Source organism: Vombatus ursinus, unplaced genomic scaffold, assembly GCF_900497805.2.
Source record: "Vombatus ursinus unplaced genomic scaffold, bare-nosed wombat genome assembly UNPS02014448.1, whole genome shotgun sequence".
Taxonomy (NCBI): domain Eukaryota; kingdom Metazoa; phylum Chordata; class Mammalia; order Diprotodontia; family Vombatidae; genus Vombatus; species Vombatus ursinus.
In genome coordinates, this window is record NW_020954226.1 from 1 (window position 1) to 71,065 (window position 71,065).

The window sequence follows — 71,065 nt, forward strand, 5'->3', positions numbered from 1 at the left end:
TCAGCTGCCTTTATACCTCATTCTGGGGCAGGGTTCCTGATGATGTGACACTAAGGGCACGCTAATCCTTTAAAGTATACTTTATTCAGAGTCACAAGCCAGTGAGTAATTGCTAGCCAAGGTTTCCAAATACATATTAGTAAAGCAGTTTTTGTCAACAAAAAAATTAATAATTCTGAAATGCAAATTTCCAAGATCAACAGACACTGTTAGGTTTGGCCAGCTTCTTTGGATTAACTCTGTCTCTATCCTGAGACCAGAACATACAGTTCCTATGTTTTGTTGTCCTTGTGTCAGTCAGGAAATTAACTTCTCAGAAAAGATTACACTGAGTCCACCATTTTAAAAAAGTGTTGAAAATTGCCTACAAAGTACATACAGTCTTTTCGTAGGTATTGTGGAAAGAGTGCCCAAACAAGGAAATATTTCTCATCACTGTCTGGGAGCTCTCCATCTAACTGTAGAAATTCAATAAACACTTATTAGGCATCTACTGTCTGCAGAGCACAATTCTAGGCCCTGGTCAAACTGAAATGTTTGTACTAGATTTCCTTTGTGGTGCTTATAGACTAGTATACAATAAAGCATTCCAACGACATTCTATTTTTGGTCTCTGTCATTGAATTTAAGGGCATAGAGTGCTCCTAGAGATGAAACTCATTCTACCAGCATATTTCATCAATTCCTTGAGAGGTTATCTTCTTTAAAAAGTCGTCTGTGGGACTTCCACTTCCAGAAGCCAAGATGGCAGAGTAAAAAAGTAGTTGCTCTCACCCTCCCCTCTCAACCTCTGAAAGCCCAGAAAATATCACCCCAGTAAAAACCCTGGAACAACTGAACTAGAAGAAAGATGGGGAGCAACAGTGCAGTAGCCCAGGTAGCTTGAGGGATTAACGGGAAAGGCCCCTCTTACCCTGGGGAAAGGGGAGCAGTACAGAATAGGAGATGTCCCAGCTTTCTAGTAGAAAGTCCCACTTTAGCACACCAGGAGGAAATCCTGGTGCCTCGGCATTCAAGGCAAACAGGTCTCCCAGTGCCTCAGCAAAACTAAGTGAAGCAGCACCACAAAGGGCCCCAGGCAGATAAACTCCTTGCAACATCCATCTAAAAAGAACTAAAGAAAGCTATAGAACAGGAAAAGCAGGCAACTTAGAATTGCCCTAGAGTTCTAGCCTTGCTGATTCCAGCCCAACACCAGGTAAGCTGCCAGAACCCTACAGCCTCCAATTGCCAACATCGGAGGCCCCAGCACACAAAGCCAGTGACCAAGACCTAGGCTCCCAACGCAAGAAGATTGGGTCAGTGCCCTCTGCTCCCCAGCAGGAAAGCTCAATCTTTTTTAAGACCAGGGAATAAAAAAACACCATGAGTAAAAAGAAATGTACCATAGATTCATATTATGAGAAGAGTGAAGATCAAGATAGAAATTCTGAAGAGGACAACATTGTCAAAAAAACCACATCTGCAACCTCAAAAGGGAATATGAACTGGTCTGAAGCCCAAAAAGCCTTCTTAGAAGAGATCAAGAAGGATTTTAAAAGTCAAATGAAAGACATAGAAGAATCCTTAAAAAATACAATTGATCAATTGGAAAAAAGTACACTGAAGAAAATAAGTCCCTAAAAAACATAATTGGCCAACTGGAAAAAAGGTACACTGAAGAAAACAGATCGCTCAAAAATACAATTGACCAATTAGGGAAGGAAGTACAAAATCTAAGAGAAGAAAACAAATTGTTAAAAATTAGAATTGGGTAAATGAAAACTAATGACTCTATGAGAGAGCAAGAATCAGTTAAACAGAAACAAAAAAATGAAAAAATAGATGAAAACGTAAAATACCTCATTGGTAAAACAACTGACCTGGAAAATAGATCCAGGAGAGACAATTTAAAAATTGTTGATCTGCCTGAAAATCATGATGAAAAAAATACCCTGGACAATGTCTTTCAGGAAATCATAAAGGAAAATTGCCCAGAGGTCCTAGAACCAGAAGGTAAAATAGTAATAGAAAGAACCTACCGCTCACCTCCTGAAAAAGATCCCGAATTGAAAATGCCAAGGACTATAGTAGCCAAATTCCAAAGCAACCAGGTCAAAGAGAAAATACTATAAGCAGCCAGAAAGAAACAATTTAAATATCATGGAACCACAGTCATGATTACACAGGCCCTTGTAGCTTCTACATTAAAAGACTGTAGGGTGTGGAACATGATATTCCATAAGGCAAAGGAGCTTGGATTACAGCCAAGGATCAACTACCCCACGAAAATGAGCATGATCTTTCAGGAGAAGAGATGGATATTCAATGAAATAGGGGACTTCCAGACCTTCCTGATAAAAAGACCAGAGCTCAACAAAAAATTTGATCTTCAAGTACAAGATTCAAGAAAGACATAAAAAGGTAAATGGCACAGAAAAATACAACATGTTGTTAATAAGAGCAAACTGTTTTACATCCTTGCAAGGACAGATGACACTTGCAACTCTTGAGAACAGTATTATTATTACACCATGTTAAAAGAGTATTCATAAAGGGGGTGGACGTAAGTTGACTTTGATGTAATGATAAAAAAATTCATTTGGAAGAACAAAAGATCCAGAATATCAAGTGAACTAATGAAAAGAAATGGTAGGGAAGGTAACCTAGCCATTCCAGATCTTAAATTGTATTATAAAGCAGTAATCATCAAAACTACATGGTACTAGCTAAGAAATACAGTGGTGGATCAGTGGAATAGGTTAAATATACAAGGCACAGTAGTCAATGACTACAGTAATCTATTATTTGATAAACCCAAAGACCCAGCTTCTGGGATAAGAACCAACTCTTTGAAAAAAACTGCTGTGAAACCATACAAAGGTCAGGTTAGAATATTGAAACTACAGAAACAAAGGCAAAGACTTCAAACTTATTAGTAGTTAAACTTCATGCATAGGCCTGTCCTAGGGTTTTCTGGAAACCTCAATTCCATCATAAGCTCTGATGCTCAAACCAAACTGCAATTCTGTTGACAGACCTATACATTTTTTTCTTTTTACATTCCTCTTATCTGCCTTTAGAGTCACAAAAAGTTAGAAATAGAAGGAACTTTGGAAACCATCTATCCAAACACATCACTTTATAGATGGAGAAACTGAGGCCAAGAGAGGGCAAAACATTTGTGCAAGGCTACACAGTGAATTCCATTTCAATCACATGAAGGCTAATCAGACCTCTAAAGCTCTGTAAGGAGGAAGTAAGATCAAAAAGTCTGATCTAGGCTTTGCACAGTGCAGTCATAATGAAGTTAAGTCAGGGTAGCACAGGGACATCTGCAAAATGGCATTTTTGTATAGTTTTATCTGTTATCCACTTCTTTTTTAGTCACTGCATTCATTAATTCATTTCAGAATAATACTGAAAGACTTTGAGATGCTCATTCATACTTATGTTGCAAATGCATTTGACCATCTTCTGCTGTGAAAGCAGTCACAGAAAATGTAATGCATTTGCCATTTTCTCTGGAAACAAAGATTAGGATTACAAGAATACCTAATTTTTGCAAAGGAAATTTTACTAAGAAATACCCTGATGCATTAATTTTAGTTATTATTATTATTATTATTATTATTATTATTATTTATTATTTATTATTTATAATTAAACAATTTTTGCTGAATCTAAAGTGACTTCTAACCTCTTGAAAGGATTCAATTGAGTTCACCATTTAAAAATTGTTGAATATTTTTAATTAAATTTGAATCCTTTGAAAATCTGAAATCTCTGGAGTGGTGAATAGTGGTGATATTCAATTAATGAAAATTCTTAATTAGACAGAAGAGTTCTCTCTTCAGAAATTCTGCATAAAAATAGTTTAGGATAATCACTGGGCTTTCCATAAGTCAACTAAAGTGGAATCTGGATTCAAATCCTGGTTCTTCCCCTTACTAACTGTGTGACCTTGGGCAAGCAAGTCTGTTCCCCATCAGAGAGTTAGAGTTATCACCTCCAAATAGGCATGTTAATGCTCTTCTTTTCTTCATATGTTTATTGTGAAGAAAACCTATAACTTCTTTAAACTGAAAGAACTATATGTAAATATGAACTTTTTATAGTTTTTTACACTCACAACATCTCAGGAGAGAGTCAAACAGTAATTGTCCCAATTTTTTAATCAATATAACTGAAATAATCTAAATTGTTTCATATTCATTTTTAAAAAAAAAATTAAAAAAAACACTGGATACAGGAAAAAAAGCAGGACAAGTAAGAATCAGAGTTTGGTACACCCAAAAGCATAAATTACCTGGAAAAGAATTTTATATTTGACAAGAATTTCTGGGAAAACAGGAAAGTAGTCTGGCAGAAATTAGGTTTAAGACAATGTTGTACTGTAAGTTTATACTGTAACTCAAAGGGATATATATTAATATATTATATATAGTACATTAATGGTCATAAAAGTAAGCTATCATGACTATACCTAGGAGGATATTTTCTACTAAATGAAATTAAAAAGTGTTTGCTTAAACAAAATAAAATAACTAGGATGCAAAAAGAAGCAGTCAGCTGGGAAGGAAAAAAAAACCTTTGAATCAAATATGTCTAAATTTAAGGTACTCAAAATATATAGGTAACTAATAGTAATATTTAAGACCCAAAGCCTTTTCTCAATACACACTGTTGAATGTTTTAATAATAATAATAATAGTCATAAAGTGTTTATTCTGTGCCAAATACTGTGCTGAGCACTTTATATGAATTACCTCATTTGACTGTCAAAACAACCATGAGAAATAGGTGCTATTATTATTCCCAGTTTATAGATAAGGAAACTGAGACAAATCGAAGTGAAATGACTTGATTAGCATCACATAGCTAATAAGTGTTTGGGGCCAAATTTGAGCTCAGGTCTTCCTGACTACAGGCCCAGTGCGCTATCCACTGAGGCATGACCCAAGTATAAATAATAACAAAAATTTTCAGAAAAACTTACAAATTGTTAACAACCAAAGGAAAAAATGTTCCAAACCACTAATAGTATGAGAAATGCAAATTGAAAAAACTCTGAGGATTTCCCTCTTACCCAGTAAATTGACATAGATGACAAAAATGGAAATAGTGTTATATTACTTAGACAAAGATGGAACAAATGTATGATTGTTGGAGCTGCAAATTGCTCCAATTGACTTGGAAAACTGGTTGAAATTATGTTAAGAAAATGACTGAAATATCACATCCCTTGACCCAGAGATCCCAAGGCTAACAATATATCTCAAGAAGGTCAATGAGTAAAAGAAAGTCCCTTTATTAGGAAAAATATTGGGCTTAGATTCTTACAATCTAGTCAATAGGTCACTAACATTCAGACTCCTTAAGAGTCTGCCCAATATGATGGATGTTCCAATAAACCTTGTCTTTGGCTGAAAGAAGACTTTGGTCAAATTCTTTCAGGCAGAACCCACATAATCTGATTTTGGAGTCCCAACACCCCTAAACCTCAGCATTTTGGTGTCCTGTACAGAGAAACTGCCTAACCCCAAGTTCTTCTCCAGCCAAGACTGGAAGGTATGTAAGCCTCCCCACTCTCCCTCCTTTCTTGCTCTGCAGTTGGGGTCAATCCCCAAGTACCAAGGCTTAGAGGTGCTTTTCAGGCAGACTGTTATGAGGCTGTCTCACACTCAGCCTGACACTCTCAGGTTCTTGGTCCACTGGATCGATTCGAGGCAATGGACCTGTATACACCTTCCACAGCATAGAGGACAAGGATGAATGGCCCTGTTAGGAACTGTATGCCCAATTCTGTCAATTCTCTTGGCGCTAGGGAATTGGGGAAAACTGCAGTTGCTTTTTAGTTCCCTGAGGCTTATTCACTTCCTTCTCTCTACACCCCTGAATCCTCCTTCATGGAAGTTACAGGGAAAAGTTAGAATAGGTGAAAATATCTTGGCAGATTCTAGAGATTTTGTGATTTATCATTAAGGAGTTTTGAAACACCTCCTTACAACCCTGGTCACTCCCTTCCCTTGAGTCAAGAGGGTATCTGTTAACCCCTCTCATAGGAGAAGAGAGTTTCCCCCTTTCCCCCTCACCTTTGATTTTGTCCTTCCCCACCTGGGGAAAGAAAGGGAGGGAGGGGCAGCAGCTACAGCATGGGCCCCACTAGCAATGGCCTTGGGCCCTGGGACAACCTTTGCCTGGAAGCATCACCCAGGTTCAGCACATCTTGCTCAAGGTAAAGAAGCTGGCCTCTGAGCTTGGGTAAGCAAGCTCTTCTTAAAGTTGTAGTTTTAACTATTAATGATGAAATGTTGATTCTCTGTATAAAGTTATTTGGAAATGCATTTAACAAAACTTGAAGTCACCTGATTGGTAATGGGTTTGTTTCAAGTTTCAAATTGGTGAACTTTTTGTACCAGTTATCTCAAGCAACTTTCTGTAATTTGGTTGCCACAAAAATAATTTGGTATCGTTAGTTATTTTAATGTGTAACCTTGCCAAAAAGCTTGTTTGGGTTTTGATTTGCTAAGAATTTGCAAGTGTATAGAAATCTCTAATGATTGGCTTTTTATACCAGGACAAATTTAAATTTGTAATGTAAATCCTAGAAAAGTTTTTTTCCTAAACTGTGATTAGTGAAACTTGCTGTTTGAGGAAAAAAAGCTTCTGGGATTTTATTTTGAGCTGTCTGATGGATCATAATAATCCATTGATAATTAATAATCTCCCATCTAAGAGAAATACCACAAGCTACTCTGAGAGAATGTGATACTGGTGGGAAGTCAGCATCAGGAAAAGCTGAGAGGACAATTTCAGTCTCAGTCTAAGATGGGATCCTCCTGTCTCAGTTTCCGCATTATGTTCCTTTGAAAGAGAATGTTACCCACCTGGCTATTCCTGAGTCTGGCTATGAGGTGGATTTGATACTGCATGGTTGGAAAACTGAATTATCTGAATCCAAACAGAGCTAAGGATGTTTTATCTTCTCATATTTGGACCCTAAATCTAGTCCTTGCTTTATATCTGGGCCCTGCAGTCTTTACTGTCAGATTTGTGTCTTCCAGACTATAGGCCATTCACCTATAGTTAGTAGCAAACAGCAGGTACCAGCCATTCTGCTCTCCCCCCCATCATTCCCTGGATGCAGCCTGTGCTTGGATTTAGTCAACCTCCTCTTTGGGACCCCCTCAGGGCGGGGACAGCTCTATACCCCTTACCAGCAGGAAGCAGTTTCAGAAGTCAAGACCTTCACCCCTTACCCCAAGAGAATTTGGGTCCCATTTGTTTGAGGGAGGAATGATGAGAATAGGAGCTAGACCCCAAAAAGAAAAAACCCTGGACTTTCCCACATGGACAAACCTCTGGTTTTTGCCTGAGGCTGTAATCCCATCAACTGGCCTTTCACTGTGGCTACACCCAATCTCCCAATTCTATTACCCTTAACCTAGCCTAGCCCTCCATTGTCTTACCTCCCTATGGCCCTGGCCATTTCCCACCCTTAATCCTAGCTAGGCTACATTCTCCATTGGCCACACCTTAATGTTCATAAAACCAACCACATCCTGGGAACTTCGTCACTAAATGACTCCTGGCTCAGCCTGTGTGGGTTAAAGGATCCCAGAACTATAACCCAAGTTTTTGTCCCCACATTTATATCCACCAACTACCACAGGTAGCCCTTACCTTTTGAAGAAGACTTCATAAAGAATACTATTGTGTTCATTGATACTTTTGACAAACATCTGCAAGCTACCTCCTTCCTTAATCTTAGATGTCACATTTGATGCCAATGCAACAGTGAACCACTTTCCAGTAATTTGTGGAAAATGTTTAGATGAGAATTGAAAAAAAACCTTCCTGGTGACATGGACCCATTGTATTTTTAAGTTTGGAAGGACCACAGTCCAAATCTCTCATTGTGTAAGTAAGGAAACTGAGATCTCAAAGATGAACAATATCTTTACCCCCAATCCTATCTGGTTCACACATTACCTTCATAAAAAAGCAATAAGCTCATGAGACTAGGAGTTAGGAAATTTGAGTTCTAGTCTGGCTCTGATACTAACTCACTCTGTGACTTTTGGCACATTTCAGTGTCCTGTTTTGCTCATATGTCCAATGCAGGGATCAAAAACCTGTGGCTTTGAGACCACATGTGACCTTCTAGGTATTTGGGTTTGGCCTTTTGACTCAGTCCAAGTTTTACAGAAAAAAACCCTTTTATTAAGCGGATTTGTTCTGTGAAGTTTGGATTCAGTCAAAGGGCCAAACTTAAGGACCTAGAGGGCCACATGTGGCCTTGAGGCCAAAGATTCCCCTACTTCTTCCCTCCACCTTTCCATGATTGGTCTAATTACATTTGCACTGTGTATTTCATGGTATTATTTTAGTGATAACATTATTTTCTTCTCCTCTTTCTATGTATCTTGGACTTAGATATGACTGGTAATTTCTTCAATTATTTGGAGATTAAGGAGAGAGATTGTCACAGGAGCATGGAAGATCTTTACTGGGGTCCTAAAAGTAATTCTCCCTTATTACTTATGAAAGACTTGTGTTTATTCTCTGATTCTAATCCCTTATGATCCTTGGGGATTCTCTTTCCCCCAACTCTATCTGGATGTGAGATAACTCCTCATCACAAAATTCATTTGGCATCTAATCCCAGCACATGTGCAGAACAAAAGCCCTTGAGTTACCATCTGAATACTAACAGCAAAATTGGCTTAAATGGCAGGTCACAGAAAAGGAGACTTGCTGGATTTATCATCTCATTTACTGGTGCAACCAGAAGTATGGAGCATAGATTTCAATTACAGTTTGCTTTTTTGAAGGAATGGCATCTCAGGATTTTAGAAACTTAGAGCAATAAAACTCTTAAAGATCATCCAGTGCAACCCTTCATGTGAAAGATGTAGAATCTGTTCTACATGTTTGTGCTATGATGAATTAGAGTTTGGGGTTATTTTTATTCTAGTTATTTAAAAGAAATAGGTCATGGGCACCCACTCATATGTAATTTCATATTTTCTGTTCACTTTAATCATGACTAGATGACACAACTAAAGGAGAAGTTAAGGGAGATACAGGAAGAAATAGATAACAAAACTATACTAGTGAGGGACCGCAATCTCCCCCTCTCTGAACTAAGTAAATCTAACCAGAAAATAAACAAGAAAGAAGTTAAGGAGATCACTAGAATCTTAGAAAAGTCAAATATGGTTGACCTCTGGATAAAATTGAATGGTGATAGAAAGGAATATGCCTTTTTCTTGGAGGGCTCCTACACAAAAATTGACCATATACTAAGGCATAAAAACCTCGCAATCTAATGTAGAAAGTCAGACATATTAAATATATCCTTTTCAGATCATGATGCAGTAAAAATTAAATCTAATAAAGGGCCATGGAAAGAGAGACTAAAAATTAATTGAAAACTAAATAATCTAATCCTAAACAATGAATGGGTGAAACAACAAATCATAGAAACAATGAATAACTTCATCCAAGAGAATGACAATAATGAGACAACATACCAAAATTTATGGGATGCAGTGAAAATGGTTCTTCTGGGAAGTTTTATATCTCTAAATGCCTACATGAATAAAATAAAGAAAGCAGAGATCAATGAATTGGGCATGCAACTAAAAAAGCTAGGAAAAGAACAAATTAAAAATCCCCAATTAAATACCAGATTAGAAATTCTGAAAACCAAAGGAGAGATTAACAAAACAGAAATTAAGAAAACCATTTAACCAATAAATAAAACTAAGATCTGGTTTTATGCAGAAAAAAAAGAAATATTGGAATAGATAAACCTTTGGTTAATTTGATTACAAAAAGAAAGAAGAAAACCAAATTACCAGCATCAAAAATGAAAAGGGTGAATTTACCACCAATGAAGAGAAAATCAAAACAATAATTAGGAACTATTTTGCCCAACTGTATGCCAATGAATTTGACAATGATAGTGAAATTGATGAATATTTACAAAAATATAAACTGCTATGATTAACAGAAAAGGAAATAAAATACTTAACCCCATTTCAGAAAGAGAAATTGAACTAGCCGTGAATGAACTCCCTAAGAAATATTGTCCAAGGCCAGATAGATTTACAAGTGTATTCTAGCAAACATTTAAAGAATAATTAATTCCAACACTATAAAGATTTTTGGGAAAATAGGTGAAGAAAGAGTTCTACCAAATTTTTTTTATAATAAAATATGGTGTTAATACTTAAACCAGGAAAAGCAAAAAAAAAAAAAAAAACCAGAGAAAGAAAATTATAGACCAATTTCCCTAATGACTGTAGATGCAAAAATTTTAAATAAAATATTAGCAAGGTGATTACAGCAATTTATCTCAAGAAAAATACACTAAGACCAGGTATGATTTATACCAGGAATGCAGGCCTGGTTCAATATTAGGAAAACTATCAACATAATTGACCGTATCAACAACATAACTGACAGAAATCATATGATTATATCAACAGATGTACAAAAAGCATTTTACAAAATACAACACCCATGGGGTTGGAGCCAAGATGGCAGAATAAAAGCAGTGACTTGCTTGAGCTCTCCCCCAAAACCCTCCAAATACCTGTAAAAAATGACTGTAAACAAATTCTAGAACAGCAGAACCCACAAAAAGACAGAGTGAAACAAATTTCCAGCCCAAGACAACCTGTATGGTTGATGGGGAAGGTCTGTCATGCATGGCTGGAAGAAAAGCACAGTTCAACGTGGGCCATGCGGGAAAAGATGGGGCCCCAGCAAACCTGGATCAGGCCTCAGGGGACTGAATCACAGGCAGCTATGGTGGTTTCCAGACTTCTCAACCCACAAACATTAAAGATAACTTAGAAGGTCAGTGGGAAAGGTCTGTTAGACCTGGGTGAGATTGAAGCAGCCCTGGCCATAGCACAGCCCTGGGACAGCCACAGTGGCAACAGTTGCCTCTAGAGCTCCCAGTCCACAGATGGGAGGGGATGATCAGAGGTGGATTGCAGGTATCTCTTTGCTGGCACTGAGGTAGGATTCTCTTGCTTTGCAGTGCATGGATCTGGGTTGCAATACTAGGTGGTGGTGTTGAGGAGAGGAGGAGTACTGGTGTGGTAGAGCTTGAGGTAGCAGTGGAAAGTGAATCCTCCTTACAGTTCTAAGGCAGAAAAGAGTGCTTGTGCTCACTCATAGACCAGAGTACAGGCCAGGAAAGGAGTAAACACCTCTCCCTTGATCCTATCACCTTGGAAGAACTGGAAAGCTACAGGTCCCTAGAAATATCTCAGAAAAAAGCTGCACAAAACCCCTGCAGCTTTGGACAGTACACCTACCACACTGGAAGCAGAGCCCTACCTTAATAAAGAGTTAAAAAGTGAAGTAATTACCTGTGAACATGAAAAAACAGCAGAAAAATCAGACTATAGAATCTTACTTTGGTGACAAGGAAGATAAAAACATACAACCAGAAGACAACAAAGTCAAAGGTCCTATATCCAAAGCCTCCAATAAAAAATATGAATTGGTCTCAGGTAGTGGAAGAGCTCAAAAAGTGTTTTGAAAAGCAAGTAAGAGAAGTAGAGGAAAAATTGGGAAGAGAAATGAAACTAATGGAAGAAAATAATGAAAAACAAGTCAACAACTTGCTAAAGGAGACCCAAAAAATACTAAAAAAAAAAAAAAAAGACTAATCCAAATGGTAAAAGAGGTCCAAAAAGCCAATGAGGAGAAGAATGTCTTAGAAAGCAGAATTGGCCAAATGGAAAAGGAGGTCCAAAGTTCACTGAAGAAAATAACTCCTTAAAAATTGGAATGGAGCAAATGGAAGCTAATGACTCTATGAGAAATCAAGAAATTATAAAACAAAACCAAAAGAATTAAAAAAATAGATGACAATGTGAAATATCTCATTGGAAAAATGACTGACTTGGAAAATATATCCAGCAGACGTAATTTTAAAATTATTGGACTACCTGAAAACCACGGTAAGAAAAAAAAAAGGAGCCTAGACATCATTTTTCAAGAAATTATTCAGGAAAACTGTGCTGATATTCAAGAAACAGATAGTAAAATAGAAATTGAAAGAATTTACCAGTTACCTCCTGAAAGAGATCCCAAAAAGAAAACCCCTAGGAATATTATAGCCAAATTATAGAGTTCCCAGATCAAGGAGAAAATATTACAAACAACTAGAGAGAAAGTATTGTGGAAATAACACAAGATTCAGCAGCTTCTACATTAAGGCACCAGAGGGCTTGGAATATGATATTCCAGAGGTCAAAAGGGCTAGGATTAAAATCAAGAATCACCTACCCAGCAAAATTGAGTATAATCCTTCAGGGAAAAGAATGGATATTCAATGAAATAGAGGACTTTCAAGCATTCTTGATGAAAAGACCAAAGTTGAATAGAAAATTTGACTTTCAAAAACAGGTCTCAAGAGAAGTATGAAAAGGTAAACAGGGAAGAGAAATCATAGGGGACTTATTAAAATGAACTGTTTACATTCCTACATAGAAAGATGATATTTGTAATTCATGAGACTTTTCTCAGTATTAGGGTAGATCAAGGAAATGTATATATATATAGACAGAGGGCACAGCGTGAGTTGAATATGAAGGGATGATATCTAAAAAAGTAAAATTAAGGGGTGATTGTACTGGGAGAAAGAGAAAAGGAGTGGTACAATGGGTTAAATTATCTCACATAAAAGGCAAGAAAATGCCTTTTGAAAATACCCTTTGTCCCAGCAATAGCACTTCTAGGTCTGTATCCCAAAGAGATCATAAAAATGGGAAAAGGACCCACATGTACAAAAATGTTTATATCAGCTCTTTCTTTGGTGGCAAAGATTTGGAAATTAAGGGGATGCCTATCAATTGGGTAACAGGTGAATAAGTTGTGGTATATGAATGTAATGGAATACTATTGTGCTATAAGAAATAATGACCAAGAGGACTTCAGAAAAACCTGGAAAGACGTATATGAACTGATGCTGAGTAAAATGAGCAGAACCAGGAGAACATTATACACAGTAACAGCCACACTGTGCTGTGACTGACTTTGATAGTCTTAGCTCTTCTCATCAATACAAAGATCTAAGACAACTCCAAAAGACTCACAATGGAAAATACTATCCAAATCCACAGAAAGAACTATGAAGTCTGAATGCAGATGGAAGCATTCTATTTGCTCGCCTTTTCTTTTGTTGTTTTGTTTTGTTTCTTTTTTCTCATCATTCCTCCTCTTATTTCTATTTATTCTTTACATCATGTCTAATGTGACAACATGCTTAATATGAGTGTATAAGAAGAATCTGTAACAGATTGCACTCTGTCTTGGGGAGAGAGAGAAAATTTAAAGCTCAAAATCTTCTGAAAGTGAAGGTTGAAAACTAAAAATAAAATAATTAATTATAAAAAAAGAAAAACAGTTAACAGGTAAAGAATCTTTACTGCAAGTCTCTCTGAAAAAGCCTCATTTTTTTCTTTTCCCCCCTTCTTTTTTTATTAATTTATTTTGATTTATCAACAATCACTTCCATATGCTTTTGAGTTAAAATTTTTTCTTCCCTTTCCTCCTCACCACCCTCCCCAAGATGGCACACAATCTGATATAGTCTATACATATACATTCCTATCAAACATATTTTCACTTTAGTGATGTTGCAAGCAATAATTAGAACCATTAGGAGGAACCACCAGAAAGAGGAAACAAAATTCAACAGAAAGAAAAAAATAGCAAATAATATGCTTTCATCTGCATTCAAACTCCATAGCTCTTTCTTTGGATGTGTATAGCATTTTCTATCACGAGACCTTTGGAGATGTCTTAGATCCTTGCATTGCTGGGAAGGGTTAAGTCTATCAATATTAGTCATCACAAAAAAAAATATCAGTCATCACACAACATGGCTGTTATTGTGAACAACGTTCTCCTGGTTCTGCCCACCTCACTCAGCAGGAGACCATACAAGTCTTTCCAGGTTTTTCTGAAGTCAGCCTGCTCATCATTTCTTATAGCACAATAGTATTCCATTACATTCATATGCCACAACTTGTTCAGCCATTCCCCAGTTGATAGGCATCCTCTCAATTTCCATTTCTTTGCCACCACAAAAAGAGCTGCTATAACTATTTTTGTGCGTGTGGATCCTTTTCCCATTTGTATGATCTCTTTGGGATATAACCCTAGAAGTGCTATTGCTGGGTCAAAGGGTATGCACATTTTTATAGCCCTTTTGGCATAGTTCCAAATTGCTCTCCAAAATAGTTGAATCATTTCAAAACTCCACCAACAATGCATTAGTGTTCCAATTTTCCCACATCTTCTTCAACATTTATCATTTTCTTGCTTTATCATCTTGGCCAATCTGATAGGTGTGATGTGGTACCTCAGAGTTGTTTAGATTTGCATTTCTCTAATCAATAGTGATTTAGAACATTTTTTCATATGACTATAGATGGCTTTAATTTCTTCATCTGAGAACTGCCTGTTCATATCCTTTGACCATTTATCAATTGGAGAATGACTTGTATTCTTATAAATTTGACTTAATTCTCTATATATTTTAGAAATGAGGCCCTTATTAGAGAGACTGGTTGTAAAAATTCTTTCCCAGTTTTCTACCTTCCTTCTAATCTTAGTTGCATTGATTTTGTTTTTGCAAAAACTTTTCAATTTAATGTAATCAAAGTTACCAATTTTGCTTTTCATTATGTTCTCTATCTCCTGTTTGGTCATGAATTCTTCTGTTCTCCATAGATCTGACAGGTAAACTATTCATTGCTCTCCTAGTTTTCTTACAGTATCAGCCTTTATATCTAAATCATTTTGACTTTATTTTGGTATATGGTGTGAGATTTTGATCAATGCCCAGTTTCTGTCATAATCTTTTCCAGTTTTCCCAGTAGTTTTTTTCAAAGAGTGGGTTCTTATCCCAGAAACTGGGGTCTTTGGATTTATCAAATAGATTACTATAGTCATTGACTACTGTGTCTTGCATACTTAACCTATTCCATTGATCCACCACTTTATTTCTTAGCCAGTACCAAGCAGGTTTGATGATTGCTGCTTTATAATACAATTTAAGATCTGGAATGGCTAGGCCACCTTCCCCTGCATTTCTTTTCATTAGTTCCTTGATATTCTGGACCTTTTGTTCTTCCAAATGAATCTTGTTATTATTTTTTCTAATGCTATAAAATAATTTTTGGTAGTTTGATTGGTATAGCACTGAATAAGTAAATTAGCTTAGGTGGAATTGTCATTTTTATTATATTAGCTCTGCCTACCCATGAGCAACTGATGTCTTTCCAATTATTTTGATCTGACTTTATTTGTGTGAAAAGTGTTTTGTAATTGTGTTCATAGAGTTCCTGGGTTTGTTTCAGGAGGTAGACTCCTAAATATTTTATAATGTCTACAGTAAGTATAAATAGAATTTCTCATTCTATCTCTTGCTATTGGGCTTTGTTGGTAATATATAGAAATGGCAATTGATTTATGTGGGTTTATTTTACAGCCTGCAACTTTGCTAAAGTTGTTTATTATTTCAAGTAGTTTTTTACTTCATTCTCTAGAATTCTCTAAGTATATAATAAGTCTATTTCTAAAATATATTAGGAACTGATGAGAATTTATAAGAAAAATAAACATTACACAATCAATAAATAGTCCAAGGATATGAACAATTTTCAGTTGAAGAAATCCAATACTTGAAGAGACATATGAAAAAAGTGATCCAAAATCACAAATAATTATAGACGTGCAAATTATTGCATCCTCTGAGGTTTTAACTCCTGTGCATCAGATTCTCCAAAATGACAAAAAAGGAAATAGGTAAAAGAAAACAGGCTCATTCATGTACATTTGTTAGTGGTATTAACTGGTCTGGCCATTTTAAGAAGCCATTTGTAACTATGGCCTTAGAACCACTAAACTATGCACACAGTCTTTTGTTTTTCATTGGTGTAGGGGATTTCCTGGTGAGTAGAGTACCAAATGGTCAAAAGGATCTCCAGCAAGTCATTTGCTTCAAATGGTATCCATTTGAGGAAAACATTCAGCTTAGTTTAAATGTTAGGGTACAGAAATGAGCAAAGTATATTACAATGTCTATTAAAGGATCGAGATTAGGCAGGGAAATTTAGGCAAAAGGAGAGCCTCTCCTGCTCTTTTCTTGGAACCTCCCTCATTCCTGAAAGTATAACCAGGATCATTAGCTCAGGTCTTCATTTCTAAGATTCTGTGCCCTTCTCCATCTGTCACTTGTCTGCTGTTACCACTTTCTCTTTTTGCCTACTGCCCTTCTGCCACACATTCTTTCTAGTTCATCTCTTGAAGTTGCCCACCAGTTTTTCCCATCATTTTATTTCTTTGTCTTCCCTACCTCCTCATCTCATACTATACCATACAATCTTTCTTCATTTTCTGCTACTTTAATCTAGTCTTAGATGAAGAAACAATTCTTCTCCTTGCCAAAACCAATCATGCAACATGCATCTATGATTCTATTATCTCTGGACTTCTCCAGCAGATTGCTTCCACTAACATTCTCTCTCTTTCTCTCTCTCTTTCTCTCTCTCTTTCTTATCTTCAACCTCTCCCCTCTTACTGGTTACATCCCTGCTGTATATAAACATATCCATATCCCCCTCATCCTTAAAAAAAATTCACTTGCTTTAATCATCTTCTTTTCCTGTAGCTCTCCTCCTTCTCATGACTAATCTACTTGAGAAAGTCATCTACACTCAGTGCTTTCATTTCTCCTTCTCTCACTTTCTTCTAAACCATTTGCCATCAATTCCAACCACATCATTCAGATGAAAAATCCCTCTCAAAGTTGCCAAAAACCTTTCAACCAACAAATCTAATGGGCTTTTTTTAATCTTTATCTTTCTTAACCTCTCTGTAGCCTTTAAAAAATTAATATTTTATTTTCCCCAATTACTTGGAAAAACTAATTTTAACATTCATTTCTTAAATGTTTGAGTTCCAAATTCTCTCCCTTCATACCTTTCCTAACCCTATTTTGAGAAGGCAAGCAGTTTAAAATAGGTTATACATAGGCAGTTATGCAAAGAATAATTCCATATTAGTCAGGTTGTGAAAGAAAACACAAAACAGGATCTAGACTCTAAAAAGGAAAAAATCTGGATTTTCCCACAAGGCCAAATCTCTGGTGTTCCCCTGAGGCTATAATTCCATCAATTAGGCTTTCTTTGCGGCTACACCCCATCTCTGTTCCCTATGGCCCTGGTCATTTCCCACCCTTAATCCTAACTAGGCTCCATTCTCCCTTGGCCATGTGGTCCAGGTCCCAGGAGTTCTGTTCACCCCAGCTTAGTCACCCCAAACTACTTGGCCACTTTTAGATCCTTCCCACAGTCTTTCTGTATATAAGGTCCATCTTGTTTCCATTAAGGTGCTTAGATTCTTAAAATCTAGACACAGCTTAGATTCTTATAACCTAGTCAATAACTTACTAATGTTCAGACTCCTTAAGAGTCTGCCCAATATGAATGATGTTCTAATAAACCTTGTCTTTGGCTGAAAAAAAAAATGAAGAAGAAAACATAAAACAAAAAAAAAGTTTTAAAAAGTACGTTTCTTTTTTGTAGGAATAAATGTTTATGTAGTTGAATTGAAACTGTCTTAAGAAAAAGACACTTTAAAATAAAAAGTCATCTTTCTCCCAAGAATATATTCTTATACATTACCTCTTGTTACTTCTACAAGTTTTTAATATATTAATTGTTCTTTTTCTCTTATTTTATTTTTATTTGGTATTTTATATTTCCCCAGTTACAAGTAAAGACAATTTTTAAATTGAATTATTTATTTATTTTAATTTTCAACATTCACTTTTATAAGATTTTGAGTTTAAAATTTTCCCCCTCAATCCCTTTCCCCTTCCCCAAGACATCCTGTAATTTGATATCAGCTATGCAGGTACAATTATGTTACACATATTTCCACATTAATCATGTTGTGAAAGAAGAATCAGATAAGGCAGAGCAAAGGGGGGTGGAAATAGAATCCCCCTTGAGTTTGGAGGAAAGAACAGAAGCCAGTAGAAATTTACATCATCCATTTTAACAATTCTTTGGAGGAAGTAGGAGTGGATCACAGAACCATAGGGATGTTTCATCCTAGGAATTTCTGTGAGAAAATGAAAGAATCCTGGTTATTCGTTATCACAATGTGACTTAAGAATTGTAAGTAAGGAATTGTAAGTAAGGTAGGGCTTGGAACAGAGATAAAAAATTCACATCCTGGAGGTAATTCTGACCCATAAGAAGGTAGCTAGGGAAGTATAGACTTCAGGAGATTTGGTAATATTGTCTAAAGTGAGTGGGGAGTCCACTGAGAATGACGAGGATTAAAAGCAGCCATAAAATAAAATAAAATCCTTAATCTTAAAACCATCAAGCTAGGAAACAAAGACAAACATCTTTGGGCAGTTGAGAAACAAAAAAATCATTTTTTAATTAGATGGATCAATTTAATGGTTTATATTGAATAAATTACAAACCCAGATTGTCACTCTAATCACCATCCCAAAACCTCACCTATATACTTACTCCATTTCCTAACACACTATCCCAGATCATTGGTTTGATCCCTTTCCATGTCTTTCCTCCAAGCCCCATACCTCTGACAATTCCACATCCTCATATTAATTTCATATACATCAACTTTGGGAAGATAGAGAAAAAGGGAAGCGACAAAATTAAGATAGCCTTTAGGAAAAAGAGAATGTGAATCACCCTCACTGCCCCTCTTCAAGTACTTGATTTACCAGAAAATGTTAGAATGATCCAAGAGAGGGCAAATAGTGCTGAGGAGTTTAACAGCACCTGGAAGCTAGGAGGGTCTCCCCATGTTGATCTATGTCTATCCTACTTTATATAGTTGAAGACTAGAGCAACCTGTTGTGGTTTTCTAAAGAAATATGACTCAGTCAGTAATCCCAAAGTTTACAAACCTCATGCCAGGGTGAACTTCCTTTCCTAAGCTTTTCACATCGATCTGTGAAAACAAAGCAAGATACCAGTGAATCTCAGACATGAATCCTTCTCAGAGCTTTTTGTCATTGTCCCAGAAGAAAGGGAAATAAGATTGTCTGGATGAGGACAAGGGGAGTCAACATGGGTGTTTCCATTCTATGGAATTCTCTCCTCCCAGTGACAAAGGGAAAATCAAGACTAAGAAACAGAGATGAACCAAGCTTACCATCCTTGGAGATGTCTCTAATTTGATCCTTCCTAATTCCAAATTTTTCACATATTTCCTCAAATTTCTTCTTTATTTCATCTGGCAGATCTGGAGTACAGCCTGTATTTAGGTTGAAAGTGAGAATGGCTGCTGAGTCTTTCTCACTGATCACTTTCAACAATACACAGAAAAGGATGTAGCTAAGTGAATGTGGGATGCAGAGTAGAGGGGAAGGGGCCTATACCTTTGATCTGGGTGACTGAGCTAATAACTTTGAGAAATCCCAGGATCTGATGCAACCTGTAATGAAGGATGAAAGAAGATTCCCTATTATCAGCAAATCAATTAACAAGCATTTATTAAACACCTACTAGGTGCCAAGTACTATGTGAAGCATTAGTGATGCAAAGACAAAGGAAGGGAGCCCTTTTTCTCATGTTTACAATGTACTGGAAGGAAACACTTTCATAAATAACTAAATGCAAGTGTGACCTCCTGGGATTACAAGGTCCAAACATTTATTACATAAGAAATATGAAATATAAATACAAAGTAAATTTTTATGGAGGGAAGGCAATTATCTGGAAAAGTGCCCTTTTAATGAATATGGCACTTAAGAAGAGCCTTGAAGGGGAATCTAGGGAGTGGAGATGAGAATGTAGGGCAATTCAGCATGGGCAACCTACAGTCATCTCAGAGACTGAGAGAGAGTGGGAGGTATGACGAGCAAATCTGAGATGTCAGGGGCATGTGATACAGCAATGAAGAGAAACATAGGACAGGATTGCATTGTTAAACCATTAAGATTCCTGAGACTTGAATTGTTGATTATTCATCTCCCTTCTCCACATCCCTTCAATCTCTCCAAAGAAGGAGTGTATCCTTCCCAAAATTTATTTCTGTCTCTTAGATTTTACCTTTCTGCTTACCTGACTTTAAAGTCTGATTTTAGAATAAACATGATTAACCATTTTATTGCCAATTTATATTTGTCATTCAATGAATACAGCCCAAAATGACAAAAAACAGAGCACACCCCCCTCACTATTTATTTATGCCAAATACTGTTCTAGATATTGATATGAAGACAAAAATCAATGGACCTGGCTCTTACAAAGCTTGAATTCTACTGGAGGCTCAGAGCTGCCTTCAGACATTACTGAAGGAAGCTCAGTGTGGACAGTTTGCTGTACTGGGAAACGTTTATTTTCTTGTTGATCTCAGGTATGTAAATTGTAATCAAACACAGTTTGAGTCACACCCAATGCTACAATGATGCAACTTACTTTCCTTTAGTACTCTTATCAAGAAAAAGAGAAGGGGAAGAGTATTAGTGCAGGATCATAGAATACATACCATAGAGTTCTCTCAAAACAGTCACCTCCCCATTTTTTGATATTATTCATGATAAGTACCACATGTTCAGAGTCTATACTTTGAATGGAGACATCATTCAGTCCATCATCTGTGAAGGGTTCAAAAGGTCAGGTCAGAATTTTGAAACTATAGCAACAAAGGCAAAGACTTGAGACCTATTAGTAGTTAAACTTCATGCAAAGGCCTTTTCCAGGGTTTTCTGGAAACCTCAATTCTACCATAAGCTCTGTCATTCCAACCAAACTGCAATTCTGTTGACAGATCTATACTTTTTTCAACATTTGTCTTATCTGCCTCTAGAATCACAAAAAGTTAGAAATGGAAGGAACTTTGTAAACCAACTAGTTCAACCACCACACTTTATATATGGAGAAACTAAGGCCAAGGGAGGGCAAAACACTTGAGCAAGGCTACACAGTGAGTTAGTTTCCATTTCAATCACATAAGGGCTAATCAGATCTCTAGAGTTCTGTAAGGAGGAAGTGAGGAGATCAAAGGTCTGATCTAGGCTTTGCACAGAGCAGTCATGATGAAATTAAGATAAGGCAGTAAAGGACATCTGCAAAATGGCACTTTTTGTATAGTTTCTGACCATTATTCACTTCTTTGTTAATCAATGCATCCATTAATTCATTTCAGAATAATACTGCAAGACATTGAGATGTTCATTTATACTTACATTGCAGATACATTTTACCTTCTCCTCTGAAAGTATTCAAAGAAATATGAATGCATTTGCCATTTTCCCTGGAAATAAAGATTAGGATTATAAGAACATCCCATCTTTGCAAAGGAAATTTTACTAGGAAATACCTTGTGGCATTTAGGCATTTATTTTAGTAATTTCAATTTTGTCCACAAAATGTATACTTTTTATTTCTTACAATAATGTTATAAACAACGCTGAATCTAAGGTGACATCTAACTTTTCAGAAAGGATTAAACTGAGATCCCCATTTAAAAATTGTTGAATTTTTTTTAAAATTTGAATCCTTTGAAAATCTGGAATCTCTGGTGCAATAGATGTGATTATATACAATTAGAAGAAGGCTGGATTAGACAGAAGAGCTCTCTCCTTAGTAATTCTGTCTAAAAATACTTTCAGCTAATCACTGAGTTTTCCATAAGTCAACAGAAGTTAGGGTTCAAATCCTGGCACTTCCCTTTACTAACTTACTAACTGTACTAACTTACTAACATACTGTGTGACCTAGAGAAAGCAAGTCTTTTTACCTTTCTGAGAATCAGGGAACTCATCTGCAAAACAGGGATATTAATGTTCTTTTTTACCTCATAAGCTCATGTTGAAGGAAACCTATAACTTCTTCAAAATGAAAAAACTATATATAAATGTAAGCTTTTTATTGTATTTTATGCAATATATGCACAATATAGACTGATACTATAAGCAAACTAGGAGAGCAAGGAATAGTTTACCTATCAGATCTATGGAGAAGGGAAGAATTTATAACCAAACAAGAGATAGAGAACATTATGAAATGCAAAATGGATAATTTTTTATTAATTCATTTTGATTTATCAACAATCACTTCCATAAGCTTTTGAGTTTTCAATTTTTCTCCTCTTCCCTCCCTGCTTCCCTCCCCAAGACAGCATGGAATCTGATATACGTTATACATATACATTCCTATTAAACATATTTTCACATTAGTGATGTTTTAAGGAAGAATTAGAACCAATAAGAGGATCCACAAGAAAGAGAAAACAAAACACAACAGAAGAAAAAAATAGCAAATAGTATGCTTCGATCTGCACATATTCATTTTTAAAAAGATAGAAAAGTAGATCAGAACAAGGAAGAATCAGATTTTGGTACACCTTAAAACATAAATTAACCGGAAAAGAACTTTTTATTAGACAAGAATATCTGGGAAAACAGGAAAGTGGTCTGGCAGAGATTAGGTTTAAGACAATGTTAAACTGTAAGTTTATACCATAACTCAAAGAGATATATGGTTGAATATTAATGGTCATAAAAATAAGCAGAAAATCATATTAAGCACATTTCATAACTATACCTAGGAGGACATTTTCTACTAAAGGAAATAGAAAAACTTTTGCTCAAACAAAATAAAATAATTAAGATGAGAAAGAAAGCAGTCAGCTGGGAAGAAAAAAAAACCTTTGAATCATATACATTTAAGTTTAAAATACTCAAAATATGAGATAACTAATAATAATAATATATAAGATCCCAAACTGTTTCCCAATAGAAAAATGGTTGAAGGATGTAGTAATAATAATAATAACAATAACAATAACATTTATAAAGTGTTTATTACATGCCAAATATTGCACTGAGCAGTTTACATATATTACCACATTTGATCACCATAACAACTATGAGAAATGGGTGCTATTATTATTACCATTTTACAGATAAGGAAACTGACCTGAATGGAGTTGAAATGACTTGACTAGCATCACACAGCTAGTAAGTGTTTCAGGCCAAATTTGCACTCAGGTCTTCCTGACCTGAGGCCCAGTGCTCTATCCACTCAGGTACCTAATTGGCCTGAGTGTAAATATAAACAAAAATTATCAGAAAAAAATTACAAACCATTAACAACCAAGGAAAGTATGTTCCAAATCACTAGTAAAATGAGAAATGCCATTTAAAAAACTGAGGATTTACTGCTTATTTAGCTAATTGACAAGGACGACAAAATATAGGAATAGTCTGTTTTATAATGTCTGGACAAAGGTAGAGTAAATGTATTATTTTTGGAGCTGTAAATTGGTCCAATTGGTTTGGAAAACCATTTGAAATTTTGTTAAGAAAAGGATTAAAATGTCCAAACTCTTTGACCCAGAGATCCCAAGGCTAACTGTATGTCTCAAGAAGGTAAATGAGTAAAAGAAAGACCCTTTATTAAAAGAAATATTGATAGTAGTTTTTGGAGTAGGAAAGAATTGTAAGCAAAGTTGATGCCCATCAATTGGGGAATGGCTAAATAAGACACTGCAAATATGTGAATTAAGTAAGTATCTTTCTTCCCTCTCTCTCACTCTGCTTTCTATCTTCTTAGCAGAGGGGCCTCAGGTATTTCATCTCTACTACAAAATGGAGACTGGTGACTCAGGGAAGTTTGGAACAGAAAGGAAATGATAATTTTCTCAGAGGGTGATTCAAAAATCCAAACTTCATATAAAAATGCTATTAATCAGCACTGTCCTTCACCACTACACACAAGCTTCAAATATGTGTGGAGCCTCTTAATTTCTTTTTCCTTGAGTCTATTTGACTCCTGGCTCAGCTTGTGTAGGTTAAAGGATCCCAGAATTATTACCTAGGTTTTTCTCTCCAGTTCATTATCCACTAACACAGGTAGCACTTACCTTTTGAGGTATTCTCTGCTAAGAAAATCATCATGTTCCTTGAGACTTCTGACAAACTTTCTGAAGCTACCTCCTTTTTCAATCTTAGATGTCACATTTGAGGCCAATACAACAGTTAACCACTTTCCATTAATCTGTGGGAAAGAGGTTTGATGAGAACTGAAAAAAGATATCCCTGGTCACATAGGCTCATAGTCTTTTTAAGCTGAGAAGGACCATAGTCCAAATCCCTCATTTTACAAGTGAGGAAACTAAAGCCTGAATGGTGAAGTATATCTTCATCCAAATTCTACCTGGTATACACTTTATATTCATAGTACAGCAGAAAGTCAATGAGACTAGGAGTTAGGAAATTTTGAGTTCTGATCTGGCTCTGATACTAACTCACTCTGTGACTTTTGGCAAGTTCTTTAGTTTTTTAGAATCCTGGTTTGCTCATTTGTCCAATGGATCTAATTATATCTGCACTGTGTGGTTCATGTCATTATTCTAGTGATAACATTATTTTCCTGTCCTCTTACTATGTTTCTTGGACTTAGGTATGACTAGTAATTTCTTCAATTATTTGGGGATAAGGGAGAGAGATTGCCACAAGAACACACAAGATGCCTACTGGGATTTTAACAATAATTCTCCCTTATTACTTATGAAAGATTTGTGTTCATTCTGTGATTCTAATCACTCATGGTCCTTCAGGATTCTCTTTCCCTGGATGTGAGATAACACCCCATCACAGAATTCATGTGGCATCAAATCCCAGAATTTGTGCAGAACAAAAACCCTCAAGCTACCATCTGAATCCTAATGGCAAATTTGGTTTAAATGGCAGGTCACAGAAAAGGAGACTTCCTGGGATTTATCATCTCATTTACTATTGCAATCAGAAACAGAGATTATAGATTTCAATGCAGTTTTTTTGAAGAAATGGCATCTCAGTATTTCAGCATCTTAGAGAGAGAAAACTTTTTATAGATAATCCAGTGTAACCCTTCGTCTGTTAGTTGCAGAATCTGTTCTATAGGTTTATACTGTGATGAATGAGAGTTTGGGGCCATTTTTTATTCTAGATACGTAAAAGAAATAGGGCATGGGCACATATTTATGTGTAATTTCATATTTTCTTCTGATTGATCTCTGGTCGATGCCACAACTATTAGGAAGGACAGTTTTGACTGAGAAGACACAAATGCATATCTTTCCTTTCACCTGCAAGCCTTATTTTTGCTTTGTTCTACCCAAAGATATTCTGTTTTCTTTACTTATTATCCTGATTCTGATGAATACTCTGACAGTCTGGTCAGCTGCCTTTATATCTCATTCTGGGATAGGGATCCTGATGATGTGGCAATAAGGTGACACTAATCCTTCAAAGTACATCTTATTCAGAGTCACTAGTCAGTGAGTAACTGCTAGCCAAAGATTCCAAGGACAAATTAGTAAAGCACTTCTTGATAACAAAAATCTGACAGTTCTGAAATGCAAATTTCCAAGATCAACAATCAGTGTTAGGTTGAGCCAGCTTCTTCAGATCAAACCTATGTCTGTCTGGATACCGGAAAGTACAGTTCCTATGTTTTTTTGTCCTTGTGGCAGTCAGGCAATTAACTTCTCAGAAAGGATTACACTGAGTTCACCATTTTAAAAAGTGTTGAAACTTGCCAACAAAGCACCTAAAGTACATGCAGTCTTGTCTTAGGTAATGTGGAAAGAGTGTCCAAATGAAGAAATATTTCTCATCACTATCTAAGAGCTTTCTGTCTAGTTTTAGAAATTCAACAAACATTTATTAAATGTCTACTGTTTGAAGAGTACAATTCCAGGCACTGGACAAACTGAAATATTTGGACACAATCTCCTTTGCAGTGCTGACAGTCTAGTACACAATAAAACATTCTAAGGAAATTCTTTTTTTTAGTCTTTATCTTTGAATTTAAGGGTGTAGAGTGCTCCCAGATAAGAAAATCATTCTACCAGTGTAGCTCATTGATATACTTTGGTTTTGCATCACAAAATGTTACCATTTTCCAATGTATCCCTGTCCTCCATCTCCCCACACCATCACCACCATGGGAGTCATCTCTCATATTGAGGACCAATACCTATGAAGTTCCACATTCATAGAAGCCCTCCTCTGCAAAGAAATCAGGAGTTCCCTTTACATATCTCTTCTTTGCATCCAAATTTGATCATTATAATTTTGGAACATTTAGTTTCCTTTTGTTTTTCTTTTTATTTACAGAGTTTTACTTATTATGGAAATTATTTTTCTAGGTTCTGATTGCTTCACTTTCTGTTCATGCCTTTTAGGTATTCCAGTGATTCTTAAATTATCTCTCCTTGATCTTTATTCCAAGTCAGTTGTTTTTCCTATCAGATATTTCATATTTTCTTCTATTTTTCTGTCTTTTGCTTTGTTTTATTATTTCTTGATGTCACATGAAGTTATTAACTTCCTTTGGCAAATTTAAGGAGTAATTGAAGAAGTTAGTTCAGTAATTTTTTAATATTCTATTTAGCTTATTAATTAATTCCCTTTTTATTACTTTATTGCATTGCCCTCATTCCTTTTCTTGTTTTTTCCATTTATTCTCTGCTGCTCTTTTAGTTTTTAAAGTCATGTTTTCCTCTGAAAAAAAAATTCTTCCTTAGTTCTCCTAGAAATTTTTATTGGGATTGTGTCTGCATTGTTCTTTCAGATTTTGTAAGTGCTTTCAAGGAATTATTTTCTGTATTTGTGTCTTATGGTCCGAGCTTTGTAAGTGCCTTATCCAGGTTTGGTTCTATTGCCTTGTGCATTGTTGGGTTTCAAAAGATTCCACTAAACTCAGTCATTGCTAGCCTACTGGGAAATTCTGCAGTCTCAGAGAACTTCTGGTTCCCCTTTAATCTTCATCTCTTGCTCTAGTTATTTTACTGCAGTCTTACATGCTGTGCTAAGGGTTGTAACTGAGCTGCCATTCTGTTCCTGGGCTCAGAGTCATGCAGGTAAGTTTCTGGAACTTGCTTTGTTTTCAGTACTCAGTTAGAGCCCCATACCATTTGTTGTTGTTTATTCCTCTCTGCCCTAAAACTGTAACCTGGAACTGGGTAACTGGGAGCAGAACTTCCAGATGGCATATGTTTTTACTCTCAGAACTAGTTTAGAAGTGTCCTGTGTTCTCCATTTGCCCCCGTGCCTCTTTCCCTGGTGTTTCATCTCAGTTCCCTTACCACTCTAGGTCCTGCCATGGTTGCCACTGACACCTTGCTGTGTTCCTGGTTAGCCCCCACCCCAATGTCCACAGAACTCTCTGTCTGTCTTCTTAGTTTGCCCTAGGCTGGAAAAATGACTCACTGTGGCATTTCTTCCTTTTTTCAATCAGAATTCAGTTTGGCATATTTTCTTATGTTGTTGCAGAGGAGTTGTATAAATATAACTAGGCAAAAAATGTTTCCTCTCACACTGCCATTTTACCCCTTCCTCCATGAATACTTCATTTATAATCAATTTCTAGGTCTACCCATATTTCTTTGTATTCATCACATTCATCATTTTTTAAAACATCTCATTACATTGATGATACACAACTTGTTTAGTTATTCCTAAATCTAGAGGCAACTACTTTCTTTTCAGTTTTTTGATATTATAAAAAGAAACTATTGTAAATATCTTCTACTATTTGGGGCATTTGTTTTTGTCATTAACCTCCCTGTTGTATGTATCTAGCCACAATATCTATTAGCCAAGGGGATGGATATATTTGTCAGACTCTGCACATAATTCCAAATTGCCCTTCACAGCAATTGGTTCACGGCTCCACCAACAAAATACGTGTCTTTCCACAATCTATACAACATTAACTGTTCCTGTTTTTTGTTATCTTCCTCAACTTACTAGGTAAGTGGTGAAACAATATTTATTTTGATTTGAATCTCTTATTATTATTAACAACCAAAATATCTCAAGGCAATAACTCTGCCAAAGAGATTTTACCCCAGATGTCACATGTCAATGACATCTGGCCAAAAGGAAGTTTGTAGTTTAGTGTGGACACTAGAAGTTTTTTTTTTTTGCTTTATACACTTTATTTATTTTTTATTCATTCATTAAGTTATTTTTAGTTTTCAACAGTCACTTCCATAAGATTTTGAGTTCCAAATTTTCTCCCAATCTCTTTTTTAAAATTTTTTTATTAATTTATTTTAATTTATTAACAATCACTTCCATAGGCTTTTGAGTTTTAAATTTTTCTCTCTCTCCCTCCCTGCCTCCCTCCTCAAGATGGTGCACAATCTAATATAAGCTATACATACACATTCCTATTAAACATATTTTCACATTAGTGATGTTGTAAGTAAGAATTAGAACTAATAGGAGAAATCACCAGAAAGAGGAAACGAAACACAACAGAAGAAAAAAAATAGCAAATAGTATGCTTCAATCTGCATTCAAACTCCATAGTTCTTTCTTTGGATGTAAATAGCATTTTCCATCATGAGGCTTTTGGAGATGTCTTAGATCCTCGTATTGCTAAGAGGGGTTAAGTCTATCAAAGTCAGTCATCACTATAATGTGGCTGTTACTGTGCATGACATTTTCCTGGTTCTGCTCACTTCATTCAGTATCAAACCATACAAGTCTTTCCAGGTTTTTCTGAAGTCTGCCTGTTCATCATTTCTTACAGCACAATAATATTCCATTACATTCCTATATCACATTCACAATTATGATTACTATCTGTATCTTTCTCTCCATCCTTTCCCCCCCGTTTGTGCTTTTCTTTCTCCTTTTCCCTCCTCATTAATGTTTTGCTTTGGACCATCACCTCCCTCAGTCCCCCCTCCCTTCTATTAGCCCCCGCCCTTTCCTTTCCCCTTTTCCCTCCTACTGCCTATAGGGCATGTTAGATTTCTATACCTAATTGATTATGTTATTCCCTCCTTGAGCCAAATCTGATGAGAGTAAGGTTCAAACAATGCTCATCTCCCTCCCTTCTTTCCCTCTGCTGTAATAGGTTTTTGTGCCTTTTCCTGTGATATAATTTACCCTTGTCTGCCTCCTCCTTTCCTTTTCTCTCAGTACATTTTCTTAGTTAGATCAGACTAATTCACTTACTTGGATCCATTTAACCCACTTTATTAGATTTTGCATCATTACATAAAAGTCAATTTATACTCACTCCCTCTGTGTATACCCCTTTAACATGGTGTAATAACAATACAGTTCTCAAGAGTGACAAGTGTCATCTTTCCTTGTAGGGATGTAAACAGTTTGCCCTTATTAATAACATGTTGTTCCTTTCTGTCCCATTTACCTTTTTATGTCTCTCTTGAGTCTTGTACTTGAAGATCAAATTTTCTGTTGAGCTCTGGTCTTTTTATCAGGAAGGTGTGGAAATCCCCTGTTTCATTGAATATCCATCTCCTCCCCTAAAAGATCATGCTCATTTTCGCTGGGTAGTTGATCCTTGGTTGTAATCCAAGCTCCTTTGCCTTACAGAATATCATATTCCATGCCCTATGGTCTTCTAATGTAGAAACTGCAAGGTCCTGTGCAATCCTGACTGTGGTTCCACGATATTTAAATTGTTTCTTTCTGGCTGCTTGCAATATTTTCTCTTTGACCTGGTAATTTTGGAATTTGGCTGCTATGTTCCTTGGTGTTTTCAATTTGAGGAGGTAATCGATGGATTCTTTCTATGACTATTTTACCCTCTGGTTCTAGGACCTCAGAGCAGTTTTCCTTTATGATTTCCTGAAAAATACTGTCCAGGCTCTTTTTTTCATCATGATTTTCAGGTAGACCAATAATTTTTAAATTGTCTCTGCTGGATCAATTTTCTACATCAGTTGTCTCACCAATGAGGTATTTTACATTTTCATCTATTTTTTCATTCTTTTGTTTTTGTTTGACTGATTCTTGCTGTCTCATAGAGTCAGTAGCTTCAATCTGCTCAATTCTAATTTTTAACAAATTGTTTTTTTCTATTAGATTTTGTACCTCCTTCACCATTTGGCCAATTTTATTTTTTAGGAACTTGTTTTCATCAGTGTACTTTTTTTCCAGTTGGCCAATTGTATTTTTTAGGGACTTGTATTCTTCAGGGTACTTTTTCCAGTTGGCCAATTGTATTTTTTAAGGACTTGTTTTCTAACACTAATTTTCGTCCTTCCTTTTCCAAGCTATTGATTCTCTCTTGCATATCTCTCATTTCTTTTCCCATTTTTTCTTCTACCTCTCTCATTTGACTTTTAAAATTCTTCTTGAGCTCTTCTAAGAATTCTTTCTGGGCTTCAGACCAGTTCATATTCCCTTTTGAGGTTCCAGATGTGGATTTGTTGACAATGTTGCCCTCTTCATAATTTCTGCCTTGATCTTCACTCTTCCCATTATAAGAATCTATCGTACGTTTCTTTTTGCTCATGGTGTTCGCTTATTTCCTGGCCTTTAAAGAGATTGGACTCTCCTGCTGGGGAGCAGAGGCCACTGACCCCAGCTTCTTGTGCTGGGAGCCTAGGGCCTGGTCAATGGCTTTGTGTGCTGGGGCCTCCAATGTTGGCATTGGAGGCTGTAGGATTCTGGCAGCTTACCTGGTGTTGGGCTGGAAACAGCAACACTGGAACTCCAGGGGTAGGATTGGGTAGTGTGGCTCCTGGAGATTTCCTGCTCACCCAGCCCTTTCCTTCCTTTTGCTTTCTTCAGCTCCTTTCAGATGGATGTTGTAGGGTGTTTATTCACCTGGGGCCCCTTGGAGCACTGCTTCCCTTAGTTTTGCTGAGGCACTGGGAGAGCCAGTTGCTGTAGAATGTCAAGGCACCTGGTGGTTTTCTGAGCTGGTTTCCACAAGTTCCGCCTCCCTCAATGAGGCACTCAGGGGTCCAGGTGTTGGTGTTTGCCTGTTCTACCACCTGGGCTTCAGGATCTCCTCCTGGTATGCTGAGGTGGGGCTTTCCACTAGCTTGCTGGGATGCCTCCCATTCTATATTACTGCCCTTACCCCCAAGGTAAGAGGGGCCTTTCCAGTTAATTCCTCAAGGTACCTGGGCTATTGAACTGCTGCACCCCATCTTTCTTCTGGTTCAGCTGTTCCAGGGTTTTTCCTGGGGTGATATTTGCTGGGCTTTCAGGGGTTAATAAGGGAGGGTAAGAGAGACTCACCTCTTACTCCACCATCTTGGCTCCCAGAAGCCAAAGTCCTAGAAGTTTTTACCATGAACAGGGAAGTAGTGTGTCTGCAAGAGATGCTGTTATTTTACCTATCATAGAAAATAAAAAGACTATTGGGAATGCTCATTTGGCAATTTGTGACAGCAGCTCCAGTTGGGGATGAATTAGTTGAATCTGTGCAAAAGGTAGTGAAGGAAAGGAAGCCATCTTAATGGGCCATTGGGTCACCATAAGTATATTGTCATATGAGTTTCTTTACTGAAGACCCAATGTACATATTGTCTTCATCTACCCAGTCCCTCCTTAATGGAACAAAGAAATGGGCTGTAGGTGCTAGATGATCATCCCTTTAATAATTGGGAAAAGCTATGAAAAAGGTTTATTGTCTACAACACATTCTAACAACTCCCTACCAGCCCTAATTTTTTTAACTGATACTCATATTGTATTTTGCACTATTCCTCCAAGTTGTTTATCAGTCAATAACAAATATTTCTTAAGCAGCTATCATGTGTCAGGCATTCTGGGAATATAAAGAAAGATCAAAAACATGCACTTGTACTTAAAGACCTCACAGTCTAATGAGGGAATGTGGATAATTATATACAAAGAAAATTCATACAGGATAAATTTGAAAAAAATCAAAAGATGGTAAGTACTAACATCAAGGGAAATCAGGAAGTTTCCTGCAGAATGTAGGATTTTGCTGAAACTTGAAGAACATCAGGTGGCATAGATGAAGATGGAGAATATTCTGGGCATGTGGAAGAACCATTGAAAATGCAGTGTCAGGAGATGGAATATCTTGTGTGAGGAACAGCGAGAAAATCAGCATCACTGGAATAGGGAGTATATAACAGTGAGTAAAATGTAAAAGAACAAGAAAGATATGGGGAGGAGTGTGGATATGAAGGGCTTCAAAGATGAAATGTTGAATTTTATATTTCATCCTAGAAGTGATAGGGAACTACTACAATTAATTGAGTAGGGGGATGACATGGTCAGAACTACATTTTAAATTAATAACTGAGTAGAAAATGTACTGAAGGGAGGGGAGACTGCTGGAAGGCGAAACAACCAGCAGTTTCTGGCAAAAGTCCAATTGTGAAGTGACCAAGATTGGATCAAAGGAGAGAAGAGGGCATATATAAGAAATGTTACAAAGGTAACATTAACAGGCCTTGGCAACAGATTGGCTTTGGGACATGGACAGGCTATAGAGACTGTTAAAGAGTCAATTATGACAGCTAGATTGTTAGCCTTGGTGACCAGGCAGTGTTGGTGTCCTTGACAGTAATAAGAATGTTCAGAAGAGATGAGGGTTTACTTCACATTTATTTCTTCCATGTTGAAAAGGAGGAATACTGGATTCCAGTGGATAGTTCAAATACATAGAATTTAAAACAGGTGAATATCTATATCTCTGGCCTAATGTTAGAGGTTTCCCTAACTGAGGGCTGTAGCTACATGGGTTTGAGAGGATCTTGTGGTAGTGATTGTTATTAATAGCCCATGTTAATAAGTTCTGTAAAATAGAAAGGGAATGCAGGTGGGTCTGTGCCAATGAGCGAGGAAGCAAAAGTCACTTAAGCTCTTTGTCTATGGTCAGTGTCTAGTCATCTTGAACATGGGAGCCCCAGCAGACCTTCATCTTTCACTGAAGAGACAAGGATTTTGGAGAGAACTGGGTCTAAAGGCAAAGTTAAAGTTCTGAACCAACTCAGGGGGGGAAAAGTTCATAATCTGGTTCTGAGAGAAACCATCTTTTCTTTCCAGTTCAGAGGAGGGAAAGTCCTGCTCAGTCACACTTTGCCCTCCAACATGACATTTGCTGGTTACATTTATGATTTGAAGCATTCCTTCCTATGATTGTTCACAGTTTGCAATTTTTCTTTTGAATACTTTTAGCTCATGTTCTTTAAGTAATTTTCTTTTGGGAAATGATGTTGATTTTATATATTTATTTTAGTTCCTTAGAGCTTAGAACCTTAAAATGACTGAGAGTCATTATCATAAGCATCAGCTTTCACTAAGCACTATTATTCTTGAAATCTAGGAACATATTTCTTTATCTTCTATAATTCAAATGGAAGTCTTTAGTTAATACCTAAATCAGAAAGAGACAGAGACAGAAAAAAATACAATAAAACTAGAATGCAATATACTTAATGAATGTAAGTACAGAAGTTAAAAATAAAATGTTAGTAAGTAAGCTACAGCATAAAATTGGAAAGATTATACATTATGACCAGGTTGAAGCATAACCAGTACTGTTAACTCAGATATTTTTCTCCAAGATGTGTGGCCTTCTCCAGTTTTCACTTGTCTGCTGAACCTACTTTCTCTTTTTGCCTATTGCCCCTATGCCACACATTCTTTCTGATTCATCTCTTATGGTTCCCCACCATTTCTTGCTTTCAGTTTGTCTGTTTCCCCAACCTCCTCATCTCACATCATGTAGCCATCTTTCCTCTTTTTCTGCTACTTTAATCTAGACTTAAATAAAGAAATAGTTCTTCTCCTTGCCAAAACGAAATCATGCAACATGCATCCATGATGTCATTATCACTAGTCTTCTCCAGTAGATTGCAATTTGATATAGGTTATACCTGTGCAGTCATGCAAAACATATCTCCATTTTAGTAAGGTTGTGAAAGAAAAGAAAGGAAGGAAGGAAGGAAAGAAGGAAGGAAAGAAGGAAGGAAGGAAGAAAGGAAGGAAGGGAACAAAGGAAAGAAAATAATGAAAGCAACAAAAAAGTACACCCCAATCTATATTCAGACTCCATCAGTTATTTCTCTGGAAGTGAATAGCATTTTTTTCATTCTAAGTATTTTGAAATTGTCTTGGATCATTGTATTGCTGATGATAGCTAAGTCATTCACAGCTGATCATCATATATTGTTGTTACTGTGTACAATATTCACCTGGTTCTGCTCATTTCACTTTATATCAGTTCATGTAAGTCTTTCCAGGTTTTTCTGAGACAATCTTGCTCATCATTTCTTATGGTATAATAATATTCCTTCTCGATCACATATCCCAACTTGTTCAACCATTCCGCAGTTGATGGACATCCCCTCAATTTCCTATTCTTCACCACCACAAAAAGAGCTGCTATAAATATTTTTGTGCAAATAAGTCCTTTTTCTTTTTGGTTGTTTTTTTTTTAATCTCTTTTGGATACATACCTAGTGGTGGTATTGCTGGGTCAAAGAGTTTGCATGGTTTTATAGTGCTTTGGGCATACTTCCAAATTATTCTCCAGAATTGTTAAATCAGTTCACAACTCTACCAACAATGCATTAGTGTCTCAATTTTCCTACATCCCCTCCAAGATGTGTATTTTTCCTTTTCTGTCATATTAGCCAACCTGATCATCCCCCCCCCCCTTGCCCCATCTTCCCTTCCACAGCTATTTCATGCCTCTTTTATGTGAGATGATTTTCTTCATTCTTCCTCTTTCTTCCCTCAGTGCATTCCTCTTTTTCTCCCTTAATTTAATATTTTTGAAATCATTCCATCATAATATCCCATACCTGTGCTCCCTGTCCATGCATAGTCCTTCTATCTGCCCTAATGTTGATAAATTTCTTATGAGTTAAGATTATCTTCTTTCCATATAGGAATTCATATATTTTAACCTTGTTGATTCTCTTGTTTCTTTTTCATGTTTACCTTTTTATGTTTCTCTTGAGTCTTGTATTTCCATATTTTCTATTTGGCTCTAGTCTTTTCATCAGGAATGCTTGAAAGTCCTCTACTTCATTAAATACCCATTTTTATGGACAGAATTTTTATTTTATTTATTTTTTATTTATTTATTATTATTATTTTTGGTGAGGGCAACTGGGGTTAAGTGGCTTGCCCAGAGTCACACAGCTAGTAACTATTTGAGGCCAGATTTGAACTCAGGTCCTTCTGACACCAGGGCCAGTGCTCTATCCACTGCACCACCTAGCAGCCCTAAATGCTCATTTTTACCCTGAAGAATTACACCCAGTTTTTTTGGATAACTTATTCTTGATTATAATCCTATCTCCTTTGCTTCCTGGAATATATTTTAATCCCCCTAATACTTTAATGTGGAAGTGACTAAATCTTGTATGATCCTGACTATGGTTCCACAATATTTGAATTGTTTCTTTCTGGTGAATTGTAATATTTTCTCTTTGACCTGGGACCTCTGGAATTTGGTTGTAATATTTCTAGGAGTTTTCATTTTGGGTAGATTCATTCAATTTCTATTTTACCATCTGATTCTCAAACATCAAGGAAGTTTTCCTTCATAATTTCTTGAAATATTATGTTATCAAGTAGTCTAATAATTCTTAAATTCATTCTCCCCAATTTCTTTTCCAGGTCAGTTGTTTTTCTAATGAGATATTTCATTTTTTTCTTATCTTTTTATTCTTTTGATTTTCTTTTACTATTTCTTGGTGTCTCATGGAGTTATTAGTTTGTACTTTCCCAATTCTAATTTTTAATGAATTGTTTAGTTCAGTGAAGAGTGTACCTCTTTTTTCCCATTTGGCCCAGTTGTTTTCTTCAGTGAATTTTTGTTCCTTTTTTGCATTTGGCCAATTTTGCTTTTTAAGGTATTCTTCCATTTAGTGGATTTTTGTGCCTCCTTTACCATTTAGTCAATTCTCTTTTTTAAAGTGTTATTTTCTTCAGTATTTTTGATGCCTCTTTTACAAAGCTATTAATTTTCTTTTCATAATTTCCTTGCATCACTCTCATGTTTTTCCCAATTTATCTCTCATATTTGACTTCTTTTTGAGCTCTTTCCAGAATTTTAATTGGGTTTGTATCCAATTCACATTTTTATTTGAGACTTTGTAGCTTTTCTGACATCATTGTCTTTTTCTGGTTTGTGTCTTAATCTTTCTTGTTGCTATAGTAACTTGTTATAGTCAGGTTCTTTTTTCTTAGGTTTTTTGCTCATTTTAGTCTGTTTTTTTTTTTATTTCAGGCCTTTCTTGCCTCTGTTTTCAGAGCTTGCATTGGGTATCTGTATGTTTTAAGCATTTCCAAGGAGGTATGGTATGGTATGGTGTGCTATGGTGTGCTATGGTGTGCTATAACCACACCAAGGAGAGTTACGGTCATTGCTCTCTTCGGTCTGGTCCTTATCCAGGAAGAGACTTGGTTTCCCAGTAGCCACCAAATGTTAGTGCTCCTCTTGGCCCTGGGACTGTGACTAGATCCCCTGCTCTCTTCCAGTTACAATTGCTAGTGCTTCCTTTTGTCTTGGAATTGAGACAAGAGTCTCTATTTCACCATGAGCTACCAAAAACACTCATCTCTGCCCTGTTACTGCAAGACCCCTACTCCCACAAGTGCTCTCACTCCTTTTGACCCTAGGACTATGAACTAGAACTTTATGGCAATGCAACAGGGTCCTAAATGTACTGACAGCAAAAGGTCCTCTGCAACCAGTTGTCCCACCCCTACATTCTTTGGGCTGAGAAATATTGAGGTACTGCTGCCAATGTAGTGGCCTCCCAGGTGCAGTCTGTGCTGCCTGCATTGCATCCCCAAGTCTTGCCACCACCCTGGTGAGACAGACCTTTCCTAATCTCCTAAATTGTCTTGGGCTGGAAAAATTGTTTCACCTCACCTTTTGTTGGTTCTGCCACTCCAAAATTTGATTTGAGGTGTTATTTTCAATTTGTTTGGAGGAAAATTTGGAAGAAATTGGTTAAATGCTGCTCTACTTTGCCATCTTGGCTTTGACTACCCTTCTTCTTATTTGTTAACTTACATTGTTATATGATTTTCTATCTCTCCAAAGTTGTTTATTTATCTTTTTTTTCTTGCTTCTCATAAAATCCATGGTTGATCACATATGCTTCAAACTGTGCATACTTATTCCCTGCTGGGAAAAGGAAAATTCCTTTTTTGAATACACATGATGTAACCTGGTTGGAAATCTACATCTCTGGTCAAATATGTGGATTTTGTCTACCTGGGGACCTGACAAGCTAGGTAGGTTTGAGAGTATTTTGTGCTTGTGGTTCATTTTAATAAGCATTCTAACGTGGTATTGAAAGAAATCTACAAGGAACTGCATCATTTTCCCTTGGCTAACACTGTGTGAGCTCCTTTTCTGTGACCATCACCAGGTAGCCTTGAACATTGGATTTCCATACAGATCTTCAGCCTTCTGTGTGGAAAAAACAGAGAGGACTTTTTGGAGAGAATGCTGATTAAAGGGAAGGTTATAGCCTTGAACCAGTCCAGTATGAGAAGAATCAGCCTCTTTCCATTCTAAATTGGTAGAAAAGAAAACCTACTTCAGCCACACTCTTTCCTTTATAGTGACACTTGTTGGCTCCTGGTTAATTTAGTCATGTAAAGAATTCTTTCATGTGTTTGTTAATAGTTTACAATTCTTCCCTAAATAACTGTTTGACCACATCCTTCAACCACTTATCTATTGGTTTTACAAATTTCTATTAGATCCCTATATATCTTGGCTATAAGACTGTTCTCAGAGATATTTGATTCCTCTCCCCCATTGGATCACTTTCCTTCCAATTCTAGTTGTATTAATTTTGTTCATGCATAATCTTTTCAATTTCATGTAATCAATATTATCTATTTAGAAAAAAGAAAACCTTGGCTTGAACTGAATGTGTACTCTGACCAAAAAAAAAGTTAAAAATGGGGGTTGGGAGTTGTACGACTTCCCAATAAACTTGGGCCTGGAATACATTGAATCTGTGATAGTATGTCTGGGAGAATCCACATACAAGTTGAAGATAGTATCTCCAAGTATTTCTGTTTTTTATGGCTTTGTGCCTTGTTCCTCTATAAGGCTATAGACTGTAAACTTTGTGAAGGAGGGACCATGTCTTAACTATAACACATTGTTTGTATATAATAGATGCTTAATAAATATTTGTTGAATTTAAAATTGTATATGCACCATGAAGATGTCCATTTGAATCTCATGTTAGAGTGTAAAATGCTTTCTTGGTATCACCTATGTTGCCCTACCAAAACCCACCCTTTTTTGGCCACTTCTTCAGTTAAGGCCAAAGGTTTCAGGGAAGGGTCTTTAATGAATCCCAAATTTCCTCTCTAGGCAACTCTCTAGGCAGCTAAGAAACTAAAAGTTTCCTCTCTAGGCAACTCTCTAGGCAACTAAGAAAAATATTCAAAATTATTCCATAAGGCTGGTATACTAGGCTCAAACTAAGCCAGATAATCCAGTAGTTACCAGGATACTTCATAGCACTAAAGATTCTAGCAAAAGTAATAACACAAAAGAAAGAAGTAAAAAGAATAAATATTGGTAAATAGAAGACAAAAACCATCACAATTTTCTGATGATTTTTTTCTTAGAAAATCCTAAGAAAGAAGAAAACTAATTGAGATAATCAATAGGATAAAGCATAATACCACAAAATAACTGCCTCCCCTTAATCACTAGGATTTCTATAGAGAAATAATAAAATCTAGGAGCAAAAAAAATAAAAAAGAAGTCCCATTACCAATAACTATAAAATGTATAAAATATCTTGCAGCCAATATACCAAGATAGACCTAACACTCATAGAAATAAAGTTGCAAAACACTTTAAATTAAGAACAACTTAAGTAACTGGAGAATATTCAGTACTCATTACCAAGTAATGCCAATATAATAAAAATGACATTATCACCTATATAAATTTCTAGAACTAATGCTACAACAATCAAATTGCCAAGTGGCACTTTATAGATCTAAATAAAATAATATTAGAATTTATTTGGAGGAACAAAATATATAGAATATAAAAAATAATTTAAGAAACTAGAAATGAAGAGAGAATAGCATACCCAGATCTCAAACTAAATTATAAAGCAGTATTTCTGAAAATTATCTGAAACAAGTTTAAAAATAGGAAAGTAGAAATGTGAAATAGATTAGACAAGATTGAACCAGAAACAATGACAATAATCTAGTATTCAATACACCTGCAAACTTATTAGCTATGGATGACTTCTCTATTTGTTAAGAATTGCTGAGAAAACTGGAAAAGTATCTAGTAGAAATTAAGTTTAGACCAACATCTTACACCATTTGCCACAACAGACTCAAAATGGATATAACCTGAATATTAAAGGTCATATAAAAGTTAGAAGGCAACTCAATCAGAAAGCTTTTACAGCTGTAACTGGAAAGAGCGAATTCTTAAACAAGATGTAGAGATAATCATAGAAAATAAAAATGGATAATTTTAATTTCATGAAATTGAAAAGCTTTTGCATAAATAAAATGAACACTAACAGGAGAAATAAGGAAAAGCAATTAGTGGAGAAAAATCATTTCATTACATCCCTGACAGGAGCATGATAACCAAGAGAGATAGACAATTAATGGAAAGATATAATAACAATTCCCATTTCCCAATATATATGTGGTTGAAGATATGAACAAATTGCTTCCAAGAGGAGAATTGCAAACCATTAATACCATTGTAAGAGAATATTCTAAATCATTAACTATGAAGCAAGTACAAATCAAAAGAACTCTGAAGTTTCACCTCATAACTGAATGCTAGGATTAGTCAATATTATAAAGTTTGTAGAACACTAATTCATTGTTGATGAAGTTAGGAATCAGTGTAATTATTCTGCAAAATCATTGGAAATTAAATTAAGAAGACTAAAATATTTATACTCTGTGTCCTAGAGATCTCATTATAAGGCATATACCAAAAAGAGGTCATTGATTAAAAGAAAAAGTCTTATATGTATCAAAATGTTTATAGTAGTACTTTTTGTGGTAGCAAAGAACTAAAAACAAAGTAGATGGCTATTTATTTGGGAATGGCAGAACAAGTTGTAGTATATAAATGAAATATAATATTATTGCTCCATAAGAAATGATGAAAATGGTGAATTCAAAGAAGCATTGGAAGACATCTTAACTGATGCAGTGTGAAATAAGCAAAATAACATACACAACAGCAAAACAATGAAACCGAATTATGTGCTTATATGCAAGTGATTTAAAAATAAAAGATGTCAATAGGAATTCATTTTTAAAGAATTTGTATAGATACAAACTGGAAATCTTGCATTATGTATTTTTTATTCTTTACATTAAGATTCAAAGAATTAATTACATAAGTACAAGGGAAATTGAGCATAGTAGAAACATATATGGGGAGGGGGACACAAGATATCTAACTTCAAATTCCATTCTAGGTCTTGGTTGATCAGAAATTAATATAAATCAATAGTATGATGTAACTTGTAATGTGTGTATGTATATACACACAAATAAGATACACATATGCAATTGTGGTTATACTAATGTTATATAGATCATTGGTGTTAGTCATTCCTTTTGGTTCTTCTTTGCTCATACTACATTTGGATAAGTTTTTCAGTTCTGGGCACCACCTTTTAAAGGGATGTTGATTTAAAGGATTTCTTTAAGAAGAGAATGATGACTTATTTGTAAGGAGCCCCAAAACCATGCTCTATGAGGAATGTTAAAAAGCCTTCAGATGTTTGACCTGGAGAGGAAGAGAGCAAGGAAAGATATAAAACTTGGGAATTTAAAATTGGAAGGGACTTTGGAAGGTGACTTTCACCTTGTTCAATCTCCCATCCAATATAGGTAAGAATCCTTTCAGTGAGGAAGAACTTGTGATAGACGATTAACCTGATTCTACAGGATAATAATAATGACAATAATAATAATAATTGTAAAGGGGAGTAATACTAACTATAAAGGAGAGAAATGCAATGGGAATGTCTAAAAAAGAGCAAAATAAAAGTTTTCATCCCTTAAACTGACATTTTATTCAAATTTTGAGATGGAAAATCAAACAATGATGGATTCCTGAGCCACCTCCAGATAATGGTATTCTCTCCCCAAAGCAGCTGCCTCTTGGTGTCTGGTAGAAGATATAGAGAAGGAAGGGAGAAGGGGAAGAGCACCCAAGAACAGGATTGAACCAGGTGAATGGAGGAAGAAAAATAGAAGGGAAGAAGAAAATGATTCTCAGAACAACTAGAGCTGAATTAAAGATGCCAAAAGCACTACCATTCCTATTTTCAGTTCTAGTTTTTGGGGAGGAGTGAAGGATAGAGAAGCAAGCACAACAATGGCCTTGGAACTAAACAAGATCTTCCATGATTCAATAATGTCATCCAATGCCACAGTTGGATTTCAGAGCACAAACCACCACTCTTAGAGTATAGCCCTAAAATCAGACGTCACAAACCTGCATGCTGGTGCCAACCTCCCTACTCTAAGAGGCGGCTACATGGATCTGTGGAGAAAAAGCAAAATATGAATGATTCTCTAACACAAACTCTCCACAAATATTCAGTATGCCACCATCCTACATGAAAAAGAAATAGGGATCTCTCTGTTAGGATGATATTTTGATCTATAGTTATTTATTTTCCAATGAATTATCTCCTGTGTTATAGAGAAATTAGAAACAAAGGGGTACAAATATTAGAAAGACTTACCAGTTTTCATCAAGTCAATGACATTTTCTTTTTTAAGTCCATGTAATGTATAAATTTCTTCAAATTTACTTTTTATGATTGGATTCAAATCCCCTCCTTTCTATCGGCCTGCGTTTGAAGAATATTTTCTGTTACTACAGATCTTGAATCAATAAGTGAATGGAAAAACAAATTAAGCACTTAATATTTTCCAACCAGTCCCCTGGGTATTTTGGATAAAAATAGGAAAAAAAATAGTCTTTGCTTTCAAGGAACTCCTTATGCTCTAGTTGGGAAAGAGGGAACATAAAAAGAAAGTTCATAGCAGAGAGAATAGAAAAGCCCAGAAATCCTTAGGGTATAACATATCATTAGATGTCAAGGCCCAAGGCTATGTCAGAAGAAAATATAGATGTGTTAGAGGTCTGCAAGGAATAGAAACAAGATAAATGTTAAGATCTAGAAGGTTTTACGATGCAAAGACAGTGCATGGTAAGACTTGATAGTTCTCCATGTTACCAGAGGGAACAGAGTTTCTGTTTCTCCTCTCATTCAAGGACCAGTGAAGCCAAACAGTTGGCATTGCTTTCACCTTAAACAAAGAACACCAAGCAGAAATACCAGGTTTTCCATTGGTTTTTGCCTAAGAATCTAGGAAAAATTTGACCTACTCCTCTTTCTTTTTCTTCTAATATCAGGAGCATGTTTTAATAGTGGGTATATAGGATAGAGGAAGGAATGGAATAAGGAAAGAAAGCAAGGACAAAATGGTGACTACAGAAGGGACTCATCTTACATCCCAGAAAGAATATGAAAATAACAGATCTTGGTATTCTCATTAAAGCAGGAGACAAAAAATCATCCCCTGAGTGGGTTCATAAAGGGGAAGGATGAGAATTGTGGGATTAAGGAGAAAGCAAACCTGGACTTGCTGCTGTGGACAGAATCCCAGGGAGAGAGACTAGAGGATACTTACTGTAGAGCTCCACACCTTTGCTTTCCATCCCATGAATCTCATTAGTTGTATAAATCAGGAGATAGTCATTTGGATCAGTAACTTCCAGATAGATTACATTGTTGCCTGGATCTGTAACGGGGTGAGATCAAAATTCCCTTAATAGTAGAGGAAGTGAAATCAAACAAAAGTTCTTTATTCAATAACTGCCCCTTCACTAGGCTATGGCCTGACTCCTCTCATCAATGGAGAAGATAATACCACTGTCCTACACCATGACAAAGACCTTACATTCAGAGTTATTATGATCACTTATCAGTGAAATATTTTAAGAAGGGCATTGACAAATTAGAGCGGATGAGATAGTGAGGAGACTCAAGTCTGTACCCATCAAGAATTGGCCTGAGGATGTATAACTTAGAGAATTTTTTCCAAGACTTTTCCAGGAAGAAGGATTAGATTATTCTGCTTGCCTCCAAGGGGTAGAACTGAGAATAATGGGTGAAACTTACAGAGAGACATATTTAGACTTACGTAATGAAACATATTCTAACAATCTGAATTGTAAAAACATGGAAAGATCTTCCTTAGAAGATAAAGGTTTCCCCATCACTCCTATACTGGTGTACAGTTTCTGTTTGTGTTTACTTGAGCTATAAAAGAAGATTGTTCTGTCTTCTGTTTCTCTGTTCTGTTGTAAATTAATTTTTCAAGATTAAATTAATAAACTGTGCCTATTCAGTGAATACACCATGGCATCTAGTTGGAAGAGTACTAGACTTGAAGACAAGGTTAGGATTGACTTTCCAATTCTTCAATTTACAAACAGTATGACCTCAGGCAAGACACCTTCCTTCTCTAAACCTGTTTTTCTATCTGAAAAATGAATCTAAAAAAATATAATAATATAAGACCTACCTCACAGACTGGCTTTGAGAATTAAATACATTAATTTTTATAAAGCATTTAGTAAACTATAAAATGGTATCTAAGTGTTATTTTTAATTCTCTTTGATGATAATAATAGCTCACATTTTCAAACACAGAGTACTTTTAACTTGTTACCTCATTTGATCCTAGAACAAGATTAGAATTTAGTAAATGAACACATTTATAAGCCTAAAACAACAATAAGAATTATTGATACATACATCGGAGTTTGTATTTATTTTTTTCCAATTTGTACACAAATACTGGCACTTGACTACATTCACCATTTCTCCTAGAAAAGGGGAAAAAACACTTTGAACTCAAACTTAAGTTGGGGGCCTTGGGGATACCCTGCTGACCAGTGTGCCTTGGGAAGAAAGCTATCATTTATTCTGGTGATTTTTCTCCCCTTCCTCATAATTACCCTGTCATCAGTCAATGCCAGCCCCCAGGGTAACTTGTTCTCTTTATATTCCAGCCCCATTATAATCCTGGGAATGTTGATAAGGGATTTCCTATCTTGAGCCCTGAACTAGCCTTTGTGTAGGGAAACCCAGAACTATGACCCAGCAGCTTGTCACCACTCTCTCATCAGACATACCTGAGGGTGAAGTAAAATATCAGATTGTTTGCTTTCACGTCAATACTGTGGATAAAAGCTGCAATGTTGCTCCCCACCTCATTGGAGGCCAAGAATAAAGGATACCACCTTCCTACAAGCTATGGAGAAATATTTTAGTAAAAAGAGAGGAAGGAAGGGATGAACAGAGAAGAAGGAAGGAGAAGGAAAGTCACTGGGCTGGGGCTTGGGGAGAAGGCTTTGTGTGGCCTTGCCCTAATGTGGCAGGAGTCTGAGGAAAAGAGATAAGGCTCTGACCCAGTTAGAAGGAACCCTGCCCCTTGTGATCTCTGGGGGAAGGTGCATCTATTGGTTTTATGGCCCCAAGGGGAAATACAGTGTGATGAATTCAAGGGATGCTACATTCTTTGCCTGATACAAAGAGACAGAGCTAGATTTTCTAGTATGGTTTCTGAGGTCCCCTGACATTGTGGATCTCATGCCAACATGGGAGCTGGAACCTCATTTTCCTATTAAGTGATTCTGCCCACTCTGAAGTGTCTGTACAGGTAGCTACGTCCTCTGTATGTACAGGGGCTGGGGAAATGTTTTGTTTGTTAGAGAGGGATTTCTCCTCATATATACCTCAGTGGAGACAGTAAAAAAAAAAAAAAGGGGGCCCACAATGAAATTATAGTGTTAATGAGGTGCAACTAATTGATGTTATTTTAAGGTGCCAGAGTCTCTCATTGGGTCAAGAAGGAATAATTTTATTGGTGGAAGGTACTCCATGTAAGTCACTTCCTCTTCCAAGACCGACCAACATCTTGCCTGTTTTGGGTGATGAAGAGTATAGTGACTTCATTAGGGTCAAGAATAAATATATTTCAGAGACTACACTTCAACTTAGAAGCCCAGCTCTCTATCCACCATAGTAGGTAGCTCCATAATAATAATAATTACAATGACAACAATAATGATGATGATGATAACAGACATTTCTATATTGCTTACAATTTTGCTCATTACTTTACATATTTTACCCCAATTGATTTGTAACAACACATTCCATTGTTATCCCCACTTTACAGATGAGGAAACTGAGGCTTAAAGTGCCTTGCCCAGGGTCCAATAGTTGGTATGTGTCTGAGTCTGGAGTTGAACCTGGGTTATCCTAACTCCTAGTTCAATGTTATATCCACTGTACCAGCTGTAAACCAGGGTGTTGCACCAGGTCACTTCCAAGGTCATCATCATCATCATCATCTATAAATGTGTGATCCTATGGTTCTAGGGACAAAAAAGTCCCTTCCTGCTCTACATTGTTTTTAATTTTTTTAAAAAAAACTCCTAGCTAGTGTTGTAGAGTGGGAAGAACACTTACCTGGGCACCAAGAGACATAAAGCAAGTCTTAGATCTGTCATATATCTAACAATGCAACTCAATTCCCCAACTTGGGCTTCATGGTTTTTTAGCTGTAAAATGGGAAGGTTGGCCCACATGGTCTTTGATAGTCCTTCTAGCCCTGACATTTTGGGTCTCTCTAACAGAGCAAAAGCTACTTTTACCTGGCCTTCTTTAAGTTGAAATCTTTATTAAGCTATTGTTTTCAAACATCAATCAAGTGCAAATGAGGAAAAGGAGGTCCAGAGGTTAAGTGAACTACCCAGATCCATCATGCTGATAAGTGTCTTAGTCAGAATTCAAACCCAGGTCTTCTGGATTCTAGTTCTCCATCCAATTCATAATGCTGCCTTTCTCTAATAGTATTCTTTTCTTTACATCATGCTGGCTGTGATTTTGTATAATTACTCTCAATTCTTTGAGCAGACAAAGGTAGACTTGTCTAAAATACTACCCAAGTTTTAAAAATAGCAAACAGATAATCCACAAAGGGGCCTTAGCAGTAGCCAACAAATTCTCTTACCTATTATCACCTTCACATTCCTTTCTTCCCTTCTCCTCCCCCTGAAAAAACGCTAAAAAATGATTTCTCTAGGTTGATTTATGTCACCATAGCTTCCAGTCAATCTCCAAGACAGAGAACTGACCTCCTGATGTTAGAAGTTACTCTCAAAGTTTATAAATATGCTATGGTTACATATACATATGCATAGACATACATGCATAGGGCTGGTTTAATTGACTAAACAAAGTCAAAGAGACTTAACATGCAGTATCTTGGAGCAACTGCATTTAAGATGGATTATTTGGAAGTAAACACAAAAAAATTGTGAATCATCCTTTCCAAAGAGAAAGAATCCATTTGAACCTCTGAAAGTTAAATCACAATAACAGAAATTATACACAAACACACATGCACTCACACACAGGTTCAGACTTTAAATCTTTCATGGTTTTGAAATGCTAACCGAAGCCCAGATGATGTTTTCAGTACTAACTCTAGTACTGCCTTGCTTTGTTTCATTCTCTAAACCCCCTCTTCAATCCCACATCAATCTATGCAATTCTTTTTACCCTCTTGTACCTTGTTGAAATTGATGTCATTTACTGAACCAGTGGCCTTGACCTGGAGAGTACAGACCAGGGCCAGGCCCATAGTCAATAGCAGAAGTCTCATCCTTAGAGCACTTATTTCTTTATCTCCAGCAGCCAAGAAAGAACAAAATATGGTTCCTGTGCATGTTCCCAGCTATCTCTCAGCTCTGCTTTTATATCCCCTCTGAGACTTGGGTTCCCCACTAAATTAACCCAGCAAGACCTCTCATTCCCCATAATGGCTTTTCCTTCATTGAAAATTTGCCAATCATTAGCTACTCTTCAATAATTCCAAGGACAGCAATGGTCCATCTCCTGTGGAGCCTACTGTTCTCTTTCTCCAAAGTTCATTTCCAAGATGAACAGAACATGTTGTAATGGGCTGGCTTCCAAATAATTATTTATGCTGTGATCACACACAGTTGCATTTGAGGAGGTTAGGTTAAATCTCTGATCCATCTCTGAGGCCATTCTGAACCAAAGGAAGGAAAAAGTGGGAAGTCTTTCTTGAACCCACCTGAATTATTATTTCTTTCTATTGTACCTTCTCAGATTTCAGGACTCCATTTGCATTGTTTCTCTGTGTTTAATGATACATCACTGTGTCACAACTTGTAAGAGATGCACATCTGTGAATGTGTGCATCTATGTAACTACCCTGTCTATTAGACAGAAAACTCCAAAGGAAAAAGACTGTGTCTTCAATTTTTTTTAGTATCTTACTATGATGCCTTATACAGGGTTCTGGCTCAATTTATACTAGTACTTCAGTGTTCTCATTCCACCAACTTCTTTCTAACTACCAGGTCTTTGACACTTGGTGTGACTGGAAAAATTCATCATCTTGTGGGCAATCTACTGATGGGCCTTTTTGAAGTAAACTAAGTTTGGGCCTTGAGTAACGGCAACCTTTTCTGCAAGCTGTTCTTTCTTGGTAGAATCTGCCAGAATTTAGGATCATATAGCTGAGACTTTGAGGACCTAGAATATCTTCTATCTGATGATGAAACAACAGAGTAGAATTTCAGTGAAAGAGTGCTTCCTCAAAAAGAACCCAATGATTGTGGGATATAACCTGGGGCAAGTCATTTAATTTATCTGAGACTCAGTTTCCTCATCTATAAAATGTGAATAACAACACTTACCTGTCAGAGTCAATGAGAGAATCAAATGAGATGATATTTGTAAAGCATTTTGCAAACTTTAAATTGATATATAAATGTTAATTATTATTAGAACATACTAAGAGTTTCTGTAAGGAAAGCATTATAATGTCAATGTAAGTTATTATTCCTGGATCTTTTTTACCTCATTTTTATAATTTAAAGTTTATTCTTTATAGTAATTCAACAAACATATTTTTCAATATCCTATAAACAAAGAATTGTACATGAAACTATGAACTTTAGGAACTTCACTTGGTACTTTTTTTAAAGTATATATAATATTTAACATATTGGCAACAAGATTGTCTCCCTGTAGTATTCCTGATTCAGGAAGTCTAGCTGAGATTAAAGATTGGAATGAAATGAGATACTCATGGAATATGTAGCAACTAGAGACAATTAGCAACAAAATTATATTCAGAGTTGGGAAAGGATATTCATCAAGGATACACCATTAATACAGTTGGTCATTGTCAGTCTATTGATTATCACTCAGTTGATCAGTCAATCAATGAGAATTTATTTAGTGTTTACTATGTACTTGGCACTGTGCCTCCTTCCCTGCCTATGTTTGTCTTGTTAGTCCACTGCTCAGAAGCCTGAGGGAGGGACAGACTTCTGATTTTTAATTTTTTTTTTGTACTTAGTTTCCAAGAAGTTCTATCATTATCCCAACATTTTACCCCCTGATTTGATTAATTTGTTTACTCTCCTAAGCCAATATGTAATTTTAAAATAATAAGTAGCCTAATCTGCGTAGGATAAATCTTTAAGATATTGAGCTCCTATAGCCCTTCTGAATTTCCTTCTACTCTCTTCAATGTACTTTTTAAATGTTCCATTGACGTTCTTTTCTTTCTTTTCTTCTTTTCTTTTGTATCACTGTAACTACCCTCCAATTATTGCCACCTCTGCTTCTTCATCCAAATAGAAACCTTCCACTATAACACATAGGTGTAGTTAAGCAAAACAAATAATATATTGGCCACATATGGAAATGGATGTCTTTTTTGTACAACTCTAATTCCATTGCTTGTCTGCCAAGAGGTGAAAAGCATGTTTCATTTTTGGTTTTCTGAAACCATGATTAGAGATTGCATTAATTGGAATTCTTAAGGCTTATAACATTATTTTCCTTTACATTATTGTAGTCATTATATAAATTGTATATCCCTACCACTTGAAAAAATAAAGAGAAATTCTTGTAACACACATATACCTTAAGAAAAATAAATCCTTGCATTGTCCATGTCCAAAAATATGTGTCTTGTTCTGTACCTTGCTGTGAGGAGAAAGGTAACCTGCTTCATCATCTGTGCTCTAGAACTCTGGTTGGTGATTGCTTCAATAAGAGTTCTTAAACCTTAATTAACCTTCAGCATTGTTTTTCTTTTTTAATAGTATTTTATTTTTCCCCAGTTACATGTCAAGAAAAAATTGTAGCATTCATTTTTACAAGATTTTGAGTTCCAATTTTTTTTTACCTATCGCCCCTTCCCTCTTCTGAAAATGGTAGGTAGTTTAATAATAGTTTATACATGTGCTATCATGCAAAAAATATTTCCATATTAGTCACAGTTGCGAATGAAGAAACAGATCAAAGGGACAAAAAAAAACACAAAAAAGAATAAAGTGAAAAAATATACAGTGGATAGAGCACTAGCCATGAAGTCAGGAGGACCTGAGTTCAAATCTGACTTCAGGCACATAACACTCACTAGCTGTGTGACTCTGGGCAAGTCACTTAACCCCAATTGCCTCACAAAAAAAAAAAAGAAAAAAAAAGAAAAAATATGCTTCAATCTGCATTCAGAATCCATCAGTTCTTTATCTGGATATGGATAGCATTTTCCTTTGTAAGTCCTTTGTACTTGTCTTGGACAATTGTGTTGCTGAGAAGAGCTAAGTTGATCATCACACAATGTTGCTGATACTGTGTACAATGTTTTTCTGGTTCTATTCATTTCACTTTGCATCAGTTTGTACAAGTCTTTCCATATTTTTCTGAAAACTATCTGTTAATCATTTCTTATTGCACGATAGTATTCCATTACATTCATATACCACAGCTTGTTCGGTCACTCCCAATCGATGGGCATCCCTTCAATTTCCAATATTTTGCCACCCCAAAAAGAGTTGCTTTAAATATTTTTTCAGATATAGGTCCTTTTCCCTTTTTTATGATCTCTTTGGGATATATACCTAGTAGTGATTTGCTGGATCAGAGGGTATGCACAGTTTTATAGCCCTTTGGGCACAGTTCCAAATTGATCTCCAGAATGGTTGGATCAGGTCACAACTCCACCAATAGCACATCAGTATCACAATTTTCCCACATCCTCTCCAACATTTATCATTTTCCTTTTTTGTCATATTACACAATCTGATAGGTGTGAGATGGTACCTCAGAGTTTTTTCATTTGTATTTCTCTAACCAAAAGTGATTGAGAGCACTTCTTCATATGCCTATAGATAGCTTCAATTTCTTTATCTGAAAACTGTCTATTCATATCCTTTGACCATGTATCAATTGGGGAATCACTTGTATTCTTATGAATTTGACTCAGTTCTCTATATATTTTAGAAATGAGGCTTTTATCAGAGACACTTGCTGTAAATATTGTTTCCCAACTTTCTGCTTTCCTTCTAATCTTAGTTGCATTGGGTTTTTTTTTGTACAAAAGCTTTTTAATTTAATAAAATCAAAATTATATATTTTGCATTTTTGAACGCTCTCTATCTCTTCTTTGGTCATGAATTCTTCCTCTCCCCATAGACCTGACAGGTAGACTATTCCTTGCTCTTCTAATTTGCTTATGGTATCTCCCTTTATGTCTAAATCATGCAAAAAGTCTGTCATACATAACTTTTCTAATATTTTATTTACCTCTTTTGTTTCCTTCTTGTTTATTTTTTGTTGGAATTATTGAGTTTTGAGAGGGGACAGTTGAGGCCCCCACTAGTTTAGTTTTGCTGTCTATTTCTCCCTGTAATTCATTTAACTTCTTTAAGAATTCGGATGTTATACCACTTGGTGCATATATGTTTAGCATTAATATTACTTCATTGTCTATGATACCTTTTAGGAAGATGTAGTTTCCTCCCTTATCTCTTTTAATTAGGTCTATTTTGCTTTTATTTTGTCCAAGATCAGGATTGTTATCCCTGCTTTTTTATTTTTTTTACTTCAGCTAAATCATAATAGATTCTGCTCCAGCCCCTTACCTTTATTCAGTGTGTGTCTCTCTACTTCAAGTGTGTTTCTTGTAGACAACATATTGTAGGATTCTGATTTGTGATCCACTCTGCTATTTGCTTCTATTTTATGGGAGAGTTTATCCCATTCATATTCACAGTTATAATTACTGTGTATCTCCCTCCATCCTAGTCTTCCTCCTCTTTGTCCTCTCTCTGCTTTCCCTCTTTCTCTCCTCACCAGTGTTTTGCTTCTGTCTACCATCTCCCCTAGTTTGCTCTCCCTGCTGTCAGTCCCCACTTTTCTTTTACTTGATAACCTCCCCTCCTATTTCCCTGTTGGGCAAGATAGATTTCTATATTTAACTAATTATGCATGTTGGCCCTTTCAGCAAATGCTGATGAGAGTAAGGATCAAGTGATTGTTGTCACCTACCCTCTCATCTTCCCCTCCACTATAATAGGTCTTTCATATCTCTTCATGTAAAATAATTTACCCCATTCTACCTCTCCCTTCCTTCTGTACCCATTGTATTCTTCTTTCTCATTCTTTAATTTTTTATATCATTCCTTCATATTCACCTTATACCTGTGACCTCTGTCTATGTTTATCCCTTCTTGATGTACTATTAGTGATATTTTAAGAATAACAAGTATCATCCTCTCGTGAAGGGATGTAAGTAGTTTAGCTCTATTGAATTCCTTGTTTTATTTTCCCTTTTCACCTGCTTATGAATCTCTTGGGTCTTGATATTAGAGGTCAAATTTTCAGTTTAGTTCTGGTCTTCTCCTTGTGAAAGCTTGAAATATCTTCTATTTCATTGAATGATCATTTTTTCACTTGCTGTATTATGCTTAATTTTGCCGGGTAAGTGATTCTTGGCTGTAGTCCTAGCTCATTTTCCTTGTGGAATATCATGTTTCATGACCTCTAATCCTTTAATGTTGCAGCTGCCAAATCCTATGTGATCCTGGTTATGATTCCCTGATACTTTAATTGTTTCTTTCCAGCCACTGGTAATTAATGATCCTTGGAGTTTTTATTTTGAGATCTCTTTCCTGAGGTGATCAGTGGATTCTTTCAATGCCTACTTTGCCCTCTAGTTCCAGGACATTAGGGAAATTTTCCTTGATAATTTCTTAAAAGATGCTGTCCAGGTCCTCCTTTTGATTCTGGCTTTCTAATGATTCTGATATTGTCTTTCCTGGATTTATTCCCCAGCTCATTTGTTTTCCCCATGAGGTATTTTACATTTTCTTCTACTTTTTTCATTCCTTTTAATTTGTTTGATTGATTCTTGATGTCTCATAGAGTCATTAGCTTCCACTTTGTCCAATTCTAACTTTTAAAGTGTTGGATTCCTCAATTAGCTTTTGTACTTTCTTTTCCATTTGGTCAATTATACTATTTAAGGAGTTATTTTCTTCAGTGGATTTTTGTATCTCCTTTTCCATTTGGCCAATTCTATAGCAGTTTTCCAAGATGTTGAATCTTTTTTCATAATTCTCTTGCATCACTCACATTTCTTTTCACATTTTTCTTCTACCTTTCTTGTATGATTTTTAAGCTCCTTTTTGAGCTCTTCTATGAGTTCTTTCTGGGATTAGACTACTTCTTGTTTTTCTTTGGGGTTTTGTCCATAAGTGTTTTGACATTGTTGTCCTCTTCTGAGTTTGTGTCTTGGTCTTTCCTTACCATAATAACTTTCTATGGCCAAATTCTTTTTTTGTTGGTTTTTTTTTTTTTGCTCATCTTTTTTTGGGGGGGAGAGGCTTTTTCCTTTCTTTTAAATTTGAGATCTGTACCCAGGGTAGAAAAGGCACTGTTTCAGGCTTCTTGTGCCAGTAGCTGCAAGCCCTGGTTGTTTACCTGGCACAGCACTGATGTTTCCCTGAGGCCCCTGGAGGACCCTTGTATCTAATGCTTTACTGAAGGGGTAGGGAGGAAGTAGCGGGTGCTACTGGAGGCAGTGGGGGCCTGGCAGCTTATCTGATGCTGTACTGGGATCCTAGTGGTGGTGTCTGGTGTGTGTGTGGAGGCACAGTAGTGTGTTTCTGCATTTCTCTGTGGCTACACTGAAGTACATGGAAGTCTGGTTGCTGGAGGATGCCTGTTTGCCCAGAATTGTGCTGAAACACATGGAGGTTCTCAGAGGTGGAGTCTGCCAGTTCCTCGTGCTATGCTATGGCACATGGTGGGTCCTAATGTTGGTATTTCCCTCCTCCACCACACTGGGGCACAGGATCTTCCACTACTTTGATGAGGTGGGGCTTGCTGCTGGCTTGCTGGGACACTTCCTGTCCTAGAATGTGCTCCCCTTTTACCTAAGTGTACCTAATCTATTCCATTGATCCACCACCTAATTTTTAGCCAGTACCAGATTGTTTTGATGATTATTGCTTTGTAATGTAGTTTGAAATATGGAACTGCTAAACCACCTTCTCTCACATTGTTTTCATTGCTCCCTTTGTTATTCTTTTTTTATTAATTTACTTTGATTTATCAACAATCATTTCCATATGCTTTTGAGTTAAAATTTTTCTCCCCCTTCCTCCCCACCACCCTCCCCAAGATGGCACACAATCTGATATAGATTATACATATACATTCCTATTAAACATATTTTCACATTAGTGATGTTGTAAGTAAGATTTAGAACCGATATGAGGAAACACCAGAAGGAGGAAACAAAACTCAATAGAAGAAAAAAAATCACAAGTAGTGTGCTTCAATCAGCATTCAAACTCCATAGCTCTTTCTTTGGATGTGGATAGCATTTTCCATCATGAGGCCTTTGGAAATGTCTTAGATCTTTGCATTGCTGGGAAGGGTAAAGTTTATCAATATTAGTCATAGCACAACGTGGCTGTTATTATGTACAATATTCTCTTGGTTCTGCACACTTCACTCAGCATCAGACCATACAAGTCTTTCTAGGTTTTTCTGAAGTCAGCCTGTTCATCATTTCTTATAGCACAATAGGACTCCATTACATTCATATACCACAACTTGCTCAGCCATTCCCCAATTGATGGGCATCCTCTCAATTTCCAATTCTTTGCCACCACACAAAGAGCTGCTATAACTATTTTTATACATGTGGGTCCTTTTCCCATTTGTATGATATCTTTGGGATATATGCCTAGTAGTGATACTGCTGGATCAGAGGGCATGCACAGTTTTATAGTTCTTTGGGCATAGTTCCAAATTGCTCTCCAAAATGGTTGGATCATTTCACAACTCCACCAACAATGCGTTAGCGTCCTGATTTTCCCATATCTTCTCCAACATTTATCATTTTCTTGTTTTGTCATCTTTGCCAATGTGATGGGTGTGATGTGGTACTTCAGAGTTATTTTGATTTGCATTTCTCTAATCAATAGTGATTTAGAGCATTTTTTCATATGACTATAGATGACTTTAATTTCTTCATCTGAGAACTGCCTGTTCATATCCTTTGACCATTTATCAATTGGGGAATGACCTGTATTCTTATAAATTTGACTTAATTCTCTATATATTTTAGAAATGAGGCCCTTATCAGAGAGACTGATTGTAAAAATTCTTTCCCAATTTTCTACCTTCCTTCTAATCTTAGTTGCATTGGCTTTGTTTGTGTAAAAATTTTTTAATTTAATGTAATCAAAGTTATCCATTTTGCTTTTTGTAATGTTCTCTATCTCCTGTTTGGTCATGAATTCTTCTGTTCTCCATAGATCTGATAGGCAAACTATTCCTTGCTCTCCCAGTTTGCTTATAGTATCAGCCTTTATATCTAAATCATGAACCCATTTTGACTTTATTTTGGTATATGGTGTGATATTTTGATTAATGCCTAGTTTCTGCCATACTCTTTTCCAGTTTTCCCAGCAGTTTTTTTTTTCAAAGAGTGGGTTCTTATCCCAGAAGCTGAGGTCTTTGGGTTTATCAAATAATAGATTACTATAGTCATTCACTACTGTGTTTGGCATATATAACCCATTCCATTGATGCACCACTCAATTTCTTAGCCAGTATTAAGCAGTTTTGCTGATTGCTGCTTTATAATACAATTTAAGATCTGGAATGGCCAGTCCAGCTTCCCCTGCATTTCTTTTCATTAGTTCCCTTGATATTCTGGATCTTTTGTTCTTCCAAATGAATCTTGTTATTATTTGTTCTAGCTCTATAAAATATATTTTTCGTAGTTCAATTGGTATGGCACTGAATAAGTAAATTAGCTTAGGTGGAATTGTCATTTTTATTATTAGTTCAGCCTACCCATGAGCAACTGATGTTTTTCCAATTAATTACATCTGACTTTATTTGTGTGAAAAGTGTTTTGTAATTGTGTTCATATAGTTCCTGGATTTATTTTGGTAGGTAGACTCCTAAATATTTTATAATGTCCACAGTAAGTTTAAATAGAATTTCTCTTTCTATCTCTTGCTGTTGGGCTTTGTTGGTAATATATAAAAATGCCAATGATTTATGTGGGTTTATTTTATAGCCTGCAACTTTGTTAAAGTTGTTTATTATTTCAAGTAGTTTTTTACTTGATTCTCTAGAATTCTCTAAGTATATCATCATGTCATCTGCAAAGAGTGATAGCTTTGTTTCTTCCTTGCCTATTCTAATACCTTCGATTTCTTTTTCTTCTCTTATTGCTAGAGCTAACATTTCCAGTACGATATTGAACAACAGTGGTGATAATGGACATCCTTGTTTCACCCTTGATCTTATTGGAAATGCTTCTAGCTTGTCCCCATTACATATGATGCTTGCTGAAGGTTTTAGGTAGATGCTATTTATTATTTTAAGGAAGACTCCATTTATACCTATGTTCTCTAGTGTTTCTAATAGGAATGGGTATTGTATTTTGTCAAAAGCTTTTTCTGCATCTATTAAGATGATCATGTGGTTTCTGTTAGTTTTGGTGTTGATATGATCAATTATCCTGATAGTTTTCCTAATATTTAAGCAGCCCTGAATTCCTGGTACAAATCCTACCTGGTCATAGTGCATTATTCTTGGGATAAATTGCTGTAATCTATTTGCTAATATTTTGTTTAAGATTTTTGCATCTATATTCATTAGAGAAATTGGTCTATAATTTTCTTTCTCTGTTTGGACCCTTCCTGGTTTAGGTATCAGCACCATATTTGTATCATAAAAAGAATTTGGCAAGACTCCTTCTTCACCTATTTTCCCAAATAGTCTACATAGTACTGGAATTAGTTGTTCTTTAAATGTTTGATAGAACTCGCATGTAAATCCATCTGGCCCTGGAGATTTTTCCTAAGGAATTCATCAATGGCTTGTTCAATTTATTTTTCTGAGATGTTGTTATTTAAGTATTTTAATTCTTCTTCTGTTAATCTGGGCAATTTATATTTTTGTAAATATGTATCAATTTCACTAAGATCATAAAATTTGTTGGCATACGGTTGGGCAAAATAGTTCCTAATTATTGTTTTAATTTCCTCTTCCTTGGTGGTAGATTCACCCTTTACATTCTTGATACCAGTAATTTGGTTTTCTTCTTTCTTTTTTTTAAATTAAATTAACCAAAGATTTATCTATTTTATTGGTTTTTTCATAAAACTAGCTCTTGGTTTCGTTTATTAGTTCAATAGTTTTCTTAATTTCAATTTTATTAATTTTTCCTTTGGTTTTCAGTATTTCTAATTTGATGTTTAATTGAGGATTTTTAATTTATTCTTTTTCCAGTTTTTTTAGTTATATGCCCAATTCATTCATCTCCTCTTTTTCTATTTTATTTATGTAAGCATTTAGAGATATAAAACTTCCCCTAAGAACTGCTTTTGCTGCATCCCATAAGTTTTGGCATGTTGTCTCATTATTGTCATTCCCTTGAATGAAGTTATTGATTGTTTCTATGATTTGTTGTTTGACCCAATCATTTTTTAGGATTAGATTATTTAGTTTCCAATTATTTTTTAGTCTATCTTTCCATGGCCCTTTATTACATACAATTTTTATTGCATCATGATCTGAAAAGGATGCATTAAATATTTCTGCCTTTCTGCATTGGATTGTGAGGTTTTTATGGCCTAGTACATGGTCAAGTTTTGTGTATGTGCCGTGTACCACCAAGAAAAAAGTATATTCCTTTCTATCCCCATTCAGTTTTCTCCACAGATCTATCATACGTATTTTTTCTAACGTTCTATTCACCTCCTTAACTTCTTTCTTATTTATTTTGTGGTTAGATTTATCTAGTTCAGAGAGGGGGAGAATGAGGTCCCCCACTAGTATAGTTTTGCTTTCTATTTCTTCCTGTAACTCTCTGAACTTCTCATCTAAGAATTTGGATGCTATACCATTTGGTACATATATCTTTAGTAATGATGTTACTTCATTGTCTATAGTGCCTTTTAGCAGGATGTAGTTTCCTTCCTTAACTCTTTTGATAAGATCTATTTTTGCTTTTGCTTTGTCTGAGATCAGGATTGCTACCCCTGCTTTCTTTTTACTTCAACTGAAGCATAATATATTCTGCTCCAGGCTTTTACCTTTACCTTGTGTGTGTCACTCTTTTTCAAATGTGTTTCCTGTAAACAACATGTTGTAGGATTATGGTTTTTAATCCACTCTGCTATACATTTCCATTTTATGGGAGAGTTCATCCCATTCACGTTCACAGTTATGATTACTATCTGTAATCTTTTTCTCCATCCTCCCCCCCGTTTATGCTTTATTTCTCCTTTCTCCTTTCCCCACCTCACTAATGTTTTGCTTTTGACCACCATCTCCCTCGGTCCCTCCTCCCTTCTATTAGCCCTTTCCCTTTTCTTCCCCTTCACCCTTACTGCTTCTTCCCTCCCTTCTATCCCCCCTCCCTTTTCTTTCCCCTTTTCCCTCCTACTGCCTATAGGGCAAGTTAGATTTCTATACCTGACTGATTATGTCATTCCCTTCTTGAGCCAAATCTGATAAGAGTAAGGTTCAAACAATGCTCATATTCCTTTCCGTCTTTCCATCCATCTTTCTTTTCCTCTGCTGTAATAGTTTCTGTGTCTTTTCTTATAATGTAATTTACACTTGTCTGCCTCCTCCTTTCTCATTACATTTTCTTAGAATCAAAGTAATCCATTTACTTGGATCCATTTAACCCACTTGATTAGATTTTTTTTATCATTACATCAAAGTTAACTTATATCCTCTTCTTTTATGTATACTCCTTTAACATGGTGTAATAACAATATAGTGCTCACAAGTTGCAAGTATCATCTTCCCTTGTAGGATGTAAACAGTTTGCCCTTATTAACAACATATTGTATCTTTCTGTCTCATTTACCTTTTTATGTCTCTCTTGAGTTTTGTACTTGAAGATCAAATTTTCTGTTGAGCTCTGCTCTTTTTATCAGGAAGGTTTGGAAGTCCCCTATTTTGTTTAATATCCAACTCCTCCCCTGAAAGATCATGTTCATTTTCGCTGTTAATTGATCCTTGGTTGTAATCCAAGCTCCTTTGCTTTAAGGTATATCATGTTCCATGCCCTATGGTCTTTTAATGTAGAAGCTGCAAGGTCATGTGTAATCCTGACTGTGGTTCCATGATATTTAAATTGTTTTTTTTTTTTTCTGGCTGCTTGCAGTATTTTCTCTTTGACCTGGTAATTTTGGAATTTGGCTACTACATTCCTTGGTGATTTCAATTTGGGATCTCTTTCAGGATGTGATAGGTGGATTCTTTCTATGACTATTTTACCATCCAGTTCTAGGACCTCATGCCAGTTTTCCTTGATGATTTCCTGAAAGATACTGTCCAGGCTCTTTTTTTCATCATGATTTTCAGGTAGAGCAATAATTTTTAAATTGTCTCTCCTAGATCAATTTTCCAGGTAAGTTGTTTTATCAATGAGGCATTTTATGTTTTCATCTATTTTTTTTTTCATTTTTTTGCTTCTGTTGGACTGATTCTTGCTCTCTCATAGAGTCTTTAGCTCCTGTTTGCCTGATGCTAATTTTTAACAAATTGTTTTCTTCTCTTAGATTTTGTACCTCCTTCCCCATTAGGTCAATTGTATTTTTAAGTGATTTTTTTCTTCAGTGTACTTTTTTTTCCAGTTGGCCAATTGTATTTTTTAGGGATTTGTTTTCATCAGTGTACTTTCTTTCCAGTTGGCCAATTGTATGTTTTAAGGACTCTTCTACCTCTCTCATTTGACTTTTAAAATCCTTATTGGGGCAGCTAGGTGATGCAGGGGATATAGCTCTGGCCTTGGAATCAGAAGGACCTGAGTTCATATCCGGCTTCAGACACTTGACACTTACTAGCTGTGTGACCCTGGGCAAGTCACTTAACCCCAATTGCCTCACCAAAAAAAAAAATCCTTCTTGAGATATTCTACAAAGGCTTTTTGGGCTTCAGACCAGTTCATATTCCCTTTTGAGGTTCCAGATGTGAGTTTGTTCACAATGTTGTCCTCTTCAGAATTTCTGCCTTGATCTTCACTGTTCTGATAATATGAATCTATGGTACATTTCTTTTTGCTCATGGTGTTTGATTTTTCTCTGGCCTTTAATGAGATTGAGCTCTCCTACTGGGGAGCAGAGGGCATTGACCCAATCTTCTTTTGTTGGGAGCCTAAGTCTTGGTCACTGGCTTTGTGTGCTGGGGCCTCCAATATTGGAAATTGGATGCTATAGGGTTCTGGCAGTTTACCTGGTGTTGGGCTAGAATCAGCAAGGCTAGAACTCTCAGGCAACTCTAGGTTGCCTACTTTTCCTTTCCTTTTGCTTTCTTCAGCTCCTTTCAGATGGATGTTGTAGGGTGTTTATGTGCCTGGGGGCCTTTGTAGTGCTGCTTCCCTTATTTTTGCTGAGGCACTGGGAGACCTGTTTGCTGGAAAATGCCAAGGCACCTGGTGGTTTTCTGAGTTGGTTTCCACCTGTTCCCCCACCCTCACTGAGGCACTCAGAGGTCTAGGTGTTGTTTGTCTGCTTCCCCACTTGGGTTTCAGGATCTTCTCCTTATATGCTGAGGTGGGGCTTTCCACTAGCTTGCTGGGATGCCTCCTGTTCTGTACTGCTCCCCTTCACCCAGGGCAAGAGGGGCCTTTCCCATTAATCTCTCAAGTTTCCTGGGCTACTGGACTACTGCTCCCTGTCTTTCTTCTGGCTTGGCTGTTTCAGGGATTTTCCTAGGGTGATATTTTCTGGGCTTTCAGAGGTTCATAGGGGAGGGTGAAAGCAACTAGCTTTTTACTCTGCCATCTTGGCTCCCAGAAGCGGAAGTCCAACAGGTGTCTTCCCTTTGATATTCTTGACCTTTTGGTCTTCCAGATGAATTTTGTTACTATTTTTTCTAGCTCTATAAAATAATTCTTTGGTACTTTGATTGGTGTAGCACTGAATAATATAATATAATTGGGTAAAAAACTCCTAATAATTGCTTTAATTTCATCTTCATTGGTGATGAGTTCACCCTTTTCACTTTTGATACTGGTAATTTAGTTTTCTTCTTTTTAAAAAATATTAAATTAACCAATGATTTGTCTATTTTATTGTTGTTGTTTTTCATAAAACTAGCTCCTAGTTTTATCTATTAGTTCAATATTTTTTTTACTTTCAATTCTAATTAATATCTCCTTTAATTTTCAGGATTTCCATTTTTATATTTAATTGGAGATTTTTAATTTGTTCTTTTCCTTGTTTTTTTTTGTTTTTTTTTGTTGTTGTTGCATGGCCAATTCATTGATTTGTTCTTTCTCTCTTTTACTGATCTACACATTTCCTGTAAGTACCGTTTTGGCTGTATCCCACAAATTTTGAATTTTTCTCATTGTTCTTATTCCCTTTAGTGAAATTATTGATTATTTCTATGCTTTGTTCTTTGACCCATTCATTCTTTAGGATTATATTATTTAGTTTCCAATCAACTTTTAATCTATGCTTCCATGGCCCTTTATTAAATGAAAGTTTTATTGCATTAAGATCTGAAAAGGATGCATTTAATGTTTCTGCTTTTCTGCCATTGGCTATGAGTTTTTTATGTTTTAATATATCGTCAATTTTTGTGAAGGTGCCATGTACAACTGAGAAAAAGCCATGCTCCTTTCTATTTCCATTTAGTTTCCTTCAGAGGCCTATCATATCTAACTTTTCTAATATTCTATTCACCTGCTTTACTTCTTTCTTATTTATTTTATTAGCTTTATCTGGCTCTGAGAGGGAAATGTTAAGGTCCTCCACTAATATAGTTTTACTATTTCCTCCTGTAGTTCATTTAACTTTTCTTTTAAGCATTTAGATGCTAAACCTTTTGGTGCATATATGTTTAGTGTTGATAATACTTCATTGTCTTTCTATGGTTCCTTTTAAGCAAGATGCAGATTCCTTACTAATCCCTTTTAATTAGGTGTATTTATGTTTTGGCATTGTCTAAGATCATGACTACTACCCCTGCCTTTTTTTTTTACTTCAGCTCCAGAATAATAGATTCTGCTCCAGCCCTTTATTATAACTCTGTGTGTGTCTTTCTGTTTCAAGTGTATTTCTTATAAACAGCATATTGTTGGATTCTGGTTTCAAATCCATTATGTAGTCTATTTTCATTTTATGGATTAGTTCACTCCATTCACATTCACAATTATGATTACTAACTATGTAGTTTCCTCTATATTGTTTTCTCCTATTTATCCTCCTCCTCCTTTTTCTTCTCCTTCTCCTTCTTCTTTTCTCTCTCCTCCCCCCATCCCTCTCTCTCTCTTTTTCCTGTTTCTTCTCTAAAATCTGTTTTGCTTTTGACCACTGTCTTCTTCTTTCTGGCCTACTGTTTAGTACCTTCCCTTCCTCTTATCCCCTTCTCCTCCCATTTCCCTATTGGGTAAGATAGATTTCTATTGTCTTTTGAGTATGTAAATGTGTCTTTAATCTTTGAATGAATTTAGATGTAAGGTTCACATGCTGCCTGCCACTCTCCCACCATATTCTCTTCCACTGTAAATGCTCTTTCTTCCATGCCTCTTTTATAAGACATAATTTTCCCTATTCTTCCTCTCCCATTCCTCTTTTCCCAGGGCACGTCTCTTTCTCATCTATTCATTTTTTTTACATCATTCCAATATAATTGACTCACTTGCACAGCATCTTTCTACATAGAATCCTAATAATGATAAATTTATTATAAGATACATATATCATCTACCTTATAGAAAGGCAAAAAGCTTGACCTTATTGAGTCCCTTATGATTTCTTTTTCATATTTATATCTTCATGTTTCTCTTGAGTCTTATATTTCAAAGTCAAATTTTCTACTCAGCTCTGGTATTTTCATCAAGAATTCTTGAAAGTCCCCTATTTCATTAAATATCCATATTTTTCCCTTGAAGAATTATATTCAGTTTTGCTGGGTATATTATTCTTGGTGACTATCCTTGCTCTTTTGCCTTCTGGAATATCATATACCAATCTCTGCTCCTTTAATGTGGTACCTGCTAAATCTTGTGTGATTCTGACTGTGGTTCCACAGCATTAAATGATTTCTTTCTGGTGTCTTGAAGTATTTTCTCTTTGAACTAGGAGCTCTGGATTTTGATTATAATATTGCTGAGAGTTTTCATTTGGGGATCTCTTTCAGGAGGTTATGAGTGGATTCTTTCCACTTCTACTTTGCAGGATTCTGTTGCTTTGCTCATACTTAGATCTGGGTTGCAGCCCTGGGTGGCAGTTCTGGGGCAAGGAGGAGCACCAACATAGCAGAGCTTGTGGCAGCAGTGGAGAGGGAACCCTCCTCACAGTTCTAGGGCAGAAAAGAGTGCTTGTAGTCAATCACAGACCAGAGTACAGGCCAGGAGAGGAGCAAATATCTTTCCTTAGATCATTCCACCTTGGAAGAACTGAAAATTTACAGGTCCCTAGAAATATCTCTGAAAACAACTGCACAAAACCCTGAAGCTTGGGACACTACAACCTCCACACTGGAAGCAGAGCCCTACATTAACAAAGAGTTAAAAAGTCAAGTAATTACCTGTGAACATGAACAAACAGCAGAAAAAATCAGACTATAGAATCTTACTTTGGTGACAAAGAAGATCAAAACACACAACCAGAAGAAGACAACAAAGTCAAAGCTCCTACATTCAAAGCCTCCAAGAAAAATATGAATTGGTCTCAGGCAATGGAAGAGCTGAAAAGGGGTTTTGAAAAGCAAGTAAGAGAAGGAGAGGAAAAATTGGGAAGAGAAATGAGAGTGATTAAAGAAACTCATAAATAACGAGTCAACAGCTTGCTAAAGGAGATTCAAAAAAAATATTGAAGAAAATAACACCTTAAAAATAGACTAGACCAAATGGCAAAAGAGGTCCAAAAAGTCAATGAGAAGAAGAATGCTTTAAAAAGCAGCAATTGGCCAAATGGAAAAGGAGGTCCAAAAGTTCACTGAAGAAAATAATTTCTTAAAAATTGGAATGAATTAAATGGAAGCTAATGACTCTATGATAAATCAAGAAATTATAAAACAAAGCCAAAAGAATGAGAAAAAAATAGAAGACAATGTGAAATATCTCATTGGAAAAACAACTGACCTGGAAAATAGATCCAGGAGAGAGAGTTTAAAAATTATTGGACCATCTGAAAGCCATGATAAAAAAAAAAAGCCTAGACATCATCTTTCAAGAAATTATCAAGGAAAACTGCCCTGATATTCTAGAACCAGAGGGCAAAATAGAAATTGAAAGAATCCACCAATCACCTCCTGAAAGAGATCCCAAAAGGAAAGCTCCCAGTAATATTATAGCCAAATTCCAGAGTTTTCATATCAAGGAGAAAATATTACAAGAAGCCAGAAACAAACAATTCAAGTATTGCGGAACCACAACCAGAATAACACAAGATTTAGAAGCTTCTACATTAAGGGATCAGAGGTCTTGGAATATGATATTCTGGAGGTCAAAGGAGCTAGGATTAAAAGCAAGAATCAACTACCCAGCAAAACTGAGTGCAAACAATGAGGGGAAAAAATGGACACTCAATGACATAGAGGAATTTAATGCATTCTTGAGGAAAAAACCAGAGCTAAATAGAAAAATTGACTTTCAAATACAAGACTCAAGAGCAGCATGAAAAGGTAAACAGGAAAAAGAAATCATAAGGGTCTTAATAAAGTTGAATTGTTTACATCCCTACATGGAAAAATGTTATTTGTAACTCATGAGACCTTTCCCATTATTTGAGTTGTTGGGGGGACTATATATAGCCAGAAGGCAAAGAGTAAGTTGAATATAAAGGGATGATATCTTAAAAATAAAATTAAGGCGTGAGAGAGGAATGTACTGGGAGAAGGAGAAAGGGAGAGATAGAATGGAGTAAATTATCTCACATAAAAGAGACAAGAAAAAGTTTTTACCGCAAAAAGGAAGGGGGGAGGTGAGAGGGAATGAGTTAACCTTATTCTCATTGGAATTGGCTTAATGAGGGAATAACATACACACTCAATTGGGTGTAGAAATCTATATTACCCTACAGGAAAGTAGGAAGGAAGGAGATGGGGGGGTGATAGAAGAAGGGGCAGATTGGGGGAGGGGGTAATCAGAAGCAAACACTTTTGAGGAGGGAAAGGAGAGAATAGAATAGATGGGGAGCAGGATAGGATGGAGGGAAATATAGTTAGTCTTTCACAACATGACTATTATGGAAGTGTTTTGCATGAGTACACATGTATAACCTATATCAAAATGCTTGTCTTCTTAATGAAGGTGGGTGGGGAGGGAGGAAGGAAGAGAATTTGGAACTCAAAGTTTTAAAAATGAATGTTAAAAATTGTTTTGCACATAACTGCCCTATCATGCCCTACAGGAAAATAGAAGTAGAAGACGATAAGAGAAGGGGGGGGAGATAGAAGAGAGGGCAGATTGGGGGAAGTAAATAGTAATCAGAAGCAAAATGCTTTTGAAAGGAGAGTGCAAATAGAATAAACAGGGGTAGGGGGAATAGGATGGAGAGAAATACAAGTAGCAATAGTAACTGTGAAAAGAAATTTGAAGCAAGTTTCTCTGATAAAGACTTCATTTCTCTAACACATAGAAAACTGTCAAATTTATAAAAATGAGAGCCATCCTTAATTGATAAATGATCAAAAGATATAATTAGCTTCCCAATGAAATAATTAAGGCTATCTATAGCCATATGAAAAAATATTCTAACTAACTATTGATTGAAATAATGCAAGTTAAAACATTTCTGATGGGGCAGCTAGATGGCACAGTACATAGATCTCTGACCTTGGGGTCGGGAGGACTGAAGTCCAAATCTGGCCTCGGACACATGACCCTTACTAGCTGTGTGACCCTAGGGAAGTCACTTAACCCCTATTGCCTCACAAAAAAAATCAAAAACAAACAAAAACAACAATTCTGAAGTATTACCTCATAGCTATTAGATTAGATAATAGGTCAGAAAAGGTAAATGACAAATGTTGGAGGCATGTGGGAAAAATGAGACATTAACATACTATTGTTGGAATTGTGAGCTGATTAAAGCATTCTATAGAGCAATTTGGAACTATGCAAAAAGGCCTGGAAAAACATGAATACCCTTTGACATAGCAATACCACTACTAGGTCTGTATCCCAAAAGAGATTTTGAAAAAGGAAAAGGACCTATATATACAAAAATATTTACAACAGATCTTTTTCTGGAGGTAAAGAATTAGAAATTGAGGGACTGCACATCAATTGGGGAATGGCTGAATAAGTTGTGGTATGTAATTATGATGGAATACTATTGTACTATACTATTGTACTATAAGAAATGATAAACAGGATGCTCTCAGAAAAACCTAGAAAGACTTACAGGGGTTGATGCAAAGTGAAATGTACTGGGTACAAAGTAACTGCAATATTGTAAGATGCTATCTGAGCAACAGCAGCAGGACTCTTCAGGTCTATGGGAGTTTATCCAAACACTTCAATCGACTGTCAATGACCCAGCTATTCTCAGCAATACAACGATCCATGACAACTCTAAAGGACTTAGGATGAAAAATGCTATCCATCTGCAGAGAAAGAACTGATGATGTCTGAACTCAGATTGAAGCAACTTTGGGTTTGAATGTTTTTCACTTTATTTTTCTTGAGTTTTTTTGTCTATGTTTTCCTTCACAACATAACTACTATGGATATATTTTGCATGACTATACATATATAACCTATATGGAATTGCTTGCCTTCTCAATGAGGGTGGATGGGGAGGGAGAAAGGGAGAGAATTTGGAACTTAAAGTTTTAAAAACAAATGTTTAAAAGAAAGTCTTACAGCATTTCCTATAAATCCACATGAACGAGTTTATTTTTTTTGCTTTCTCCTCTATAGCAATTTAATTTCCCTTTCTGAAACTGAATCATTTAAGTTCACTATTTGGTGTACTACTATTTTTGGTACTTTTATATTTTTGTGGGCATTACTCTATTTTCTTTAAGTTCTCATTTTTGCTAGTATATAATTGTGTATTGTAGATCCTGGTAGCTATTTTCAAAAGTTTATCTTTGTTGTGACTTCTCCACATTCATTTAAAATTTTATTCACTTGATTTTCTTCCCTCTTTTTTTAAAAAATCCAATTGGCTAAAGATCTATCAGTTTTGTTAGTTTTTTTCAAAGAAGCAGCTTTTAATTTTATGATATGTAATTGTTTTTTAATTTATCTATTGCTTCTTAAATCTTCCAGATTTCCTCTTTGGTGCATATTTTAAGTATATTTGTTTATTTCTAAATCTTTTATTGTGTGCAATAGCCCTTCTGATAAGACTACCTCTGAGGAGGCCTAAGTCAGTACAGTTTCTAGGAGTGGTAGTTTTTCCAAGCATGAGAAGAGGAGACTCATAATAGGATCAGAAATGGAGGGCAAACTACCATGGTAGTTTGAAAAATCTCTCTGAAGAGAGACACAGAGAGAGTTGGAGAGGTCACAGCAACTACAGTTAGTAGTACTGGAAGAGGCAAATGCAGATAGATGACTCCCTAAAATAATTAGAAGCTTCATAGGAGATCAGTCTTTTTCTTTCCCCTGCTCAAAGCCTAACTTATTACAATTAATCCAGCAGAGGGACTGAATTCTGGCTTCTATATATGTCTTTATCTTTTAGGCAAATTAATCAGTTTAAAAGTAAAAAGTCAATTGAAGTGTTTGGATAAACTCCCATAGACCTGAAGAGTCCTGCTGCTGTTGCTCAGATAGCGTTCCCTAGCCTTTTCCCTATCCTTCACATTTCTCAAACAGACTTAGGACAACAGATGCACAGGATAAATCATTTATTGGACTTTGCAGGAATAGTGTCACCCAAGAGTACTGCCTATAAAGAGGCAGAGCTCAAAGAAGGATACAATCCCCTTGAAGCTTGGAGAAGAGGCAAAGAGGACTCCAGAACTTGTGATTATCATGCTGACAATTCTTTGGAGAAAGCAGTTGGGGAGCCCAGCAAGAAAAGAATGCAGTCTCCTGGGAATCCCTAAAAGAACAAAGATAGGAATCTGATTATAAAATACAGTCACAGATTGAACTGGTGGAAAACAATTCAATTTAATAAACATTTATTAGATTCCTATCATGTGCCAGGTAGGTACTGTGCTGAGTGCTAGGGATACAAAAAAAGGCAATCCTTGCCCTCAAGAAGCTTACATTCTAATGGGGGAGGGGGGGAACTATATACAAAACAAGTTATATACAAGATAAATAGGAAATAATTAACAGAGGTAAGGCACTAGAATTAAAAGGGGTTGCTGAAGGCTCTCTGTAGAGGCTACAAATTTAGTTGGAATTTAAAAAAAAATCAGGGAAGTCAGTAGTTGTAGTGGAGGAGAGAGAGCATTCCAGACATACAAGAGTCAGAAAAAAAATGTCCAGAGCCAAGAGATGTAGTGTCTTGTTTGTGGAACAGCCAGAAGGATAGTGTCATGGGATTGAAGAGTACATGTTGGGAAGTAAGTTATAGGAAGACTGGAAAGGTAGAAGGGGCTAGGTTATGAAGGGCTTTGAATGCCAAACAGAATGTTTTGTATTTGATTTAGACACAATAGGTAGCCACTGGATTTCATTGGGGGAGGGGAAGTAATATGGTCAAAACTGTGCTTCACAAAAATCACTTTAGTGGCTAAGTTCAGAGAGACTTGAGGTAGGCAGACTCACCAACAGGCCATTTCAATAACACAGGTTTAAGGTGATAAGAGCCTGCACTAGAGTGGTGGCAGTGTCAGAAGAGAATAGGGGCCCTATTCCAGAGATGTTGCAAAGATAAAATTGGCAGACTTTGGCAACAGATTAGTTATGAGGAGTGAGAGATAATGAGGAATCCAGACAACTCCTAGGTTGCGATCCTGATGGACTCGGGGGTGGGGGGATGATGTTGCCCTCTACAGTAATAAGGAAGGTGGGGGGGGGGGTTTAGGTGAAAAGATAATTAGTTCAGTTTGGGACATATTGCATTTAAGATGCCTACTGGACATCAAGTTCAACATGTCTGAAGGGCAGTTGGAGATGTGAGGTTGGAGGTCAGCAGAAAGCTTGAGAGGGCAAGAAAGATAGATTTGAGAATCATTGGCATAGTGCTAGTAATTAAATATATGGGAACTGATGAGCTCAGAAAGTGAAGTAGTACAGAAGGAGAAGAGAAGACCCAGGACAGAACCCTAAGGAATACCTATGGTTACAGAACATGATCTAAAGGGGCATCCAGCAAAAGAGATAGAGAAGGAGCAGTCACACAGATAAGAGGAGAACGAGGAGAGAGTCATGTTCTAAAAACCTAGAGAGAAGAGAGTATCAAGGAAGATAGAAGATCAACAGTTTCAAAGGCTGCAAAGAGGTCAAGGAGAACAAAGGTTGAGAAAAGGTAATTGGATTTGGTAACTAAGACATCATTAGTAACTTTGGAGAGAGTAGTTTCTGCGGAATGAAAAGGGCAAAAATCATATTGTAAGGAATTAAGAAGAGAATGAAAGGAGAGAATGTGGAGGCACATATCGTAGAAGGCTTGTTTTTTTTTTTTTTAGTTTAGCAGCAAAGGGAGGAAGAGATATAGGATGATAGTTATCAAGAATGGAAGGAGAGAAGCTTGGAACCTGAAAGAGAAATATACACAATGGAGGTAAATTTGGTCCATGAGAAGGCAAGAGATAAATTGTGGCAGATTCAGCAAATACTATCTGGGATGAATGGATGATCCATGGAAGTGGAATTGTGAAGATGAGGCCAGGAAAAAAAAAACAAAAACAAAACAAAACAGGAAAGTACAATTTCTTGTACCTATAACCCCTTTTGGGAAACAGGGACAGATATCTTTTAGGAGAATCAGAGGTGAAATATAATTAAATGAATTACTAAAATGAAGAATATTTCCCAATCACAGCGTGTTAATGCCACTTCCACTCTCACCCCAATTCCTAGCCCTGATCTCCCTTCAGACTTGCATTTCCCAATCCCCAGCCTTGAGCTTATTCCACATCCTCATTCCAATCTTCAGCACTGATCCCCTTCCACACTCTCCTTAAATTCACACACATCAATTTCAAGGGAACAAGAAGGTAGAGAAGATAAGGATAGGGCAAGGAAAGGAAAGGTAGAGAAAAGGAAAGTTGAGTAATGTTGTATGTAAATATAGGATAATTAAAATAATGATAATCAGAAAGAGAATGTTAATCACCTTCACTTCTCCATTTTAAGCAGTTGTTTTAAAGGAATATGTTAGGATGACCAAGGAGAAATAAACATTGGGGACTCACAAAAAAGCAGGGTCTCACCAACCTGATCTATATTTGTCCACCTTTTGTGGCTGTCCCCTGAGGTACCCTGTTCTGGTTTTCTAAAGAAGCATGATTCCCAGGGAATAGCACCAAAGTTAAATATCACAGACCTGAAGGACAGAGTCAGCTTCCTTATTGGTCAAGCTTCTAGCAATGATCTGTGGAAAAAAAGCAAGATGCCAATAATATTTATACCCAAGACCTACTTAGCTTTTGTTTGCCAAAGGGAAGGAAGAGGAATAGAACTTTCTTGGGTAATGATAAGGAAACGAATCGGAGAGAGTTTCCATCCCATAGAGTCTTTCTTAATGTCTAGAGAAATTGAGAATAAGGAGACAGGAATAAGCAGAACTTACCAACTTCAGATATGTCTAAAATGTTTTCCTTCCTAAATCCTCTTCTTATAAAATCTTCCTCAAATTTTTTCTTGATTTCGTTGCTCAGATATGGAGTCCGGCCTGCAAGTCAGGGTGAAAGTGAGAATTGTTAGTGAATCTCACTGATCGTTTACAAATACCAAGGAAAGAAATGACTGCATGAGAGAGGAATAGAGAGACATGGAGAAGGAATTTATACCCATTATACAAATTTGGGGATTGGAGCTGTCATGTTGCCTGGTATGAGGTATGCCATTTCATACCTTGAAGAAAGGAGGAGAGAGGATCCCCTAATCACTTAGTAAATCAATCAACAAGTATTTATAAAGCACTCACTATAATTTATATACAGATGTTGTGCTAGAATCTAAGGATAGAAAGATGAGCAAAAGACACAGCCCACAGGGTTTATAGTCTAGAGAGTATAGAAAGGATATTATATCTTCACAGATAAGTAAATATAAGATGGTTTTCTAGCTAGATATAGATATATGACAAATACAAAAGTAATTTTGTTGAGTGGAACACCAGCAACTGCGAAAATCAGGGAAGGTTTTTTGAAAGATGTGGTACTTGACCCAAACCTTGAGGGAAACTTGGAGATCCAAGGGATGGAGATGAGAAAGGAAAGCATCTCAGACAAGTGCAACAAGCTGTGCAGTAGCACAAAGGCAAAAGATGTCTTCTATGAGCAACAGCAAGTCGATCGATTTGGCTGGAACATAGAATATTACGAACATAATCAGCCTAAAGAAATAGACTTAGAGCTAGCTAATCAACCACCTTAAATGGCAAAAAGAGGAGTTTCTATTCTGTGCTGGAGGTAAGGTAACAGAAAGCCACTGATGCTTTCTGAGTAGGGTAGTACCTTGGTTAGTCCTGTGTTCTAGGAATATCCATTTGGTGGCTCTGTAGAAAATAGGTTTGAGATGGGAGATGCAGAATACAGGGAGAACAGTTAGGTTGGTTGGTCATTGCAATACTCTAGGTCATAGGTAAGGAGGACAAAAATTAGGGTAGCTATACTTTGAATAGACGGAAGAGAATGGGAGGGAGGGAGAAAGAGAAAGAGAGAGAGACAGAGAGAGAGA

At 36.3% G+C, this 71,065-nt stretch overlaps 1 protein-coding gene and 2 pseudogenes across 1 annotated transcript in view; all 3 read right to left on the reverse strand.

Moving 5' to 3' along the window:
* Positions 1–17,969: 17,969 nt before the first annotated feature.
* LOC114042416 lies at positions 17,970–41,324 on the reverse strand (annotated as a pseudogene).
* A 16-nt stretch (positions 41,325–41,340) lies between these two features.
* On the reverse strand, positions 41,341–46,576 carry LOC114042408 (annotated as a pseudogene).
* A 22,311-nt stretch (positions 46,577–68,887) lies between these two features.
* Positions 68,888–71,065, reverse strand: part of LOC114042409 (trichosurin) — a 7,643-nt gene continuing 5,465 nt past the window's right edge. Inside the window, exons 5-6 of the mRNA XM_027861097.1 lie at positions 69,954–70,055; positions 68,888–68,916 (exon numbers count right to left, since the gene is read on the reverse strand). Coding sequence (XP_027716898.1) covers positions 68,888–68,916; positions 69,954–70,055 — 131 coding nt within the window. The remainder of the gene's footprint in view (positions 68,917–69,953; positions 70,056–71,065) is intronic.